The 72089-nt window shown below is 38.8% G+C and overlaps 1 protein-coding gene across 1 annotated transcript; it reads right to left on the minus strand.

Moving 5' to 3' along the window:
- Positions 1 to 3676: 3676 nt before the first annotated feature.
- LOC124548666 (mitochondrial E3 ubiquitin protein ligase 1-like) lies at positions 3677 to 42357 on the minus strand. Its single transcript, XM_047125185.1, has 4 exons — positions 42087 to 42357; positions 13422 to 13627; positions 12958 to 13344; positions 3677 to 4246 (listed from the first exon to the last, which is right to left on the minus strand). The coding sequence occupies exons 1-4, from the start codon at positions 42189 to 42191 to the stop codon at positions 3919 to 3921; spliced, it is 1026 nt and encodes a 341-aa protein (XP_046981141.1). The 5' UTR covers positions 42192 to 42357; the 3' UTR covers positions 3677 to 3918.
- Between the last annotated feature and the right edge of the window lie 29732 nt (positions 42358 to 72089).

The following is a 72089-nucleotide window of genomic DNA, read 5'->3' on the forward strand; positions in this document are numbered from 1 at the left end:
ATTACCAGAGAAAGGCAAGAGTCTGGTGTTGGAGATTCAATCTAGCATAAAATAATAGAGAGTGAACAATTTGTTCTGGATACATATTACATACACAGCCATCGCTAATTGATTTTTTGTAGAACTGTGATGCTTTTTGTTGCCAAATTCTTGGTCCCAAAATGATAATTAGCTATTTATTCCCCTATTTCCCCCCCCCCCCCCCAAAAAAAAAAAAAAAAAAAAAAAAAAAACCCACACGCACACACTTACTTTTGCTTTCATTATGCTGCCAAATCCAATTAATGGGATGAATGTTCCAACAATTCATACTTTATACTGAGGTGACAAGTCATCGGACAGCAATATGCACATGTACAGGTGGCGGCATTATCGTTTACACAAGGTATAAAAGGGCAGTGCATTGGCACAATTATCATTTGTACCCAGGTGATACATGTGAAAAGGTTTCAGACATGATTATGGCCACATGATGGGAATTAACAGACTCTTAATGCAGAATAGTAGTTAGAGCTAGAATCAGGAGACATTCCATTTTGGAAATTATTAGGGAATTAAATATTCTGGGAATTACAGTGTTACGAGTGTGCCGAGAATACCAAAGTTCAGGTACTACCTTTCACCACGGACAATGCGGTGGGGGACAGTCTTAACTTAATGACAGAGCAGCAGCGTTTCCGTAGATTTGTCAGTGTAACAAGCATGCAACACTGCATGAAATAACCACAGAAATCACTGTTGGATGTACGCAAACGTATCCATTAGGAGAGTGCACTGAAAATTGGCGTTATGGGCTATGGCAGCAGATGACCAATGCAAGTGCCTTTGCACGTCATGACACTGGGAAAGAATCGTTCGTGATTGGTTTGAAGAACGTTCTGGAAATATGAGTGAATGATATGGCCACCCAAATTGCCAGACAGGAATATAATCAAGACGTCAGTTCATGCACAAAATCCTTCCGACACAATATTATGAGGTATCCCAATATTTCACGCAAATATTTCAGTTTTGCCATATTCCAAAGTACCTTTGTTGACAGGTGCTTGGACATGAAGTAGAATGATTTTTTGTTGCCTTTTGCAAACCAAGCCACAAATCATACATTTTTTTCTTCCATTGAACCTAAGTCTTAAAGGCATTTGCCACTTACCATTTCACTTTTTGTAAAGCAGGCAAGAAGAAGATCCATTTAACACCCTGAAAAATCTTGCCATACCTTTCAGGTTCAGGGAATCAAAACTGTCTAATTTCTAGTGCAAAGTGACTAACAGCTATTTTATTTCTGATGTGAAAGAATATCCCCCCCCACCTTACCAACAGCAATAAACTGGTTAAAAGAAAACAGCAAAATTTATTAAATATAATCCAAACATTGCTGATAAATTTGTTTTTGCATTGGTTTTCTTCCGAAGATGTGGTACCCATCTCACAAAAAAGCTCTCTCAGACTTATTTCCTCCTGTAAAATATTTCATACTTACTCTTTGTTCTAGTATTCCAGCATCACCACCTATTGGACAAACCCTTCAGTGCCAATTTTGAGAGTTTCATCACACAGTTTTCGAATATTCTTCATGTGAACTGGGTCCAAGACAATTACAGCAAAATCTGAATTCAGAGCCCCCACCCTCCCCATTAAATGTTGGTACATCAGTAGCTACTCCATTTTCTTGACCACCTTTAGATGAATTTACATTGGCAATAAATAGTCCAAAACGGAATTTTGTGGGTCTACATTCCAATAAAGCATATGGCACTACTAAAAAGCATTACGAATGAGAATACCATAGTTCAAGTTGATACCTGACTTACTTTATTCGTACAATACGTATCAACAATAACAAAATTTCACTAATAACGATGACAGCCATGTGGCAGACCACATTCCTAAGTGAGGTACCTTGGTATATAGTTTTCTTTTCATGGAAATCTGTGTTTCCTTCTTTCGCCAATCATAATAATCTGAATAATGCAAAAAGAATGAAGAACAAAACCAAGGACATTACAGTCAATAATGGAAGCAAGACTGAAGAAAATTGGGACACTTCATAGAGCTTGACGACCTATAAAAAGCATCTGATGACATAAAATGGTGCAAGATGTTTGAAATCATCAGAAAAGTAGGTATATTCTATACAGAAAGATGGACAATATACAAAATGTGTAAGAACCAAGATGGAACAGTAAGAAAGACAAAGGGGAGTGCTCTGATTAAAAATGGCATACGGAAGGGATGCGATCTTACTTCTTTACAGCTCAAGCTGTATATCGAAGAAATAATGAAGGAAATAAAATAAAGTAAAATAATGGAGCATAGATGAATTAAAATTCAGGGTGAAATGATGATACAATGATAATATTTACTGATGACGCTGCTACAAGATAGATTCCTGTACCTCGGGAACAAAACAGTGTGTGACGGACAAAGCAAAGACAAATAAAAAGTAGAGCAGCACATGGGAAGATATCATTCCTCATCAAAAGCAAACTACTGGTACCTTAGGTAGAGAAAGAAGTTTCTGAGAATGTACATCTGAAGCATAGTGTTGTACGCAAGTTAATTATGGACTATGTGAAAATCGAAACAACTGTGATGTGATGTTGCAGAAAGATGCTGAAAATTATATGTGCTGATAAGACTAAACAATGGAGACTCCAGACTGGAATATTGCAGGATAAAGATGACATGGTAAATTGCAGACAGCCACAATCGAAAGACACTTACACATAAGCTTTCACCCACAGCCTTCTTCAGAAAAACAAGTGGAGCTGCGGAAAATGGAGCAAAAAAGGAGAAGAGCGGAGAAAGATAGGCTGGTGTGTTGGCAGAGGGTGGCATACAAAGAGAGTAGGAGACGAAAATGGGAAGGAGGTGATAGGGCAGAGTGGGTGGAAACTGTTGGGTGGAGAGAGTGGGGGCGGTATGTAACCGAGTTCAGAAGAGCTGGTGGTGGAGGAGAGGACCCAGTTGGCCATCAACATGATAGTTGCATTCTGGTGTGAGCTGTTGGAGATGACAGTCATGTTGCATGAGATGTGCTTGCTTATGTGAATGAATGGTATGAGTTTATCTTTCTTTTTCCAACAAAGGCTGTGTAAATGTACTGGTAAGATATAAAGTGAGGCATTTCTTCCCAGAACAGGAAAGGAAAGGAATATATGGAAAACACCAAACAGATATAGGGCCAGGATAATAACAAAAGTGTTACAATACAAGGGAGCAACTTCCACGGTACTAAATAGTCACAGAGGTCAAAACTGTAACACACACACACACACACACACACACACACACACACACACACACACACACACACACAGAGAGAGAGTGTGTGGTGTTATGCTGAGATTTAAGCTAACTTGACTTGGGGTATGCCAAACAAGGCAGAAAACTAACTGGGTTGTGCAAAGTGGAGGGTAAAATTTATATCAAACACGGTTCCACTGATGACTTCGTTAGAACACCAGCTCAGACAGGGGAAGGAAAACAGCTGTGTCATTTCACAGAAACCACTGCAACATTTGCCTTACGCAATTTACGTAAAAAATTCAGACTACCTAAATATGTATGGCCAGACCTGGTTTCAAACCACCATCCTACAAAATATCAGTCCAGTGTCTTCTTAACTATTGCTTGTGTACAAGACAACTACCACTGAAAAAGGGAAAATAAATAAAAAGAAGTAGTTATCATTTATTTTATCATTATATCATCTATTATCACAAGCAGTACTTTTGTTTCTATAACACAGTTAAAATGCATTCCTTTTTCCAAGAACACATGCAAATAATTTAGAAAGAAACCACCTTTTACAAACGAGGCATTAACACCTGTTATAAAATCACAATTTCACAAATTATTCACTGACTCCCAGAATCTTTACACAACATTGACAAGATTCATACTTTTATAAATCTATGACAAATATACAGGTGCTTTGCGCTCAAAGTGGTTTCTGCACACAGGACATGTGTTGTGGATGTTCTGTCCACAGGTTTCACATAAACAAACATGACCACAAGGAAGTAGTATAATTTCACGAGGATTTGTGCGACAAACTATACACTCTTGGCCCTCTGGGACATTCTCATCACGCATCTGCTGTCGTCTTTCTCTTCGCATTTCCTCCAATTTCCGATGCAATTCCTCCTCTTGTAGGCGCCGCGCACGTTGCTTCATCAAACGGTAAGTCAGGTGACCTACTATTGCCAGTCCTATGATACCAAACACAACTGAGAGAATCCTGTGGAGCAGACAAGATGTTTAGAGAATTGTTACGAAAACGAATTCAAGTGATTATGGAGCAAAGAATATATTTTAATGTGGACTTAAAAAAATAGCTCTCATATGTAGTGACAAAAGTAACGTGTAATATCCGAGAATTTTTTAATTTTTCTCTTGCAGGCCCCGTGCACGTTGCTTCAGTAAACAGTAAGTGAAGTATCCTACCAGTGCCAGTCCTATGATATCAAATACAAATGAGAGATTCCTGTGGAACAGACAAGATGTTCAGAGAATTGTTACCGAAACAAATTAAAGTAATTATGGTGCAAAAAGTATATTTAAAAATGGATTAAGAAATATTTTCCAAATGTAGTTTTGAAAGTAAAGACCTGAGAATTTTCTGATTTCATCCATTTTCAAAATAGGCTACTGATCACACAAATAAAAGTAAAATTTTCACTGCATATGAAGTTGTAAATTTTGTAGTTAGTGAATGCAACACTTTACCAAGAAATAAACAAATGATGTTTTTTAAATGTTGGTCAGCTTTTGTAATTCTGTCATAAGTGAAAGTAAATACACCCTGAGGGGGGAAAAAAACTGATGCACCACGAAGGAATTATCCAAATAGGACAAATCAGAAGAGGTGATGTACATGTACAGACAAACAAATGATTACAGTTTCAGAAAAATTGGATGATTACTCATGAGAAAGAGCTTCACAAATTGAGCAAGTTGATAAAATATTGGTCCCCTTCTGACCCTTATGCAAGCAGTTATTCGGCTTGCCACTGATTGGTAGTGTTGTTGGATGTCATCCTGATGGATATCATGCCAAATTCCATTCAACTGATGTGTTAAATTGCCAAGCTTCAGAGACTGTCAAAGGGCCTTGCCCATAATCCTCCAAATGTTCTCAATTGGGGAGAGATCCAGCAACCTTGCTGGGCAAGGTAGTAATTGGTAAGCACAAATACAAGGAGAGAAGCTCTTGCAGTGTGTGGGCTGGCACTGTCTTGATGAAATGTAAGCCCAGGATCGTTTGACATGAAGGGCAACAAAACAGGGTGTACAATATCCTTGATGTACCGCTGTGCTGTAAAGGTGCCACGGATGACAGCCAAAGGGGTCCTGGTATTAAAAGAAATGGCTCCCCAGACAATCACTCTAGGTTGTCAGACAGTATGGTTGGCGACAGTCAGACTGGTGTACCACCGCTGTCCGGGGCATCTTCAAACATGTCTTTGGTTCAGAATCTTATTCGCTGCAGTTGCCTTCAGTGAAGAGTCCTGCTTCAAACTGAGTCCTGATTACCAGTGAAAAAGCTTCTGCAGACACTCTGGACAGAGGTGGGATACCAACCTGACTTGTCGCCCACCATACAGCCTGACAACAAGGAGCGATGGTCTGGGGTGCCATTTCTTTATGCAGCTGGACGCCCTTGGGTGTCATCTGCAGCACCCTTACAGTGCAGCTGTATGTCGATGATATTCTACACCACATTTTATTGCCCTACATGGCAAGCCATCCTGGGCTTACATTTAAAAAAGTATTACCCAGCCACGCACAGTTTCTACTGCTTGTCTTTGTGCTTGCCAAACCCCACCTTGGACAGCAAGTTCGCAGGATCTCTCCCCAATTGAGAACATTTGGAGCATTATGGGCAGGGCACTCCAACAACTTCAAAAATTGGATGATCTAATGCACCAATTGGACATAATTTGACACGGTATCCATCAGGGGAACGTCCAATAACTATCAATGCCAAACCAAGTGCTTGCATAAGGGTCAGAGATGACCAACACATTATTGATTTGCTCAATTTGTGAAGTTCTTTCTCTTGAATAAATCATCCAATTTTTCTGAAATTGTAGTAAATGTACATTACATCCGCTGATTTCTGCCCCATTTGTATAATTCCTCCGTGGTTCACAGTTGTTTGAGTGTATATATGTAAAAGTCTAGGATGGTTGCTAATGTGAAATAACTTTAATCAAAACTTCTCTGCAAATCAGATCAAGGTATACATTAAAAAGTTACAAAGAATCATACACGCAAAATCTGTATACCGTATTAACAATAAATTATCAGCATTCTGTTTAACACAATTGAAGCTTACACCTTCTAAATTTAAATAATTAAATTAAAAAGAAATCTACTATCTTTTAAAACAGCTGCCAGTTTCTAAGTTATACTGTAGTGCTACAGGTTATTTGACATTATTAACTTCATATCTATAGTACTGCAATTGTATTTTTCCAAGAAAAGATATAGGTACATTTGTAAATACTGGATCTGTTTACAGTACATGACTATACAGCAGCTTTATGACAAGTACTGCTACTTACCAGATAGTGTCCAGAACTTTTCAGTTCCTGAATCTAGATATTCACATAATTTGTAGAAAGAGTGCCCAAGAGGGTAGGCTTTTACTTTTCTTTTGAATTGCTAAGAATACCCAATTTTTTGTTTAGTGTTGCTTGAGACTTTGTTGACTATTTTCCCACCTCAGTATGAAACTACATTCTGAACCACAGACAAGGAGGCAAAGTCTACTCAATAATTATCATGATTTATACTATGACTGTGTAAATTAAATTTCAACTGAAGCTGATATCTATCAGCAACAAAAACCATCAAGGAGAAGATGCATTGAGAAGTGAGTAAGAATTCCAAGACCCTTAAAAAGCTTGTGCATTAGATACAGTTATCTAAGTCGCACAACATTGTCACTGCTTGCCTCCCACGAATAAATACTTCATTTATTTTATATGTAATTTCTAAGAAGATAATCCCATATCACAACAGCAGTTTAAATATGCGAAATAAGCCAACACTTGTCTTTAGGTCAACGCACTGAGAGATGCTCATTAGGCCATAATATGTTGGTTTGAGCTTCTTGATTAGTTTATCCATCATGTGTTGACTCCATTTACATTTGTTATGCAACTGGACCCCAAAGAATTCTTCACAATGTGTTTCATTTAGTGTATGGCCATTAATATCTACTTCAGGTGCTAACAAGTCGTCACCGTCATCATGATCATGTTTCAGCTCTCATTTCTTGGGTGCTAGTGACAAGCCTCTTCCAAATTTTTCATCTTTGTTTAACTAGTCCTCATGGATCCTATCCCATAGATCACTTTCGGTGAAATGTCAATCCATCTTCTCCTTGGCTCTCCAACATATTACTTCCCATTTCCAATAATTTCAAGGAATTTCTTGGCTATCCTGGTTTCTTCCATCCATTTCACATGACCATACCTTCCTAATTTGACTGATGGAATTGTTCCAGCATGCTGAGTTTGACACTTGCATCCACTCTGTTCCTTTTATTACTTATTATTGATTGTCCTAGCATAGATGTAACACATCATTATTGCTGATTTGAAATAGCGTAACATGACTTTGTGAGATTAAGGACTTAAAATATTACATAAACTGCTCTTCAAAGTCACTGGAAGACCATTTATGTAGGTTAGGAACTAGAGATGGCCCAGTAGCAATCCCTGTGGCATCTCACATTGAGTTCCCTCATTCCAAGTTAATTTCATGCCTTTGACACAGTCTGTTAATGAGACCCTCTGCTCTCTGCTATAAAGGTAAGATTCCACCCATGCAAGAGGGATGCCATTGATGCCACAACTCTTAGTGTGGCAATTACAATTTTGTGATCCAATCCAGGGAGTTTGGTGGCAAGGGGTGCAGGATAAACTCATCCTGTGTCGGCTGTGTGATATTTTGCTTGTCCTGCTGGCAAATGCCATCATGCTGAAGAAAAACGAACTGTGTGCAGGGGTAGATATGGTCCTCAAGAATGGATGCATATTCGTGTAGATCCACTGTGCCTTCAAGAATGACGAGCTCACCCAGGGGATGCAATGAAAACATTCCCCAGACCGTAACGCTCCCTCCTCTGGGCTGGATCCTTCTGACAATTGTTGCAGGGTGTTTCCTTTTAGATGTTTTACACCATACACAGCAATGTCCATGTGTCCAATGAAGCATAAAACGTGCTTCATCTGAAAAGGCCACCTGTTGCCACTCTGTGGATGCCCATTGCAAGGGCATCCAATTGCCAACCTTCATCACCAATGAACAGAAGTCAGCATGGGTGCATGAAGTGGGCACCTGCTGTGTAAGGCCCACATGCAGCAACATTTCCTGAATGGTCATTGAGTAGGCAGTGTTTGTAGCCCCTTGTTTCATGTGAGCAGTCAGTTACTCAAGAATTGCACATTGTAATGGTTCTTTATTTATGTAACCATTACAGCACTCCAACCCCAGTTCTAGATACCAGTAATATCTTACTACTTTTCTGCGAAGTAACAGACATATTTCTGTGACAATATTCACATTTGGTTTTATTAATGTATAGGTACTCTGATGTATTGATATATTACAGTGATATGGTTCTTGTGTGTATTCATTTCTGTGAGACTGTCATAATCTTTGACTTACTTGTACCCGTTTTGGTGCGAATGTGCACAGAGCAGTCTTTGTTTCACTTTGCAGAAGTTAAGTTGTTATTTCGCTTTGTAAAAGAACAGTCAAGTCTTGTGTTTGGTTAAAGTGGAAGTTAAATATATGAAGATTGATACAAAACTGTTTTCTTGATGATGTGACAATTAAGAAGTAGTATATGCGAATTTACAATAAGTTTAATAAAAATGTGGATCATGAGCACCAAGTCAAAAATTATTTCTACCATACCATTGTACTGATCTGGGATTGTTTGATCATCAAAAATTTCCTGAAAAACGCATTTGTTGGGTCTTCAAATATTGCTAAAATACAGATCTGGACCTTCTAGCAGTCAAAGTGGAATCACCCTAGAATCAACGAGATGAGCCATAACAACTTCGACGAAATCTACGTGGGAATCCATTCAAGATAAGTGCCAAAATTAATGACTTTTTTTACAGTGACTTCATTATTTCCATTCTGACGATACCATCCACAGTCAATAACTTTGTTGATGCCCGATAAAGGGAACATATGCTGCGTGAGCAACATTATTAATCTGATTTCTAACCTACTTTGCACGTGGTGGTATTGTTAGAATATCTATTTGTCCGAAAAAATCTACATGACTGTTGTTCACCCGTCATCTCTGGTCCGTGGTGGACCACAGTTGCCTTGGCACTGGTTTTAGATAGTGCCTATTTGCCATGCATGGTGTAGTTTAAGCATGTTAGCATGTGAACAGTTTACTAAATTAGCCATTTTGGAAATGCTTTCACCCTTGGCTCAAAAGCCAATAATCATGCCCTTTTGGTCATTAGATAAATCACTTCATTTCCACAATAAAACAACGACTGCGCTATTTTCAGCATCCCGCCCCCCCCCCCAACGTGTAATATATACCCACCACTGCTAGCCTTGCCACCTACAGTCTGTTCGTGGTTATTGCACAATGACACTGAACACAGGAATCGGTCATATTACTCTGACTGGACCACCTATAAACAATGTGAGTGTTCTTGTCTAGGATGCTGGAAACATTTTGATGCCCATGTACATTATTTTCGTGATGTTTATTTTGTTAACACCTGTTGATAACAGTCCTGCTTATCTAAACTTCCATAAACTTACTGTTCAGTGTATGGCAGGGTTAACCATGCCACTGTACTGGTAGTACAGATGACTAGCTGGATTTATTAAAGGGCATCACACAGTTGTTGAGATTAAATCATTTATAAATATGTAAACTGCTGTTTACAATCTTGAACTTAAGGATCTGTCTGCAAAATCAGACTATACTGTCTTCCGGTTTAAGTCTTTGTGTTTTATTGATTTGCTAGAGGGCATCAATTGTTTTTTTTCTTTTCCAATGTTTTCAATTATTTTCTTAGCCATATAGACTGTTACATTGACAGTCTTCTCTAAAACATAAGTTGCAGTTTGCTGGCATCCTCCTGTCATGACACCCCACCCAGAGTATTTATGAGATTTATCATTACAAGGGCTGAACATTTTTCCTCACAATCTATTAAGGCTTCTTCATTCAGCAGTTTCATCAGCTGATCCCTGGCTACCCAAAACAACATCCCTTTCCAAACAAACCACCCTATGTACTTTTTGACGTGCTATGTATTTTCTATCGATGGGTATGATTTGTGCAATATACCACATTTTGGATAGGGCCAGTATGTTTACACATTCAGTACTTTGACTGTTGTTTAATTTTCTTCTATCATTTGCTATCAGGGTACCTCTCACTTTTTCTACAATCCCCTTGGGACAGACTTTAATTAACACAGTTATGTTTTTCCTTAATTTCACTCCTAGCACTTCCACCTCAACACATTCATTGAAGGCATGTGGCACGAGATGAGAACTTCCATTTAGCCTCAAGAGCTGTGTTATCATTGCCCCTGCTACTTTTTTATAATCATCCAATATATCTGATACTTTTGTGATGTTTCGTGGTTTGCATTCATAATGGTAACATTATTAGCATAGGCAATCATAATGAATCGTTGTAGACCAACATCTTATCCTGGTATTGAGCTGCTGACTGAGCAGATGAATAGTTCTAAAGATATCACAAACAGTATCACTGATAAGGGATAAAATTGTCAGATAGAATTTTGGATTGGGAATGCTCGCGTGAAACATCCATTGATTTGCACCTTGGAAACAATTTGGTATTGATTTGGTAACTATAAATCTATTGTTGCCTGTGGAAATCTGAAATGCTCTAGCATATTCCTTAGATACTGATAGCTGACTTTATTGATGGGTTTCTCTAAATCAATGTTCAGTAGCTTAAGTGTTTGTTCTTGATGTTTCCATGAGTTTGTATCTCTTAAGGAGCAAATTCCATCTACAATACTTTTGATAGGTAAGCTATAAATCTGTTCCTAGGTACGAAGATGTATGGAAGGGTTTGTTTTAATGTTGCTGCTAATACACGAGAAACTATTTTTGAGTCTGCACGTAAAACAATTATTGGCCTGAAATTTGTTATTCTTTGTAGGATCGTTTTCTTGGGAATAAGTACAATAGTCCAGGTTCTTTTTCAAAATAGGTGTCCATATTACTCTTTCTCTCTTGCTACTTCCATGAACTCTTTCTCAAGAATTGACAAAAGGGATTTATAAAATTCATAGAGAATACTATCTGCTCCTGGACTCCCGCATTCTGGCAAACGTTTTACAACATCTTAAATTTCTTCCTCACATATTTGTTCTCGCAACACAGAGTTACTTTCATGTGTTCGATGTGACATACAATTTTGTAGTTTGTGCTGTTTTTGGAGTATCAGATAGTTGTGCTCTATACAGTCTTTAGAAATGTTCTTTGATCCCCTCCCGAGTAATATATTTATACCTATCTGGAAACAGTATGTTCTTACATACCACTGTTGGCAAGTTTTTCATTCCCTTGAGATGGTAGACACTCCACTTCTCATCTGGTATATCTGCCCAGAGCCCTTGCAAGTGATTTGCCTGCCTAGTTTGCTTTCCCATAATTCTAAAATTTTCCTTTTAGACTTTTTTAAAATCACTTGCTTGATCTTCCCCATTGCCTACTTTTGTTTGCAGTTCACTAGTGGTAACATAGTAGTACTTTGAGAGGTTTATTGAGTGTATTCACATTACTAGTGAGAGGTCTTGAAATTTGATTTTAATCACCGGAAACTGCCAGTAACCGTTACTGTATCACTAAATGTTTCAGCAGGTTATTTATCTACTGTTCTTTATTCATAACGCTGCCACATAAAAAAATTAGAGACGTAACATTAAAGAAAAGAAATATGACGAGATATCAACCACATAAGGAGGCAACAGCAGGATTAATACCAAACTGTTTTTCTCCATGACATTATACAGTTTGTTGACTACTAGATATCCCCTTTCCAATGTTACGAAATGGTGGGATTAACAACATACTAATTAGTTTTGTTATCATTTTTATCACAATTGTAATAGTGTCTTGTTTCAAGAATTGATTGATCCCTGTGTCAACACATTTATGTATCTTAGGTACCTGTCTGAGCTGCTGTCTACATTATCATGATGCTGCTCATTGTAAAGCAATAAACCCAAGATCATTTCAGGAACCACCAGATCACAGGTTATTTATGGCAGAGGTTGTGAACAGTTTATCTCGGCATAATTTTACGAGCTGCTCTCTACAAAATATCTATGAACCATCCATGTATCATAAATCCAATGTGGTGAGGAAGACTGTTCATTTCTTCTTCACTAGTGTTGAACAATCTCCAATCAGCGTTGTCACAGTTCCATTTGCATGCCACAGCTGCATGGAGCATAGCAGACATGCTTGTTATCACAGTGAGCAGAATGTTATGACGATCCCACCCCATGGTTCTTTCAAGACTTCCCAGTTGCACACGACAGTTCGATAGTTACAGTAACATGTTTGGATACTTGATTTTTTAAATATACTTTTGTAATAAAAGCTCCCTGTAAAACTTAACCGTTTTTTAGGATACACAGAGGGTAAAATCAATTTGTGTAACTAAATATAAACCTCTAGGAGCAACACACATCACCTATGTTACCTTACTTTTGTTAAAATTCATTCTCTTTGCAATTTTGTGATGTACTGATCATGTGCCACTGAAATACTAGTGACCCTTCCCTCCCCCTGTACAGTGGTGATTAGAACTGGACAGCTAAGGAATGCCAACAATGAACTGATAAATAAAATTTCATTCACATAAGAGTGTTAACAACAATTCAAACCCACGAATCTTACCTGTATGTGCGCCTGTGGTATTCTATGCGACGAATGAGAGACGATATTGGTAAAGCTGTGATGAAAAATGGATTACCATCCTCTGGCGGCTGAAGTTTAAGGCCAGTTTCACTGTTATCACTTGACAACTCTCCTATTCCTGTAACCAGTACTCCCTCTCTAAGCATTTCCTCACTAATTTGAAGACCTCTTCGCCTAACTCCAGTGAAAAAACCCCAAAGGTGCTCTGCAATACTGGATGTACTTGGCTCAAAGTGATCTGAAATGGTTTCGAGATCAAGGATTTCTGCATCTAAGGCATCAATGACCTCAATCTGCGTTGAACCCTTCAGCAGAACAAAAGGAACTGTGTTGTACACTTCTTGTATTGTCCTTTCATGATCTGACCTGGAACATTAAATAAATCAATAAATAAAAATGTATATTCACAACAAAAACTGAGGAGTATACAGAATTTTACTTACCAGAATCCTCCCGATGTTCTTGATACAACATGTTCCTTTATGCTAAGTTTTTGTACTACCCCAGATGTGTCAGGGGAATTTAAGCTTTTGATTGACTTTCCAAGGGCTTTAACAACACCCCTGACAGCAATGTAAGGAACTTTATGGTCTGGAAGAGAGTGGACTAAATCTTCTAAGCTAGGGTCAATTTCATGTACAGAGACATCCTGCAATAAAAGACATTTTCATACAAACTGCACTATAATCTATTCTACGTAATAGTAGTTATCTCTATTAACAGATACAAGCAGTCTAACTTCTACATTAACATTCTTACACTGCAAACAACTGAAGTGAATGGCAGAGGGTACTTCCAACAGTACCATGTACTTGGGTTCTTCCAACACCATTTGCATATGGAGTCTGGGAAGGGTGTGTGCCTGAATGCCTCTGTGTGAACAATTAGTTCTCATATTCTTGTCTCTGTGGTCCCTATAGGACTGAAGAACATTCCAACTTTCTTCATTTAATATTGTTCTGGAGATTTTGTAAAGATTACCCACATTTGTGGCATATTTGGCATCTATCTTCAAGAACTGTCAGCTCATATTCTTCAGCATCTCTGCGATCCTCTCTCATGGGGCAAAAAACCTGTCACCATTCATGTTGCCCTTGTTTGCACATGTTTAGAATTTTCCTTTTCTCTCTCTCTCTCTCTCTCCTTCTTATTATTTTTTTTTTTTTTTTTTTGGGGGGGGGGGGGGGGGGGGGGGGGGTTGGGCTCACACAATCTAGCAATATTCTATGATGGTTTGCAGGAGTGTTTTGTAAGCAATCTCCTTCCCAGATTGACTGCATTTTCCCAGTATCTTAATGAACTGTAACCTTTCACAGGAAAAGATATTTAAGTCTGGGATTTTATCCAAATTTGACCTGTCAAGTTAACCAAGAACTTTGTATCCAAGGACTCAGTCATGAATGACTTCACAGCAACAGGATATTATGTTTTAGCATTTTGTTAAGTGCACAATTTTAAATTTCTGAATATTTTAACCAAGCTGCCAATCTTTGCACTACTTTGAAATTTTATTAATAAATGACTCAATATTTGTGCAGGTTTCCTCACACAACATTTCGTAACAGATACCTGCATCATCTGCAAAATTATTTGCTTCACACTTTTATTTTGGTATTGATTTCCCTAACTTTTCTGACTTTCCATCATTAAATAAATATATTTTCTCTGGCTCTTGACTCATTAATACACACATTTTAGTCACTATTTAAGGAACTTTTTTAAAATTTTTAATTATTGGTCTTTGCCATCCTCACAGCTGTCCAGTACACACATTTTAGTCACTATTTAAGGAACTTTTTTAAAATTTTTAATTATTGGTCTTTGCCATCCTCACAGCTGTCCAGTGCCCTCCTTTGTATGGTTAGTACATTATGTTTTTAATAAAGTATATTTTAAAATGTGGTTCACACTAACTGCTACCAGAAAAAATAGGCAGAAGTACATTTTCTGTTTTATATGGCACTAAATTACTACTAGTAGCACAAAACAAATTACATTCTGTATGACAACAAATAATACAAAGCAGATTGGAATATAAAAATATAGCTACACCTACGTTTTTTTCTTTCTTCTTCTCCAACAATTTAATTTGCAATTCCCTGTTTTCTTATGCCAAAGTTGAAAGTTCCTTTAATTTGTTCTGTTTCAGGGTATAAAAATAACTAAGGTCATACATGCCCATGTCAGAATCAAAGAACATGAAGGCGAAAAAGGAGTTAAAAGTGGCTACAAATTAAGCCCAATTGATGGAGGGAAAGACAGCTAAACACAGTGACTTTCTCTTGGAGAAGCGACCATAAAATATGCGATGAGACAACAGAGGTCCTGAACTAAAGATTAAATGTCCTTCACAATATTGCTATGACAGATAAAAAGTAAAACATGGTCGAAAGTCCACACATCAATGGCTAAAATGGCCGATACTTCAGACGGCAAAGATAAATTATGTAAAAAAAAAAAAAAAAAAAAAAAAAAAAAAAAAAAAAAAAAAAAAAAAAAAAAAAAAAAAGGGGGGGGGGGGCGCACTGCGTTAGGAAACGGCGAACCATCAAACATTGATGACAATGGGCACAAAGTGGTGAGGGATCAGCACTTAACAAATGTTGACAGCTAAAATTATAGTGCTCAATATGCAAACTAGCTAAAATGATCTCCTCTTGGCAAGAGGGCAGAGAGGAGGTTGGCCAAGCTGCTGGGGGAGGTTTAATTCCCTGGAGCATGTTCCCACGAAGGGAAAACCAGTGGTGATGCCAAAGGGACACCACCTGCTGACAGGTGGCAACACGGAGATCATCAGAGGGAACGGAAGAACTAGCAGACCGAGGTAGGAGGACTGCAGTCTTGGCAGCAGCGTCAGCAGCCTCGTTTCCCATCAGACCGACATGACGAGCAACCCACATACATATCACAGTGGCTTCATCAAGAGTGATGGACAGTGTACAGAACACAGAGGCTCTGAAGGACCAGCGAGTCGGAGCAAATGACATATCTGAAAAGCCTGTGTCGCCAAATCTACTACGTGCATGGCCTGATACAGGGCGAAGAGCCCCGCTGTAAATACTGAGCAGTGTTCCGGAATCCTATACCGAAAATCATCAGTGGTAATGAAGAAGGTTACTCGACACCACAGTCAGATGAGACATCAATGTACAAAAAGGTACCATCGCAAAGCTCCATGTGAAGGTAAAGAAACTTACAACGATAGAGTGAATCTGGAATAGTGTCCTTAGAAAGCGAACGAAGTCTAAGGCGAATATAGGCTGCCGCACGAAGCCAAGGTGGTGAAGGGTTCACACCCATCGGGAAAGTGGCAGGGAGTGTGGTGGTGGTGGTGGTGGTTGTTGGATGTTTAAGGGGGACTAAACAGCGAAGGTCATCAGTCCCCCATTCCAAAATCAGGCGAGCCGGAAATCTACGGAGCAGATAAAAACCAAAGGGGAGGAGACGTCCCCCCAGGCGCTAAAAGAACACAAATGCAGCAACGAACACTACAGACAAGAACAGGACAGAGGAACACCAGACAGAAGGAAACAGAAGAAAGGAAGAGGGCCGGAGACTGGTTGACTGACCACGAGATCAAAAAAGGGAAAGAGTCAACCATCTCACGGCCTACCAGAACAGCAACAGACACGAGGACAAAAGACACAGAAAGGGAAAGTCGCAGGACCTCCCTAAATCGAACCATAAAAAGGACTACCACGGATAAAATTTAAAACGTCATCAGCCATGGAGGCATCGTCAGATAAAACCAAAGCCAAAGTGCCCGGGAGATTAAAAGATTGCCGGAGTGTGCGCAGTCGAGGACACTCCAGCAAAATGTGGCCGACCGTCAGCCGGGACCCACACTGACACAAGGGGGGATCCTCCTGACGCAAGAGATGGCCGTGCGTCAGGTACGTATGGCCGATGCGCAGCCGACACAGGACTACCGAGTCCCTGCGAGAAGCCCGCAGGGAGGAACGCCACACATCGGTCGTCTCCTTGACAGCCCGCAGTTTATTCGGGGCTGTCATGCCACGCCACTCAGCAGCCCACATCCCAAGTACCTTACGGCGCAACACCAGCTGCTGGTCGCGAGCCGTAAGGCCGATCTCCAAAGCTGGGGCGTCTATCGCCCCTTTGGCCAGCCTGTCTACACGTTCGTTCCCTGGGATGCCAACATGACCGGGCGTCCAAACCAGGACCACTGAACCACCAGAACGGGCAATGGCGGAAACAGCCTCCTGAATGGAGGACACCAGAGGAGAGGAGGGATAGCAGCGGTCGATGGCCTGAAGGCTGCTCACAACCAGGGAACCATCAGTGTAGACAGTCTCACAGTCCGAAAATGAGGCGAGGAGAGCAAGAAAACGGCGACGGAGGGCCACAGGCGGAACCGAGTCCTTGGGTCCCTGTGCCAAGTCCAGACGGACGGACGGCCGGGACAAACACCAGGGAGGCGTAGGTGTATGGACCCGGAAGGGAGGCAGAAGAGGGAATGACCCCAGTTCTGACAGCAGGGACTGGACACGGACAGCTATGGAAAGCCCAGACCTAGGGCGCCGTTCGGGCAGATGGAGGACCATAGCAGGGAAAAGCAGGCGACGATTGGGATGATCTGGCGAGCAATGAACGTGGACAGCATAGTCGACAAGCAGACGATGGCGGCGAATCCGCAGCGGGGGAACCCCGGCCTCCACCAGTAGACTATCCACGGGGCTGGTGCGAAAAGCGCCAGTGGCAAGCCTAACCCCACAGTGGTGTATGGGGTCTAACAACTTCAACACTGAGGGGGACGCAGACCCATAGGCCAGGCTCCCATAATCAAGCCGGGACCGCACAAGGGCTCTGTACAACGGCAGCAGCGTGCGGCGATCTGCACCCCAAGACGTGTGGCTAAGGCAGCGGAGGGCGTTGAGGTGCCGCCAGCATTTTTGCTTCAGCTGAGTAACATGAGGAACCCATGTGAGCCGGGCATCAAACACGAGTCCCAAGAAGCGGCAAGTGTCCACCACGTCAAGCAGGTGGCCGTCGAGGTAAAGTGCAGGATGAGGGTGGACCGTCCGACGCCTGCAGAAGTGCATTACTCGAGTCTTGGCAGCAGAGAACTGAAAGCCATGAGTCAGTGCCCATGATGCTGCCTTGCGAACGGCGACTTGCAGCCTGCGTTCGGCGACTCCCGTTGTCGTGGAGCTAAATGAGATGCAGAAGTCGTCGGCATACAAAGAAGGAGACACCGACGACCCCACTGCTGCTGCCAGACCATTAATGGCCACTAAAAATAAGGAGACGCTCAACACCGAACCCTGCGGGACCCCATTTTCCTGTATATAAGAGGAACTAGAGGTGGCACCGACTTGCACCCGGAAAGAGCGGCGCAATAAAACGTTTTGAAGAAAAGCCGGGAGCCGACCACGAAGACCCCACCCATGCAACGTGGCGAGGATGTGATGCCTCCACGTGGTGTCATACGCCTTCCGCAGATCGAAAAATACAGCAACAAGATGCTGACGTCGGGCAAAAGCCGTACGGACAGCAGATTCCAGCCGCACCAAATTGTCCACTGCAGACCGGCCCCGACGGAAGCCACCCTGGGATGGAGCGAGGAGACCGCGCGACTCAAGGACCCAACACAAACGCCGCCCCACCATACGTTCGAGCAATTTGCACAAAACGTTGGTGAGGGTAATGGGACGATAGCTGTCCACCGCCAGTGGGTCCGCACCGGGTTTCAAGATGGGGACAATAACGCCCTCCCGCCATTGCGACGGGAACACGCCTTCGCTCCAAATGCGATTAAATATCGCGAGAATGTGTCTCTGGCAGTCCCTGGAGAGATGCTTCAGCATCTGCGCGTGGATGCAGTCTGGGCCTGGTGCTGTATCAGGGCAATCGGCGAGTGCGGCGAGGAATTCCCTCTCGCTGAAAGGTGCATTGTATGTTTCAGAACGACGCGTGTGGAATGAGAACTGCGTCCGCTCGGCTCGCTCCTTTAGAGAGCGAAAGGCGGGGGGATAGGATGCAGTCGCAGAGCTCTGAGCAAAGTGCGCGGCTAGCCGTTCAGCAATGGCGGCAGCGTCCGTGCAGACAGCGCCGTCCAAGGAGAGCCCAGGGACACCCATAGGGGTCTGGGAGCCATAAATCCGCCGGATCCGGGACCACACGTGCGAGGACGAGACACGGGAGCCCAGGGAGGAGACGTACCTCTCCCAGCACTCCTGCTTACGCCGTGCAATAAGTCGACGGGCGAAGGCACGGAGCCTCTTAAAGGCGATGAGGGTCTCCAGAGACGGGTGCCGCCTATGACGCTGGAGAGCCCGCCTACGGTCGCGAATAGCCTCAGCAATCTCCGGCGACCACCAGGGGACAGCCGTCCGCCGAGGGAGGCCAGAGGAATGGGGGATAGCAGCCTCGGCCGCCGAAATGATGGACGTGGTGAAAACACGGACCACCTCGTCAATGTCACCCTGTGGGGGAGACGCAATGGTTACAGCGGAAGTAAAAGCTGGCCAGTCAGCCCTGTGGAGAGCCCAGCGGGGCAAGCGCCCAGAAGAATGACACTGTGGCAGTGACAAATAGATGGGAAAATGGTCACTGCCACACAGGTCAGGATGCACCCTCCAGTGGAGGGATGGGACAAGTCCAGGGCTGCAAATAGAGAGATCGATGGCCGAGAACGAGCCATGGGCCACACTGAAATGCGTGGGAGCACCAGTGTTCAAGAGGCTAAGGTCGAGCTGAGCCAACACATGCTCCACGGCCCGACCGCGATCATCGGAGACAGTCCCACCCCATAGAGGATTGTGGGCGTTGAAATCGCCCAGAAGCAGCAATGGTGGCGGGAGTTGAGCCAGCAGCGCAGCCAAGACATGGCGGGGGAGCTCCCCATCCGGAGGAATGTAAACAGAGCAAACAGTAATAGCCGGCGAGAGCTCAACCCTGGCAGCAACTGCCTCTAAAGGCGTCTGAAGGGGTACTGGCGAGCTACAGACAGAGTGGTGAACAAAGAGGCAAACCCCACCTGACGCTCGTTGACAGGCAGCACAGTTCTTATAGTATCCCCGATAACCGCGAAGGGCGGGGGTCCGCAGTGCAGGAAACCAAGTTTCCTGCAGAGCAATGCAGAGAACAGGGGAATCACTCAGAAGCATCCGGAGCTCTGGCAGGTGGCGGAAATAACCGCCGCAGTTCCATTGGAGAATGGAAGCAGGAAGGGACTGGGAGGGCGTGAATGCGACTAAGAGGCAGACAGCGCTTCAGAGCCAACCGCCGCCACTGGGGGAGAGTCAGCGGAGTCCATAGGAGAGGCCCCCAAGGGTTCCGTGAGGGCGAGATCCGCGGCAGAGGCGAGGATCTCCACCTCATCCCGGGAGCCAGGACTATGTACAGCAGGCGGTGCTGAAACCGCCGGAACATCCTTCTTCTTGGACACATTCCGTTCCTTCTTCTCGCGTCTGCCCTTAGGGTGAGAGGGCTGGGAGAGCTTCTCTGAAGGAGCGTCAGAGGCTGACGACGACGCAGAAGCCCTACGACCAGCAGGTGGCGGAACCTTCAGCCACTGGCTGACATCTGGCTGGGAAGGAGAAGAAACGGAGGAAGGGAGAGCCCCGAGGGACCCCTTCCGTGAGAGAGGAACCGGCGGAGGCAACGCCGCCGGAGAAGGAGGGGGAGGAATCGAGCCTCCCGGTTGTGGAGCAGATGTCACTCCCGAAGTAAGCTTGGGGGGAGCGACAGAAGAGGGTTTGCCCCCAACTGCTAAGGGGGCAAGAGAGGAAGGCTTGCCCCCAGGCACGAGGGGGGCAGACAGAGATACATGGCCCCGAGGGCCCACTGAAGGCGGCACAGATGAAGCGACAACCGTCGCTCGTGCGGGCGACGATAACGTGGCTGCAGCATAAGATGTTCGAAGGGAAGCAGGATACAACCTTTCATATTTCTGTTTAGCCTCTCGATAAGTAAGCCGGTCCAGGGTCTTAAATTCCATGATCTTCCGCTCCTTATGAAGAACGGGGCAATCCGGCGAGCATGGAGAGTGGTGCTCCCCACAGTTGACACATACAGGCGGGGGCGCACATGGAGAATCAGGATGAGATGGGCGTCCGCAATCTCGACATGTAGCGCTGGATGGGCAACGGGAGGACATATGCCCAAACTTCCAGCACTGGAAGCACCGCATCGGGGGAGGGACGTATGGCTTCACGTCGCAACGGTAAACCATTACCTTGACCTTCTCGGGCAAGACATCACCCTCGAAGGCCAAGATAAAGGCACCGGTGGCCACCCTGTTTGTCTTGGGTCCTCGATGGACACGACGGACAAAATGCACACCACGTCGTTCCAAGTCGGCTCTCAGCTCGTCATCGGATTGCAACAAGAGGTCACGATGGTAAATAATCCCCTGGACCATATTTAAGCTACTGTGGGGAGTGACGGTAACAGGGACGTCACCCAGCTTATCACACAAGAGCAACGCTCGTGACTGGGCTGGGGAGGACGTCTTGAGGAGGATAGACCCATTCCTCATTTTTGACAACCCCGCCACTTCCCCAAACTTATCCTCCAGGTGTTCCACAAAAAACATAGGCTTCGTCGGAAGAAAGGAGTCACCATCAGTCCTGCTGCAGACAAGGTATTGCGGTACGTAAGGCTCCCGCTTGGCACTAGATCGGCGTCCCTCCCATGGCGCAGCCAACGAGGGGAACGTCTGAGGGTCATACTGCGCAGCATCGAAGTCGACTCTACCTCGCTTAGAGACGCTGGTGGCCGTGCGACCACCAGCTTGATGTGATTTATTGCGCTTCATTGCGCCACATCCGCCCAGATGCCACCTACTCCGAACGAGGGCTCTCCCCAAGGGCGCCACCCAGCCAAAGCAACGGGTACCTGGCCGATATCCCGTTGCCCGGAGTCCCCGTGCCCCAGACAAGATGGGCACATACTCCTTGGCATGCATGGGGAGGAAACAGCTCAGGCATCTGTAGTGCGATCCCTGCGTGGTCAGGGGGCTACCACCAAGAGGGTACATGACGACCCCACCACAACGGACTGGCTACCGTGCTGGATTTTAGGTGTTTAAAGGGTCCACAGTTGTCGTAGGCGCGAAGAAGAAGAGTGCGCACAAGGCGAGAAGGAGACCACCCAGAAGATGTTGGGCGTAGTCCCCCCCACACGACAATAGGTAACATGCAAGATGGTGGAGCATGATGGACCAATACAAAAACACCACGTAAGGTGTCCTTCCCCAAATGGCACGCACTGACGACGGAAATTTGGAAGAAAAAAGGAGGTCAAACCCAAGAGGGGACCATCACAGAAGGCCGAAACGTTTGAGACTCCTTTTAGTCGCCTCTTACGACAGGCAGGAATACCGCGGGCCTATTCTAACCCCCGAACCCACAGGGGGAGGCAGGGAGTGTGAAGTTCAGCTGCTGGAGCAATAGCTGCAAGCGAACTCCTGGAGGTAACAGAGAAGAGGGACGCACCCTATACTGGCGGTCAAATGAGTCATCGAAGAAGGAGACATAAGATGTGTTGCCAGACACAGCAGATGAACAGCATGCTTATCTGCTGAGGAGAACATCATGTCAGTGTGACAGCAGTAGTTCGGTAGCTTCTCCTTTCACACTCTCAAATGGGCTAGCGTTAAAGGTGCCAGAGGGCAAATGAATGCCACAATGGTGGTTTGTATTAAGGCAGCATAAGATGGACGGACATGCAGAGGCATAAACGAAACACCCATAGTCTAATTTTAAATGGACAAGGGATCTGTACAAATGGAGGTGGGTGGTCTGATCCGCTCCCCATGCTCAGGACATATAGGGCACTGAGGGACTGGGTGTAGTGGGCAGCCAGGTAAGACACATGGGAGGACCAAGAAAGTTTACTATCAAGCATGAGCCCCAGAAATTTCATAGTTTCAAGGAATGGAAGAGCAAAAGACCCAAGGTGTAAAGGTGCTGGAAGAAATACATTGTGTCACCAGAAATTCATACAAACGGTTTTGTCAGTGGAAAAACAAAAGCCATTGTCGATACCCCATGAGTAAAGACGATTAAGAGATCACTGAAGATGCTGCTCAAGGAGACAAGTCCATGGAGAACTGCAATAGATTGTAAAATCGGCAACAAATAGGGAGATGGAGATGCCTGGCAGGAGACAGGCCATGAGTAAATGGTGATACCAAACAGGACGACACTCAGGATACAACCCTGAGGTACACCGTTTTCCTAGATAAAGGTGTCTGACAAGGCAGAACCCACATATACCTTGAAACCTCGGTCTTTTAAAAATTCCTGAAGGAAATGGGGCATGCGGTCACGGAATCCCCACATGTAGACAGTACGGAGGATACCAGTCCTTCAGCAAGTGTCATAGGCTTTCTCCGAATTGAAAAACACAGTCATAATATAGTATTTTCACAGAAAAGTCATTCATGACATGGATTAAGAACGTGACGAGATGGTCAACAGCAGAACGACATGCTCAAAATTCTCACTATGCAGCGGTTAGTAAATTGCGAGACTCGAGCCACCATACTAACTGGGCATGAATCAAACATTCCATCACCTTGCAAACACAGCTTGTGAGAGAAATGCGGTGATAGCTAGAAGGAAGGTGTTCATCCTTCCCAGACTTAAGTATGGGTACGACAGTGGCTTCATACCAGCTTCTAGAAAATGTGCCCTCTGCCCAGATGTGATTGTACATATGAAGAAAGTGCTTGCCTGCAGGAGAAAGGTGCTGTAACATCTGAATATTGGACTGGGGAGGAGGATAGGGATGAAGTAAGAGCATGATCTAGCTCCCTCATAGTAAAAGGGGCACTGTAACACTCATTATTCTGGGTTGGTTGGTTCAAAGGCGGGAGGAGGGACCGAACTACGAGGTCATCGTCCCTTGTTCCTAAGTCTGAGAATAAAATGGACGAAACCTGTAACACAAAACAGAAAGAAAGGAAAAGCCACAAGAATGAAGGGAAGGCAATGAACACTAACAACAGAGAGATGCAAGAAACAGAAGACAGTAAAACATCAAAGCAGATTACAGTGGCTGGCCAACCATGAGAATGAAAAGGGACAGCCAGCCACTCTGAAACAAATTAAAACTTCCACCCTAAAAGCACTAGGGTGGAGGACACAGACGGACAAAGGACATGCGCTAAAACCTACATAGAAGTATAAAACCCAATCTCATGGATAAAACTTTAAACTAAATCTGGTGTGGAGGCAGGGTGCTGGGAAAGTTGAAAAGCTGCTGCAGAGCAGTTAAAAGTGGGCAGTCCAGCAAGAGGTGGACGACTGTCATTTGGGAGCCACAGCGACACTGAGGTGGGTCCTCGCGAGACGGAGTAGGTAAGCATGCTTTAGCCACGTATGGCCAATGCAGAGCCGGCAGAGGACAACTGATTCCCTGCGAGAGACCTGCATGGAAGACTTCCACATATTCATAGTCTCCTTAATGACACACAGTTTGTTCTGCGTGCTGTTATGCCACTCTGTCTCCCAAAGCCGGAAAACACTGTCGTGTAAGAAAGTACACAGGTCAGCTTCAGAGACGCCTATCTCCAGAACCGGTTTCCGCATTGCCTATTTGGCCAGCCTGTCGGCAAGTTTGTTGCCGGGGAATCTGACGTGTCCTGGGTTCACACAAACACCACGGAACGGCAGGACTGTTCCAGAGCATAGATAGACTCCTGAATGGACGCTAACAGAGGGTGGCGAGGGTAGCACTGGTCGATAGCTTGTAGGCTGCTCAATGAGTCAGTACACAGGAGAAATGACTCGCCAGGGCATGAGTGGATTATCTCAAGAGCATGAGATAGGGCCGCCAGCTGCGCAGTGAAAACACTGCAGCCAACTGGCAAGGAGTGCTGCTCAACACGTCCACCATGAACATATGCGAAACCTATGTGACCGTCAGCCATTGAGCTGTTGGTGTTAAACCACTTCAGAGCCCCCAAACACGTCAAGAATCAAGAGGAATTGAGAGCGTCAGGTATAACGGAGTCCTTAGGGCCATGCAGAAGGTCCAGACGAAAATGAGGCCGAGGCGTACACCATGGAGACGTACGTGAACGGATCACAAGTAAAGATGATAAAGGGAAGGACTCCAGTTCGGAGAGAAAGGACCGCACAAGAACCGCACTCATTAGCCCATCTGGGTTGCCAATGTGGGAGATGCACTGCCGTGGGCAGGGAAAGTAGACAGTAATTTGGATCCTCAGGGGAACTATGAATGTGTGCTGCGTAACAGGCGAGCAGTTGCGCACGTCTGATCTACCATGGAGGACACCAGCTCCACCAGTACGCTGGTCACTGGAGTCGTCCTAAAAGCTCCTGTCACTAATCGAACCCAACAGTGGTGCACAGGGTCAAGTAAATGTAATGCTGAAGGTGCTGCCAAACCATGAACCACATTCCCATAGTCAATTCACGATTGGACAATGGCTCTGTAGAGCAGCAGTAGCGTACAGCTCTCTGCACCCCAACTGGTGTTGCTTACGCTGATGAAGATGAGGGAGCTAAGTCAATTGAGTGTCGAAAACCAGCCCTACAAATTGACATGTCTCCACTACAGTGAGTGGATTATCATTAAGGTAAAGTGCGGGTTCCGGATGAACGGTATGACACTGACAGAAGTGCATGACATGCGACTTTGCGGCTGAAAACTGGAAGCCGTGGGCTAGAGCCCATGACTGCGTCTTGTGGATGATTCCTTGGAGGTGCCGCTTAGCAACAACAGTACTGGAGCAGCAGTACGAAATGCAGAAGTCGTCTGCATACAGAGATGGTGAGACGGAGGCCCGACAGCTGCTGCTAGACCGTTAATTGCCACTAAAAATAGAGAGACACTCAATACAGAGCCCTGTGGGACTCCATTCTCCTGGCTATGTATGGGACTATGGGAGACACCAACTTGGACACGGAAAGTAGGGAGCTACAGGAAGTTTTGGATAAAAATCGGGAGTGGTCCCCAGAGACCCCACTTATACAATGTGGCAAGGATACGTCACCAAGTCGTGTCGTATGCTTTAAGTAAGTCAAAAAAGACGGCAATCAGGTGTTGCTGTCTGGAAAAGGCAGTTCGGATGGCAGACTCGATGGACAAAAGCTTATCAATGGTAGAGTGACCCTGGAGGAAGCCGCCCTGACATGGAGCCAGCTAGTCACGTGACTCCAGGACCCAACCCAACTGCCGACATACCATATGTTCCAGCAGCTTACAAAGAACATTGGTGAGGCTGATGGGCCAATAGCTATCCACATCAAGCAGGTTTTTATTGGGTTTGAACACCAGAATGATGGTGCTCTCCCGCCATTGCGATGGAAAGACGCCATCGCATCAGATCCAGTTGAAGATAACAAGAAGATGTCGCTTGTAGTCAGATGAGAGATGTTTAATCATGTGACTGTGGATGCGATCAGGCTCAGGAGCTGTGACAGAGCAATGTGCAAGGGCACTGAGGAGCACCCACTCTGTAAATGGGGTGTTATAGGATTCACTGCAGCTTGTAGTGAATGAGAAGACGTTCAGTTCCAGCCGCCGTTTGAGTGTGCGAAAGGCTGGGGGTTAGTTCTCTGATGCACAGGCTCGAGCAAAGTACTCGACAATCGCGTTTGCGTCAGTACATAACTCGCCATTTATGGTAACACCGGGGAGAGATGTTGGGGCCTGGTACCCGAAAAGACGTTTGATCTTTGCCCAGACTTTGGAAGGAGAAGTGTGGCACTCAATGGTGAACCGTTTAAAGGCTATGAGGTGTTCCAGGGAGGGGTGCCACTTATGCCACTGTAGAGCTCGCCGACGCTCCTTAATTGCTTCAGCGACTTCCAGTGACCACCAAGAAAGTTCCCCAGTCCGCCTTGTTCAAAGCCCATCTGGGCAGGCGTCCATGCACTTGACACTGGGGCACTGATAGGAAGATGGGGAAGTGGTCGCTACCACACAGGTCGTCATGTGCTCTCCAGTGGATAGATGGAAGAAGTCCTGGGCTGCAAATTGATAAATCAATGGCTGAGTAACTGCTGTGAGCCACACTGAAATGTGTGGCAGCCCCAGTACTCAAGAGGCAGAGGTCGAATTGCGACAGTAAAGTTTCGACAACTCTGCCTCGGCCAGTAAGCATGGTACCACCCCACAAGGGATTATGGGAATTAAAATCTCCCAGAAGTAGGAAACATTTAGGGAGTTTATCAATCAGTGCAGCTAATTCAGGGGTACTGCACCATCTGGAGGAAGATATACATTGCAGACAGTTATTTCCTCCGTCGTCCTTATCTTGACATCCAGATCTTCAAGAGGGGTTTGAAGGGGCATATGTTCACTACAGACCGAGTTTAGGAGATAAATACAAACTCCACCTGACACTCGATTATAGTTGCTATGGTTCTTGTAATATCCCTTATAGCCACGGAGGGCAGGGGTCCGCATTGCTGGGAACCAGGTTTCCTGGAGGGCAATGCAGATAGCAGGTGTAAAACTTAACAGTTGCCTAGCTCAGCCAGGCAGTGAAAAAAACCGCTGCAATTCCACTGGAGGATGACACTGTGAGACTGGGAAGGCATGGGACATTCAAGATGCAGTTTATGCCTCAGAGTCACCTGATAACACCGATTTATTGTCTGAACAGTCTATATCCGTTGTGTCTGAGGGTCTGGCGAGGTTTAGGTCCTCAGCGAACGCCAAAATCTCCACCCCATCCTCAGCTGCAGAGCTTGTAGGTAGTGGTGGTATGGGTACCACCACAATTTCCTTGGTCTTAGGGGTTTTCTTTTTGGATTTCTCTCACTGCTCCTTGGGTTTCCCTGGCTGGGAGGACTTCACTGGCTGGGAGGACTTCACTGGATCAGACTCTGGGACTGAGGATGAACATGAAGACCTACGAACAGCTGCTTTTGGGCTCTTTGATCGGTGGCGGGTGTCGTCTTTCCCACTAGAAGAAACCTGGGATGGGAGTGACCCAATGGACCCCTTCCTAGCGAGGGGGTTACTCCCAAATTAGGTGGTGCAGGAGCAACAGGGAGGGAAATGCCCCTCCCCCATCAAGGGGGCAGGTGTAGTCTTCCGGCTCCGAGAGGTGACCTGGGTCGGCAGAGATGATGGTGCCAGAACTGTTGTAGCGGCGGCGTAAGATGATGTCATATGCACAGGATGCACGCGTTCAAATTTTTTCTTAGCCTCGGTGTAGGTCAGTCTGTCCAGGGTCTTGCACTCCATGATTTTCCTTTCTTTCTGGAGAATCCTGCAGTCAGGCGAGCAAGGCGAATGGTGCTCTCCGCAGTGGACACAGATGGGAGGCGGGGCACATGGAGTATTGGGATGTGATGGGCGATCGCAATCTTGGAATGTGACGCTGGAAGTACAGTGGGAAGACATATGGCCAAACTTCCAGCACTTAAAGCACCACATCGGGGGCTTGACTTAACACCGGTAGACCATTACCTTGACCTTCTTGGGCAATGTATCACCCTCAAAGGCCAAGATGAAGGCACTGGTGGCAACTGGATTATCCTTCGGACCCTGGTGGACACGCAGGACGAAATGTACACCTCACTGCTCTAAACTGGCGCGTAGCCCATCGTTGGACTGCAAAAGCAGGTCTCTGTGAAATATGATGCCTTGGACCACATTTAAGCTCTTATGGGGCATGATGTTACAGAAACATACGCCAGCTTGTCACAAGCGAGTTAACTCCTGTGACTGGGCAGAGGATGCTGTTTTGATCAAGACTGACCCAGATCTCATTTTGGACGAGCCCTCCACCTCCCCGAACTTGTACTCTAAATGCTCAACAAAAAATTGAGGCTTCATCGTCACGAAAGAGTCCCATCAGTTCTCGAACATACAAGGTACCGGGGCGAATAAGATCTGCTGCCATCGTTAGCCTGATGTTCCTCCCATGATGTGGCCAGGGAGGGGAACAATTTGGGGTCCTACTTCTGTGCGTTGAATTGAGCTCGTAATCACTTAGAGACTGCTGGTGTTTCACCACCAGCAAGAGATGATGGACTACGCTTCATTGCGTGTCAGCCACCTGGCAGGATGGCCATTTCCAGGACTCCCGATGCCCCAGGGGGATGGGCATCTACCCCTAGGCATACAAGGGGAGTTAACAGCACAGGCATCAGCAGAGTGATCCCTGTGTGGTCAGGGGGCTACAACCAACAGGGTACATGGTGGCCCCACCACAACGGACTGGCTACCGTGCTGGATATCAGGTGCAAAGAAGTCCACGGTCATCGTCGATGCAGAAATCGACACTGCATAGTGCATGGCAGAAAACACACTCAGGAAGATGTCCTCGCCCAAGAGGTGGAGAATGGGCAGGACTGCAATGTGACGACAAGAAAGTGGGCTAATGATCTCAATGCACGATGGACACAATGCACCTCATAAGGTGCCCTTGCCCAACTGGCTCGTTCTTCCGGAAAATTTTGAAGAATGGAGGTCAAACCCTAGAGGGGACCATCACATAAAGGCCGAAACGTGTGAACCTTCTTTTAGTCGCCTCGTACGATAGGCAGGAATACCTCGGGCCTATTCTAACCCCCAGACCCACAGGGCAGACATAATTCTGGGAAGAGAGGGGTGTCGTCCAAGCCTTCTCCACTCGTTTCTGATGGAGGAAGGCAGGGTGATAATGGGTGAAGATTTAAATGTCCGCAAAAGAGCAGCCCAAGGTCTTGGAGATAGTAATAGAGTCCTCTGTGACAGCCTCTTCCACAGTCAGGCCAGAAACTGGAGAATGGTCCTTGGTCTCAGAGAACAGAAGAGGGGCTGGAACTCTTAAAAGAACTAGTGTATGAAATCCAGCTAGATTTTTTGTTACCCTGAAGAAAGTGATGACATTGCACACACAACTGTTTATAATGAACACAATTCGCCATCATAGGAGGGTGGTTAAAAATGTAGAGAGCATGTCTCCGTGCTTGAATTACATTGTGGCATGCCACAATCTACCTAGAGACCAGGACAACAAAGTGCAGTAAAGAGGAAATGCGAGGAATGGAACGTTCTGTGTTGGTAAGGATAACAGTGGTACAGTATTCTACCTGGTTATCTCAACTGGGGAAAACCTGTTCATCGAAGGTCGCCAGGGAGGAGTAACACCTCCAGTCGGCCATAGAAAGATGCCTTTTGGGTTTGTATGTAGGTGGGGTAGGAATCAGCAAATGGACAGTACACGGGAAATGGTCGCTTGAGTAGATGTCAGAGAGAAATGGGCCACTTGAGAAGACAGGCAAGCTGGGCAGTGCAGAATGAGAGGTCCAAATGGGAACAGGTGTGCAAGGAGACCGAAAGGAATGTGGGTGCTCTAGTGTCAAGGGAGGTGACATTGAGTTGATTGAGTTCAGACAAGCAGGCACCCCTCTGTGAGAACCCCAAAGGGGATGGTGACTGCTGAAGTCACCAATCAAAAAAAAGGGATGAGGAGGTTGCCCAATAAGCTGGAGGAAGTCTGCCCTGCTGCCACGGAATGACGAAGGTATGTAAAAAGTACAAAGGGAAAAGGTGAAGCGAGGAAGGAAAAATGTCGACTGCAAGAGCTTGCTGTCAGGTGTTCAGGGAGATGGTCTGACTATGAATATTATCCTAGATGAGCAACACGACTCCTCCACGAGACGGAATGCCGTCCTCGAGGCAAAGGTCAAAGTGGACTGGAAAGAAATGTGAGAGGTTAAAACATTTGTGAGGACACAATTTCATTTCCTAGAGGTAGACAAGTGGGCACTGTGATTCCAAAAGCAGCCATAATTCCTCCTTGTTGGATCTAGGGCCATGAATGTTCCACTGGAGAAGAGTCATTACGAGGAAAGGGGAGGAGCGAATGGGTGTCATCTCGGTGGCTGCTGAGTGCCAGCCTTCAAAGACTTTCTGCTACAGGGTGCAGAGGCTGGAGGTCCTGCTCCATGAAATCTACAGAAGCATTGGCATTCTCCCACGGTTGATCTGTGGAATCTGGGTCAGAGAAACGGTTGGCGGTGCACACCGGCGAGATGAAGGCCAGCCAGGTGAGGGGATCATGCGGCAACACCGTTGAAGGGGATCTCTGAGTTGGTGAAGGAGAACGCTGTTTGCCTTTGTTTGATTTCTTGGAGGCTTTGTGGTTGGCATATGATTATTCAGATGTTTGTTGGCCGGAGAGACGTAAAAAATCTTCGGAGAAGTGTTCCTTCTGTCCTTTCTGGCCTGCTGGTTGTGTAGCAGAGGTGATTTCGCTACTGGAAGAAAAAATTTGGTGGCTTGTTGCACAGCTGGAGGAGAAGGGCACGGGGATGCACTGCGACAATGAGCAATTTTACAACCACAGTGCTGAATCTAAGGTTGCATGTCTGCATGGCCATGTCCTTCATGGAGCAAGATGTAGCAAGAACAATACTGTAAGCTTTAGATGGTAAAATGCAAGACTTCTGACTAGCCAACAATTTGGAAGCGACAGGGTAAGGCACTTTTTCCTTCATCTAGATCTCTTGGACAGCTAGCTCATCGAGATACAAAGGACAATCTCGGCAGGAGACTGCATGGACACCATTGCAATTGATATAGTAGGGAGGAGGAGATGGACAATCACCCTTGTGGGCATCCCTACCACAGGTGACAAATTTGGCCAGGTGTCGACAGGACAACCATGTTTGGTTGTAATGACGACACTGGTAGCAGTGCATCAGCTTCAGAGTGTACGGCCAGGCTCTGGTAACTTCATAGCCAGTTTTCAACTTTGATGAAAGCACTACTCTATCAAATGTGAGAAAAATAGTGCATGTGGGCTCAAAAGATGCATCACCCTCTTTTATCACCTGATGGTCTGCAATGATGCCCTGATCAAAGAGGTAAGTCAGGATTTCTGTCCCTGTCAGACCATCAAGCAGCCTAATGTAAATAACTCCACATGAAGAGTTCGGTGTTCGATGGGCCATGGAGGAGCTACCCTGCAAGCAGCTGTTGTGCTTGAGAATCACAAGTAGTCTCCAAAAGCAAAGTGCCATAGTGTAAATGAGAGTATGATTTCACAGAGCCAGCAATTGCATCAAAACCTTTCTGAATAACAAATGGATTAACCATAGCAAAGGACTGACTGTCTTCAGTACATGAAACCATGAGGACCCGAGGTGCAGCTGGGAGGGTCTCTGAATTGTCAGCCTCACTCTTTTTACATTTAGTAGGTGTAGATTGAGATGTATTCAGCCCATTGAGAGATAATCCCCCATGATTGTCTGCATCTCCAATGGCACGCTCCTTCCAACTGGGGGGGGGGGGTCCTCACCCGCCTGATTATTCACACCCAGGTCAGCATCCCGAACTCCTGACAGAGGGACCAACTGACAATTTGGGAAGGTCAAGGCAATCAGCCCTCCCTGGGCCTGGCCTGTATCAGGGGGTACATGCGAAACCTATCCGCTGACCCCGGAGCTGGGAATTATGCGTTACCCAGTCACCCACTACATGTCAGACGGGTGGGCCGGCCTTCAGGAGCACACAGCGAGGCAGAAGAAAAAGTGGAACCTCAAATGCTGAAGCACAGGAAGGAGAGGAGAAGATGAATGAACAAAGAAAAAAAAGAACAAAAAATAGTGGAGTGACTCTTCTGACATCAGGCTACTGAAAATGCAGAACACATTCCCAAAAATATCCCAGACATGTTCCCCAAGGGAGGGGAAAAAGAATAGTAGGAGGATAGACATGTAGTACAGAAGGCTGCATAGGCTGGGGCCCCATGGTAGCCAAGCACGAACTCGCCAAAGAATGCTGAGCCTCCTGGATGGTTTCTTTAATTTCCTCTCCACTTCGGGTTTCTTTATGTCTAAAGATTTTCCTTTTCCTTCTGAGCTTTTTCTTGGCGTTTGGTTTTCCTTGTATCTTCTGTGAGTGTCTCTAACATTGGGTACAATCTGAACACTTTGACGGACTGGACTGGAGTAATGAGGTTAAGGGGACCAAACTATGAGGCCATTGGCCTCTCTATCTTATGTGCATCAACCCAGAAACACTTATCAGAGAAGAAGAACACAGAAGACAAATCCAGATGAAAGCGGATTATAACCGAGAATCAACAAAATCAAGAGACAGAAGCAAGATAAGTGAGAGAGATGTGATAAGGAGTGAGATGGGTGAGATCCTCTGCCCAGAAAGCAACTGGAAGCCTCTGGGATATGTTATGCGGTGGGAGACGCATCCTCTACATTTAACTGGTGTTTAACTCACTTCCATTACCACAAGAAAGCTAGCAATGCATATAAGTTGATAAAATCTCAGGAAAGAGAATAACGATGATGAGCCATTAAAATTATGAAAAATGTAAAATAATAATAAGAAGAAAAAGATGGGAAGGCCGGGAGCCATGCCAGACCACCAAGAAAGGGCAGCTAAGGGCCTCATGAGCAAGTGACAGGGAAAGGAGTAGAGACTGCCTTCATGAGTAAAATGTAAAAGCAGATCACTCGCCTTATCATCTGCTAACAGCAGAGGCAGCATGTCAGCAAGTTTAAAGATTTCACCACAAGGCGGTCAAATTAGGGTAAACCAGTAGGATGCGAGCCTCCGTCATATGGGCATCACACCAACAATAGGGGTGGGGGATCCCCATATATTAGGATGTGGCAATGAGTCAGAAAAGTGTGGCCAATGCAAAGCTCACAGAAGAGTGGATTCCCTGCTAGAAGCACAAAAGGAAGACTGTCTCATGGTCATGGTCACCTTTATTACCCACAGTTTGTTTAGAGAAACCAGGGCATATTCTGTCTTCGAAGCTTCTGACAATTTACAGCGTAAATTTGATTGAAACTTTGGTTCCAGTACCCCCAACTTCAAAGCTGGCATCCTGGTAGATAACTTGACCAATCAGTCAGTGTTCATTCCTTGGGGGTCCCAACGTGACCAGGGGTCCCGACAAAAGTGACCGACCATTTAGCGTGATGGAGCTCAGAAAAGAGATGCTGAATAGTCACAACCAATGAATGTCGGAGGCAGCACTAGTCAACAGCCTGAAGACTATTGTCAGAGTTACTGGTAATTAAGGTCTTACCAGTGCAAGAATGAATGTGACTGAGGGCTCAATTTATGGCCACCAATTAAGCAGAGAATGCACTGAATCTGTCTGGCAGAGAGAGTAGTTCACTGCACCTTACATGTATGTAGCCAAACCACTTGATCGTTGAGCCATCAGTGCATACCACTTTTGGAACCAAACGTGCATCGAAAATGGCCAGGAATATGTGGCAAAAAAACATGGTGCCAACAGTCTTTCAGTTCAAATGATTGGTTAAGACAGATCCAATAAAGGGGTACAAACCATGGGGGCATATGCGTTTGCTATGTAACAAGAGGCAACAATGGGGGAGAGTGGAGTTCAGATCAGAGACCCTGTATGTGAACTGTGATCATGAATCCAGTCCTGGGCCTCCCTCCCAGGTAAAAAAAACACGGTATTCAGATGCTCAGGGGAGCAGCGAATGTGTATGGTATAATGGAGCAGCAGTTTTTAGTGTGTGATCCACAGTGGAGGGACCTCAGCCTCCATGAATAGATTGATCACAGTCCTAATCTGAAAGACACCTGTCACAAATTAGACCATATAATGGTGTATTTTGTCCAGGATTTGCAATGCTGAAGACGGTGCCTTGCCAAGCCATATGCTGGACTCCCATAACCAAGACAGGACAGGATCAAAGCGTTGTAAAGCCATCTGCACCCCCCCCCCCCCCCCCCCGATATTACTGAGGTAGCAAAGAGTATTATACAGGTAATCACAGACACTCCAATGGATGGAGGGGAGACGACCTGAGCTGCAAATAGAAAGATCAATGGCCTCAAACCACAGGATGACAGAGACCCACTTGTAGGGAGTGTCTTTGAGAGTGCCAAGCAACCACTTGCTGAACCTGCTCTACAGCAGGTCTGTTCAGCAATCTACTCATGCGAACTGGCTCACACTCATGCCACAGCTGTGAGCAACCAGCCAACTCATGGTGAGTAATGGTAGGGGGAAGATGAGGGGAGGAGGAATTTCAACAACACAGCTTAGCTCAAGAAACTCTTACCAAACAGTCAATTCTGCGCCCACTAATATTAATTCTGTGGAGATATAGCTTCATTGTGATTGTGGCAAATGTACTTCCTAAGGCTGTTGCATTGATGAGAAATGACAATGAAATCAAAAAGGCGAAGAACATAGGCAGCTAAGTTTGAAACATGACATTTCCTTCAATTGATGCAGCCTTACGACGAATGTCATTTTCAGACAAAGTTTAAATTAACATTGATTTGTATTTGTGCCTATTTTATTCGTAGAATACACATTGAAACACTGGATGTCAATGAATACAACTTATTTTACTTTTCATTAAAGCATCAATGTCTGGCGCTATTTTCTGAGCATTACTAATTCAAAGAAAGCTTCTAATTTAAAGTCTGTCAGTGAACTTCTGTGAGTAAATTTCTTTCTTTAATTCACATAAATATGTATGTCCAAACACTGACAATCATAGCTGCAAACACGTGAAGTAATGAAATTTATGTTGGAGAAACTTTTTTACACGTCTACAAGACTTATTTTGTTATGAAACTTAACATGCAACTGTCTGTCACACTGCAGGTCTATAATTTCTAACTGTAACTAGGCATCTGCCACTGCCAAGTTATAAAATTGATATTAATGTTTCTGACCAACGCTTATAAGTCCGTGACCTGGCCATAACGCCGCTTTGCACCAATCTTAAAAGAGCTACTATTCATTTTAAGTACTGAGCCATTAAGTACATGTGATTGCATTTAAGGCTTTGGACAACTTAACACATGGTTATTCCTCTGAAGACAGCACAGAATTAGCACTTCCCCTGCACTACGTCATTACACCCAACAGCCTATTTTACCACGAGTGCTCACTACGCAAGCAGTGAGTGAGTGTGCCTAGCTACCTCGTGAACTGACCTTCTCTACAGCATGACTCAAGGGATCTGAGTGCTTGCTACACCACACAGTTTACTTGGATTCTCCTGCCCAGTTCTGGTTTCCCCGTACTCTGGTTATTGTAACTAGCTCTGCAATATATCCTTGCTTCCTGATGTCCTTCTGTACCATCCCTGACCTAATCTCTCTGGCAATTTCCCATTCATCCTATCTGCCATCGAACTCGCTGCCGGTAGGTCTCCCTTATTCTGGGGTCTGAATAACTTATTTTTCCTTTTTTTAACAATTCCAAGCCTACCCCCTCTCCTCTCCAACAACAGAGCTATTAGTCTGAAGGCTAGTGTCCTTTTCTTTTAAGTGAATTTATCGACAGTACTACGTGTTTCACCTGCTGAAGGTAAGTAAAATGTGAACACCAGTCTGATGATATAGACCAGAGATTTATGTATTTCCTATAAGTACTCAACTAATAACTTAATAATATATTTTATAATCTCCCTTAAAGTTATGCTGAATACCCTGAGTAATGTTCTCTCTCTCTTTTTTTTCTCTCTTTTTGCTGCAATTCATGTCAGTAGCATCAGTGAACAAGCTTTTTAATGATCTTTATTGCTTTATTTTTAATTACAATTTTATTTTTCCTTTCTTTAAGAATTTTTTACAAATACCCTCAGTTAGATATAGACTATAACGTTTTAACAAATACAAAATTTAAAATATGACATCTATTAAAAATTTAAATATTTTATTTTTTGTTGATTTGTTAAAATGTTACAAACCTCTCTAAATGAGGGCATTTGTAAAAATTTCTTAAGGAAAGGAAAAATAAAATTGTAACTAAACAAAACAAAAATCACTAAAAAGCTTGTTCAAAATACTATTGGACATGATTAACACATACACACTTCCGAGCTTAATTTAATCTGTAATTTGGAAAAATAAAATACGAAACATTTTAACTTATTGCAAACTTCAAAATCGTTTTGAAAATATGAATAGCCTTAGGATGTTATCTGTCTTGACAAATGGTAATGTGGAAAAACTACTGTCAGCAATGACAATATCATCATAACTCCTTAAACTACCAAATATTTCTTCATAAAAATGAGAGAATAAGAAATTGTTTTGAATCTCTATACATTATTTTCTCCAATACTACCACCCTGTATAGTCTTGCAATTGCACAGAATACTGTTTGGTCATTGTACTTATGAAAGTACAATCAGAGTGGGCAATTTTTTTAAGTTAGACCTATCTACACTCAATGTAGAAAAGCTGGACACTTAAATATTTAAAATGTTTGCTGACATTGAGCAAATGTAATGCAAAATTGATTTTTATGAGTCAAAATAAGCAAGCAGGAAAACAATTTTTGATTTTGTTCAAGCATTTTATAATGAAATTAAATATAGAAAATGCATTTTCCTGTTTCTAATGTTTTTCACACACATTTACTTTCAACTCTCTTTATTTTAGATCCGACAATATTACGAAAAGGATGGATTGTTACTCACCATACAGCAGAGTAGTTGAGTCAGACAGACAGACACAACAAAAAGACTACTAAACAAGTAACTTTCCGGTCAGAAGGCCTCCTTCTGAATTAGACAACATACAACACATTCATGCAGAAATAGCTTACACACACACGACCACTGGCTCTGGCTGCCGAGACAAGACTACAAGCAACTCTACGTGAAGGGAGAAGCGATCTGGGTGGTAGGGGTAAGGAGGAGGCTGTAGAGGGGAGGGAGAGTGGGGTAAAGTTGGAAGATGGTAAAGTGCTGTTTGTGAGAGCATACAGAGTGAGATGGAGAGAGGGTAGGGCAGTTAGTGCAGTTGGGAGGTTAGACAGATGGCTGGGGAGGGAGATTGCGGGAGGAGAGAAGTAAAAAGACTGTGGGTGTCCTCGTAGAATTGAAGGCTGTGTAGTGATGAAGAGGAAAAGGGAAGGAAATAAGTGGATGAAGAACAATGAATAACAAAGGCTGAGGCCAGGAGGGTTACAGGAACATAGGATATACTGCATGGAGAGTTCCCATCTGCGCAATTCAGAAAAGCTGATGTTGATCAGAAGTACTCAGATGGCACAGGATGTGAAGCAATAATGACTCAACTCTTAGCCTTCCCACAATACACAGCTTACGTCACTGTCAGTATCCCGAAGGTGTAATGCTTCAATAGTCACTACTACCATTTATCTTGTGGCTCTTAACATATACACAAAAACATCAGGTATACCTCTGTGCACCTCTTTCCTGTAACACTACTTAAGGCGAAACAAATAATTTTCAAATTAGGGCAGTAAATACACATGCATACTTCCTTCACTGGCTGGTGTTTCACCCATTCTTGGTCATTACCCATTTTGGTAATTTTGTGAGACCAATTTTTAAATTTGGGTTTTCCTTTCTCACTAGGAGATATGCTTCTCTTACTGAACTTTTCATACATCTTTTACCTTTTCCACCATTCCCACTTACAGAAGAAACATCAGCCATACTGGCAATTTACCTTCTGCACTCTTTGTCATCATTTAGGTAACATTTCTAAGCAAAGTTAAGTGGATCATCTTGCAATGAATGTTCACAGTAGAAATCTGAACTTGCCCAAACATCATTTTCTTTCTTTATTTCATGGGGTTTTGTAATTAAGTAATGTGAGCATTTTGCAATAGCTGCTTGGGGCAACTATCTGGTATCAGTTATATTTTCTTAGGATAAGTGGCTGCTGTGTTTAGGTTTTGACACCACTTATCACATTTGTTGCCCATATTTGTTTTCTGTTCCCATTGCATCTACTTAAACATTTCACAAATTTTTGGTGATGCTTGTGTGAAACCTTTTTCCAGTTCTTTCACCTTCCATTTTACAGTGTTTTCTTCTTGTGCTTCTTATCTTGCCAGATATTAGAGGCTACAGCAGAAATGTTAACATTCAACCCATCAACAACTTCACCTTCAGGAATATAAACATCTGCACAGTCTTTTTCAGTTCCACATTCTTGTTACTGATCTTTCAGGTAGTTGCCACTAAATTTTTTGCTGAGGTGAGTATAGCAATTTCCGCACAATATATGTGTTGGTAACAGAGTTACTTGAGAACCAAGATATTTCTGTGGCAACTCTGCCACATTTCCAAAAACTGTGAAGTAGGCCTATTTCTTATGCCTGTTCTCGTAGTCCACACCACATCCTTTCACTGCTGTATTCCATCACCAGTACCCTATCTAACAAAGTTCAGACTACACACAGAACTAAACAGAATGACTCATGTGCACATTCCGAGTGTTTCAAACAAACAAAAGAGTGCTTGGCTCAGAGTTGCACAAATGCTTATTTTACACTAGAAATTACGTGCTAAATACGCAGAATGTTGAATACTTTCTAACACTTTACACATAACAAATCACCCACTCTGATTGTGCCAACTATTAACACAATAAATAATATACTGTGCAGTTTTTATAAGTTTTGTGATGGGGTTGAGTAAATAATTTGTAAAAACTCATAAAAATCTTTTTTTTTTAATTGTTATTAAATATTTAAGTCATAAAGATAGCTGTAGGAGAGAAGACATTGTTAGTAGCTAGACCAGTCGCATGTGGTAATATAACAGGAAAGATGTAGGGAAGATGCCATTCTGTCTTATGGAGGAAAAAAAAAAAAAAAAAAAAAAAAATAATAATAATAATAATAATAATAATATCAGAAACAAATCTAAAAGTCTGTATTTTCTTAGTTAAAATAAGTTAAAAGCCCATCAGTATGCCTCTCAACTAAGTCTGAGCACACTAGGAGAGATTTAAAAATAATCCAACAACCTGCCAGGTCTCCAGTACTTTTATTAGTTACATTTTTAGTTTTCCGCTTTATTAAGTGTAACCTTGTACGAATATGAAAACTGGATGATAAACAGTTCAGAAATACACACTTTTCACAGAGCAGTAAATTAAAAAAAGAAATCACGAGAAAAAGAAAATATTTTATTTCTTAATATATATGATTTAGACGTCTGTTTTCCCAGAGAAATTAATGATGATGAACTGACATGCATTGTATGAATAAGATGAAATCAAATTACCCACGTCATGCTTTACCTTGCAAAAATAGTGAAAATTACTCTCAGAATATCAACACACTCTCCACAATTCATTTTCTCTCCAAAAGAAATGAGAATTCAGGACCTGCCAACCTACAATGTTGTCACATGAGTGAGACATAACATTTCCTAAATCCAGTCCAAAGTGAAAGCTTTTACTTTCCTTACCATTAAATGTAGGCCTAACTGATTTATGTCCCAATGACTGGTACTCCTATTTTCACGAGCAAAACTTCTGTCTCATAAATGATTAGTTTTATCGACAAAATTGTTCTTTGGTATAAATGATTGCTTGCGTAGTTTCAATCAACATGGAAAAAAGAAGCATCTTCAATGGAGGACAAAAGTACTGCAGCAATTGCATAAGAATACTGGTCTAGGAGTCCACAAAACAAAGCAAATTTCAAATGTGAAAAGTGATAAATATTTCTTGTCTTCCGATAAGCTTCCCTTGTTGGCTGTCAGCATTTTATATCCTGTTCACTTCAATCATTTTGCTGGCAATTCAGCAAAACTTCTATTACTTTTAATATCTTGTTAGCCTATATATTTTAATTCTCTTGGCACAACAAGATTTTTAATTCAATTAAATTCCATTATCTGTAATTTACTGCTGCTTATATGTTAACACAAAATATAAATCCAGAGTTATTAAGTCTTTTCTAAAGGTATTTGTCTGGAGTGTCACCTTGTATAAATATGAAACATGAATGATAAACATTTCGGAAAAGAATGGAATAGAGTATTCTTAAATGTAATGCTACAAATGAAAACACAAGATGGGTAGGTAGATGTTGATCTCCCATTGAATACACACTACTTTGAATAGGGGAGAAACGAGCTTCATAGCACAACTTGACTTAAAGAAGGGATAAGGTGTTAATGAGATGTTCACAGACATCAAAGAATAGTTAATTTGGTAATGTACTGAGCATGTGTGTAGGTCCCACGGGAGGGAGTTAAAAAATTGTGGAGAAGGCCACAGCTTGAATACGGTAAAATAGTTCACGTGGATGTTGGTTGCAGTAGTTATGCAGAAAGGAAGAGACCTGTACATGATAGACTACTGTGGACAGCTGCAACAACAACTACTCCAACATCATCATCATCACACATCCAGTAATTTGAGAAGAACCAATATGCATGGATGTGCTCACTATACATTCAACAACATTTTGATCACTCACCTCAGGATTAAAAAATGTTCATTGTTTGGTCTGAATGGAAACTGTGGTTTGTACAGCAGCCCACATAAAAAATGGTCCACTGTATCTGATGAACTCCACACTATCTCATGGTTTAAACATTAATTCTTTTAAGCGCTTTAAACAATTTTATTCTGAAACTTCTTGGCATATTAAAACTGTGTGCCAGACCCAGGCTCAAGGCTGGGATAACTTTGTGCTGTGTGCTATGTTTATGTGCTAAACATAGGTTTTTCAGAAAATTAATAATTAAATTAATTATTAAGACCATTATTTACAGTGGTACAGCAAGTGCCACAATTCTTCCCAAGAATTTTTAGACCAGCTTTTCCTGTCTAGTTTGCTTCCAGTATTGAGGAGAGTTGAACTGATGTATCATGTAGGCCTACAGCTTTAGATATAGTTCACTTTCCAGGAATTTTTGCTGACTGATGCACAAGAAATTTGCAGCTGTGTGCATGAGTATGATTAAATGCCTCCACCGCTTGAGAAAAATTTCCATAAGTGTTCTCTTTGATTAGTCTACAAGCACATTCTCAGTTTTCACAGAAGTTCTCCAGAGGAAAATCAATATACAACAATCCGCAAAGAACCTGTCTTTCTGTGTAAGTTGTCAATGTATCAGCAGTGCACATCATTGCGAATGATCTCTTAACATTACATTACCTAAATTGATCTCTCTGACGTAGTGTGCTGCTGCTACAAACGTGACGGTTATGATCTGATACCTTAAAAATACTATCTATAACGAAAGTTGTTCTTGACTAAGAACGCTAGATACAGCTCTCTCTAAATCGTCTTTTGCATGATAAGTGCAAGGTCACTCGTCCCGTGTAAACTCTCTATCCATGTTTCATTAACATGTAAACGGAATTAATTGAAAAAACCTTAACATCTACTTAATGAAGAAAGACATTACCTGTAACGCTTTAGTTGCACGTCGACCTTTTATGTACTGTTTGAGGCATATTCCGAAAACAAGTGCGTCGATTCCAAGTCCTATAACGTGCCAGGTGTATTCCATCTTATATTAAAACCAAGGGAACGTTGTGACTTTTTTTCCTTCTTAAACGTATTTACATTTAGATTTAGCTATCATATTTCACACCGCCTCAAACACCCACTCTCATCAGTAGCAACAATTGGGAATCACATCCCCCACCCCACCCTTGTCAGTGACCAAGGATGAGTAGCAATTCAGCCTTATCAGGTGTCGAGAAGGAGTCATGGTCGAACTTGTGTATAGCGGTTGACGTGCAATTGCGGCTCCACGCCCATCAAGTGAGCCGGCTCTAGCAGGACATACGAATTGCAGTGATATTCACGGGGTGCGCAACACAAAAGCGGCATGATCGTTACGACCTACCACCACACTGTAATATCACTGGAAGTATATGTAGAATTAAATGCAGCTCTGAAATAGAGATCTTATATTTACTGTATTAATTCCTCGTTCTCTGGTGGTGATACTAACTATATCCAAAAGCGTCCTACACAAAGTAGGGGAAGGTGGGGGAATTACACGCATGTGGGTAATCCCACGCAGGCTGATTTATGCAGTTTGAATGGCGCAAGCTGTTCCCAGTTGGTGCTACACCCTGCCGGCAGGAGTAACAACTACTATGCAGCTTACGCCAGCCATTTTCCAGTGGCATTGTTGGAGAAGTGAAGTATTGTTTATTTTCGGCATGTCTGATGTAATTTTGGTCAGCTCTATTTTGCAAGGTAAGTGCTACTGTAAGTTGCTTTAATGTAATTCTTGCGTATCAACTACTAACCCTAGATGAAACCTTTAATTTTATCTTAGATTTGTCCCGTTATTTGAATTAGGTGCCGAGTTATGCTTAGGTTAGTCATCGAACTTACGGTGGGGTAATACCACGCAGCTGTTGAAGTGCGTGGTATTCCCCCTTGCAGGTTATATTTTCAATACTAACGAGGGTTTTTTTTAAATTTCAGATGGGTAGATATTATAAAAGATAACCCAGAAAGCAAAATGGACGCAAGAGGAACTTTGTAAGGCTCTTGACGCCATCAAATCTGGAAGAAAAATAAGAGAAGTATCAAGAGCTTTCGGGATTCATGAGGCTACACTGCGAACGAGAATGAAGGTTAAAAATAACGAGGGTCCAAAACTTGAAAGAAACCCAACATTTTCGACAGAACAGGAAAATGACATTAGGGATCATATTATTACAATGGCCAAGCTGTTCTATGGCACTACATGCATCCATCTGCGAAAGATTGCATTTGAGTATGCAGAGGCTAACAACATAGCAAACAATTTTGATAAGTCATCTCGGTTAGCTGGAAAGGATTGGCTAGCTCTATTTTTAAAAAGAAACCCACGTATTAGCATGAGAAAACCTGAAGCAACTAGCATTAACAGAATGCAGGCATTTAATGAAGAAGAGGTTAATGGATATTTTAAAAATTTAGAATGCGTCTTTGAATAATATAAATTTAAAGAGGGGCGAGTGTTCAACGTCGATGAAACGGGCATAAATACTGTACAAAAGCCTGACAGGTCCGCAGTTCGTGGTCGTGCGGTAGCGTTCTCGCTTCCCGCGCCTGGGTTCCTGGGTTCGATTCCCGGCAGGGTCAGGGATTTTCTCTGCCTCGTGATGACTGGGTGTTGTGTGATGTCCTTAGGTTAGTTAGGTTTAAGTAGTTCTAAGTTCTAGGGGACTGATGACCATAGATGTTAAGTCCCATAGTGGTGGTGGTGGTGGTGGTTAGTGTTTAACGTCCCGTCGACAACGAGGTCATTAGAGACGGAGCGCAAGCTCGGGTTAGGGAAGGATTGGGAAGGAAAGCGGCCGTGCCCTTTCAAAGGAACCATCCCGGCAAAGTCCCATAGTGCTCAGAGCCATTTGAACCATTTTTGAAAAGCCTGACAGAATTTTGGCTCCTGAAGGTGTTAAACAAATAGGTGGGGCCACGTCTTGGGAAAGGGGGAAAAACGTGACTGTGATATGTTGTTTCAGTGCTGCTGGTACCTACATCCCCCCCTATGTTTATCTTCTCCAGGAAGAGGATGTCAAATCTCTTAAGTAAAGGTGGACCAGTTGGAGCAATATATGGTTGTTCCGTCAATGGCTGGTCCAATGAGTCATTATTTTTCGAATGGATCCAACATTTTCAGAATAATGTAAAATCAACCATTGATGACCCTGTGCTGCTGATTTTAGATAATCACAGCAGCCACATTTCACTTGATATTTTTGAATTTTGCAAAAAACATTCTATTGTCATGTAACCATACCTCCACACACTTCTCACAAGCTTCAACCACTAGATGTTACATTCTTTTCCTCTTTGAAATCAGCCTTCAATCGTGAATGTGACATGTATATGAAGTCGCAGGTGTATAAAAAATTACACCATATGAGTTAGCAGAACTTTTTAATAAGGCATATATTAAGGTCCCTACCATGGACAAAGGGCAGTCAGGGTTTAAGGCATGTGGGATTTGCCCTTTCAATCCAAACAAATTTCAGCATGACGACTTACAACAATGTGAGATCTTCAGAGATGTTGTCCTTGAAGATGAAGAGGTTCCGAATGCAACAAATGGAAATGAAGTGGTTGCATCTACAAACGAGCCGCATATCCCCAAAAGGAGTCAAGAACAGATTCCTGGATCTTCAGCAGAAGATGTTCCACTTCTAGTAGGCCTAGAAGAGGTCACAACAACACCAACTAAAAGTGCATGTGTCTAGCACTTTAGTGTATTTGACATATCTCCTGTTCCAAAACAAAAACAAGCTCTTCCTAAGACGAAACAAGCCAAGGCAAAGCCGAAGGGAAAGTCAGTGATCCTTACAGCAACTCCAGAGAAGAATAAACTGCTAACGGAGTTATCAATAAAGAAACGAAAAGAAGCAATGAAAAAGAAAGCTGAAGGAAACAAAAAAAAGAAATATAAAGGATAAAGAAGATAAGTGCAGAAATCTGCAACTTAAAAAAGGCTCAAAGAAGAAACAGACATTATATAAGAAGAAACACCACCAAGAAAGTGAAAGTAGCAGCGAGGATGACCTAAATCTGGTCTTGCAGAACATTTGTGATGACGATGAAGTGGATGATATTGATCCATTGGCGATTTCAGAAGATGTCTGTTTAGTTTGTGGAGAGTCTGGGAAAGATGAAGAACTATGGTACCGATGTATTTATTGTGGCAGATGGAGTCATGAAGATTGTAGTGGCTGGAACACTCCAAAAGGTTACAAGTGCGATCTTTGCTGTATGAGAAAATGAATTTTCACATCAGTAAAAATGTAAAAAACGAAAATTATAAGAGATGTTTGTAGAATTACATTATTTCGTTCTTAAATATACTGTTTACTATTTGTAGTAACTAATAAGCAAATAAAAATAGCAATTATTGTACATTTTTATGGTTTGTTTGTTTTACGTGTTATTACCAGTACTTTGCGTGTCATTACCCTCAGGTGTGGGGAATACCACGCATTTGCACCCTTTTTTATTTTAATGTTCAAAATTAGGGTACTGTATATAGCAATTTACAGACGTATGGAATATGTGGAGAAATGTCCATTGTATGGTATGTACTTATTTTCGTAGGTTTTAATGACGTAACGAATGGTTCACATCGATTTTTCCTTAGGTGCGTGTATTTCCCCCACTCTCCCCTATCATCTTCTTCCACATCACTGGTACTCGAACTGCTTACGACCACTGCTCACTATTTTAATCGGAAGAATAGCAAAACCAAAACTTTTAAGAAAGTTGAGAATACATAGCACTGCATAAATTCAAGCTCTTCAGATTTATCAAGGAAAAAATACCTATTCTTTATTTCACTGAGTGGAGTATAGGAGCAACAGCAGAATTACTATATGAACTGCAGAACACTGAGAAACGTTACAAACAAAAAAGTTACGGAAGATAAATTTGCATTGTGTTAACGTCGGTATCTATTGCCTGTCTTGTAACAGAAAAATAGTAATGCTTTTGTGCCTCAGCTGTATACGTTTTCTCAGGGTGCTTATGGTGCACTGTTTTCCTAATCTTTGCAGAGAACAGGCTCTATGAGTCAACATATTTTCCCCTACAACAATGCAGGGACCATGTCTTTGATGATGGAGTCAACAGCAGCCAACGTAGATTTCAGACTTGACATTTGGCGTTTTAAAACCTCCAGCTGCCTTGAAGATCATATAGTGTCAGTCAGATCAGAAAAATTTTGCTTCATTTTCTCCTTCTGCTGATTTAAATCAGAAGGCACAATACTTTCTCTGTTGAGTTCGTCCAGAACGCTTTCTTTCAAGCTTACTAATCCCCCTTCTCCAAACATGTGTAATATATTTTCGAGGATGTCATCGTTAACAGGACAAATGTTATTAACATTTGCTGCAATGGATGGTTGACTCATTTTATACAGGCAGACAGAAAGAATGTGCTTACTTATTCAAGTAAAGATATTAGCAGTAATAACACCTGTGATGCTGGTATCATGCCAGATGATTTCAACACTTTCTTTATTAATTTTGGCAATACGAATAACACTGCTGCAACTGAACATATGACAACCTGCTTAATTCAAATCATGGGAACTCCTTAATACAAAATTTTGAAGATATAACTCCTGGCTTTAAATGGAGGAAAGTAAAAGTAACCAATATTACATCTGCAGATAGCAAAATTAAATTACTCAAAATCGAAAGAAATTTATGGTTTCTCCAATTTTGTGATCAAAACAATTGTGGATGTAACAGCACATCCACTTCATTCTCTAATAAAACGGATGTTTGTCATTAGCTGTTTCCCTTCATCCTTAAAAATGACAGTTATTACTGCTTGGCAATAAAAAGGTGACAAGTCTTTCCATAGAATTTGCCGCTCAATCTCTCTAGTGCCCAACATTTCAAAAGACCTGGAATATTGCATACAACTCCAAATGAATGAACATATGTCTGTGAATAATATTCTTAGCGACACTCAGTATGGCTTCAGGTCCAATTTGTCAACAGTAAAAGCAGTTACAAATGTTGTTTCATTTAGCCGACACTATTGTCATTTGAATCAATTATCTGTTAATGCTATCCTTGTGGATCTCAGTAAGGCATTTGGCACTGTCAACCATAGAATACTATTAGAAAAACTCCAATGCTATGGTTTTAGAATTACTCACAATCAGATCCTACCAGACTGACAGAAAGCAAACAATGCAATTCAAGTATATGGGATCATGCCTTCCACATCATGCAAGGTGTGACACAAGGTTCTGTGTAAATGATTAGATCAGAGCTATGTTGTGGAAATCCACACTCTATTTAGATGATAAGACCTTTGTTGATCTGGGAAAGACTTAGCAACATTAAAGCAGTAATGTAGGGATCATTAGAGAGCAGCCAGTAAGTGCTTCCAAATCAATGAATTTCGTTTGATAATGAGAAACAACTGCAAATTTTCTCTTTAACATAAGAAGGTGTAGGTTGCATGTCCTGTCAACATTTTCCAAGAAGATAAAAAAAATCGCAAAGTTTCAAGTAAATATATTGGACATTGTCCGAAATTATGATAAAAATAAGTATTTTCCCAAAATATCAGAAATCACAATGGAAATGATCAACAGAGGTCACTGAGCGAAAGTACATGTTTTTTCGTCCATTTTCATCACTTTTCCGTCCATTATCCACAAATGTTATTATTTCAAATATTGTCACTATTTTTCTAGTTTTTCATATGTTTTTTGAAACTGTTTTTAATGACCAATCATTTCCCTATCTTTCTGTCAAGTTTTCGTGACTTTTTCATCATCTTGCAAAATGTGCTAGAACATACAAATTTCATCTACTCGAAATAATTAACTAAAACAATAAACATCGAAAATATTTCAAGTATAAAATCAGATAAATAAGCTTCAAATCATTTCCTCAGCATCACTTCTTTTTTTCTTGAATATACAGATAAAAAAATGGAAAACCCAGTAAAACAAGGTAAAATCTTTTCATTTGTCTCATTTATTTCCTTAAAAATTTTATTATAATTTTTTTCTAGATAAATGGGTCTCTTCAGTGTTTTGGACGAGTTCGAAAGTTCCATTATTAAATATATTTTAACGAAACATCAACTGTGTTATCTGATAAATCTACGAAAATGTTAATTATCACCTGCACATTCTAAATTGATAAGTATAATAAGGGGTTTTGTTCGAATGTTAGTGATATTATGAGTTTAAAAGACGATTATGATGTCTAGGAATAAAACGTAAAAATCAAAGAACATATACTTAATGTATTTTTCAATGGAAAACAATAATATATTAAATGTTGAATCCTACAAAAATTGAAAATATATTAAATGCAAATTTTGACAAATACTTATTTTAAGATATCTATGTGGTAATGTATCTCTTTTATTGTCTAAAAGGTATCTTGTATCATCATGAGTACTTAGTGTTTTATATTAACCTTAACAGAGTAATTATATGTTTATTAATTCCTTTTCAATTAATTGTTCTATATTGTTAAATGTCATTACACAATCTTTAAAATCTTGTAAAGTTATTTTATTTTTTACTCTTTAGATTTTTCTCTGCAATATCACCAATTTCAAAAGCATATATTTTTGATCTTATCTACAAAATCCCTCCATTATTTTTCCATTATATTCTTTTTTCATTTTTTCCTAATACTTCTTTATTTACTTGTGAATGTAGCAAATATTATCTTTTGTATCAAAATTATAAAGTATTTTCTTCACATTTTCATAAAAATCTTCTGTTTGTGTAGTATAGATGTAACTGTCAGTATCTCGATAATGAAGTCCAAATTTTTCTCCATATTTTGCTTTCATAACTCTATGATGAATATTATACATTAATTCTTTAGCAAACAACTTAAGCTCATTCCAATGTAAACTGGCATGTTAAATGTGAGTTTAGTTTTATTCATGTGAATAGTAGCAAGACTTTCATGAAATATTGTTCATCATTTGAATTTGGTTTCTACTATTTGAAAATAATTTTATGTTCACTATGTTTCTATTATTTCACATCCTTTTCCCAAGTACTGAGTTATTTATGAACTCGAAAAAATCTTTTCCAAATCATTCGCTACTTTAAAACCAGTTCTCACTGGCCATTATGGTACCGTCACTTCACGGAAGCATCATGTCAATGTGTATTCACACTGTCCGTCATGCCATCACACATCAGGTTAGTCCAAGTCATGTTATCTCAGCTCATATGGCTGTCTTCACCTGTTTTTCTCGCGAGAATTGCAATCTTTGAAAGACGATTTTCAAGTATTTTTACACGTGAAATGCATATACACAACATGGTGGCTTATACATGTGGATGCTGGAGTCCACATCTGTATGAAAATGACATTTAACGGACTCAAATGGTTTGCATCTTGCAGGCATAGTTTGTATATTAGAGAAGGAAGACAGAAGTGCGAAATGACAGAAAAAAGTGTGTTTATCCGGAAAATGTCATTACATGGTACAGAAGGGGAATTTCACACACTATACAAGGAGCTCAAAGAAGAGGAATCTTCATTTTATATTTTAGAAAGTAGAAGTACCAGTTTTTCAATTGTTACAGCAAACTACAACCAGAATTACTAAAAGGAACTCAGTGTTACGATCTGCCATCACATCCCATGAAAAACTGGTTGTTTAAGGTTAAGTTTTGTAGCCAGTCTAGTGCAATTTTTTTCTAATTGTCATATCTCAGCCCATATCCTTCCCTTCAAGAGTTATAGGTCTTCTTTACGACTTGTATTTGGCTTTTAATAGTTCAAGTGCCTTATTTATACCGTGTTAGTTAATGAAATCACATAAATATGGACCACTGTTGCCTGTTACACTGTTGCACACACATCCAGAGAGCTGCTTAACAATAAATAAGTTGCCACAAACACATAGGATTCAGCCCACTTCTTTATGAAATGCTAGAAATGCTTAATAACATACAATTAAATTCCTCCTACCAATCAATCTTACTTTACCTACAGTATTTTTTCACTTCATGTTGCAGCCATATTGCATCGCATTTCATTGTTAAATATTAAATACCGTACTGCTACGTAGAAAAGCCCACTTTATAAATGCAGTAGAGGGAAAGTAATTTAGTACACTCATGTTGTGCTATTCAAACTGCTGCCTCACTACTGCAACTAATCTCTCGTCATTTATTATGAATTTTTAAGAAATTTTCGGAAAGAAACAGTATATAACAATTAACAGAAGAAAAACTACTGATATTAACCATAAATACCACAATGAAACTAAATATGGAGATCTGCATATGATCAAGTGTCAAGCACAAATGAGCTTAGGGGTCATGTGATCAACAATGGACGAATTGTTTGAGAAATGTGAAAAAGTATTTTTCCAGTGTGTGGAGTTGTGCATAGAACACTTTGTACTGAGTGCATTAGACCTCTGTGAAATAAGACATCATCTTGATTGGCAATGAGATCATGTGCAAAGCCAAGATGAAAAATGTGTTAATAAAATATAAGTTTTCTTTGTTCCTAAACAATTTTTGTACTTTCTTTCGCTGCACTAGACAAAGAAACCAACAGATTTTGTACCCAGCACTGAATTAAAGCGCAATAATAAATTTCATGATGACGTGTTTTTGTGTAAAAGTTCACAGAAGTTTGTATAAAATTACATTGTGTGTACAGTGAATAAAAGTGACTGTTAATGTGACTACAACACAGATACCGCAAATAGAGCAGCTCGTAGGTCGCAAGAATTATGCAATGTGGAAATTTGTCTTTGACATAATTGTACGAGGCATGTTTTTTAAGTAAGGTAAGTTTTTTTGTAGACACTAGTAGGTCACGCGCATACCGCAACGAGCGCGTGCGTCGTGTACCGGTATGCCTCGGGAACAACTATGCTCACTTTCAGCTCTATAGCTAACCTGTACAGTTCTGTCCTCTGCTTTCAAAATGTTTAAGACCATCAACTCGCGCGCTGCGTGTGAAATTCACTCAGGGATACGGTTTTTGTAAGCAAGGAACCTGTCTGCTGCAGAAATTCAGCGACAGATTTGCGCAGTGTGCGGTGATACCGTTATGAGTGAAAGCAAAGTGCATAAATGGGTACGTGAATTCAAAAATGGCCATGGCAACGACCATGATGAGGCCCGTTTTGGTCGCCCTTCTTTGATTACAGACGATTTGGTGGCTTCAGTTGAAGTGAGGATTCGTGAGAACAGGAACTTCACAATAATAGACCTCTCAAACGAATTTCCTGATGTGTCGAGATCAGTGCTGTACAACATTGTTTCTGAACACCTAAAGCTTAGGAAACTGTGCCCCTGTTGGGTCCCAAAGCTCCTAACAGAGGACCACAAAAACCAAAGATTTGAGTATTCGATGAAGTTCTTGACTCGTTATCACGAAGGTGACGGCTTCTTGAGTCAGATCGTCACTGGAGACGAAACGTGGGTTTCGCATATCATGCTCGAATCGAAGCAACAGAGTGTGGAATGGAGACATACAAATTTGCTTGTAAAAGTGAAGGCCAAACAGACTCCGTCCCAGCGCAAAATCAAGGCGTCAGTGTTTTGCGATAGGCATGGTGTTTTGTTGGTCGACTTCATGCAATGAGGAACCACTATCAATGCAGAATCATATTACCAAACCCTGAGAAAGCTATGCAGAGAGATTCAAAACAAAAGACGCGGCGTGCTGACAAAGCAAATTGTTCTTCTCCATGACAATGCAAGACCTCACACAGCAGGCCAGAACCGCGATTTATTGGACAGTTTTCGCTGGGACGTTTTATACCACCCATCCTACAGTCCTGGTATTGTGCCGAGGGATTACCATCTGTTCCTCCACTTCAAACAACACCTCAGTGGCAACCATTACAATGACGACGACCACGTGGACATGCCAGTGAACTCTTGGTTATCAGAGCAGGTGGCAAGTTTTTATGAAGAAGGTATTTTAAAATTGGTTGAGAGGTATGATACGTGTTTCAACAAACTTGGCAACTATGTCGAAAAATAGAGTGAAATATGTACTTTCTGAAAATAAATTTACTTTTTTGAAATCACCTTCTGTTGTGTACTTATGTTCAAACGGGCCTTACTTAAAAAACACGCCTCAGATTAGGATGACCTGTGGGAGGTCATAAATGATCAATAGAAACCTACAGAATCAATTTTTTCTGCTAAGGATCCGAAGGCGAAATCAAAACTAATCCTTGTGATTGATCCAATAACAAAGGAAACGATACATCAGCAAAGGAGGTATGGGACAAACTGAAAAACGTGTTTGAAGATGGAGGTTTAATGAGAAAAGTAGGATTACTTTGTGTGTTGATAACTACAAGACTGAACAAGTGCAAAAATGCGGACTAATGTGTGAATAAAATAATTTCAGTCTCAAATTGACCGAGGAATATTGGTTTTGAAATTGTGGCAGAGTGGATTGGCACTTTTTTTTAGCTGGGCTACCATTGAAATATTCACCTATGATTATGCGTTTGGAACATTCAGGAATACCCTTTACAGTGGATAGTGTGAAGGAACGGATTCTACAGGACATGAAAAATGAGCTAATTGCTTATGATCCAAAGAAGAAATTTATACTCAAAATATAAGAAGACAACAAAATGTTTCAGATGCCAGAAGAGTGTAAATTTGTCATTATAGTGTAACGAAAGTTTGGGTATTAATGAAAACAAGTATCTTAATTCTAGTAATCCTGACGGGAAAACTACCCATAAAGGTAAAGCACTTTTTGCTTTTTATTCTTTTAGTAAAGCAAGTGAAGATCATGCAGAATGATTTCTAGATTTAGGAGCATCTGTGTGTATTATTCAAGCTCCATTAGTTTTGTATGATATTCACTCAAGAACTAACATTGAAATTTCCACAGTTGATAGGTATAAGTTAAAGTGTGAACTCACAGGGAAAATTAATCTCAATTTTCTAGTGAATGGTGAAAAGCAAAATGTTACTGCTCCTGATTTACATATATGAAGAATATTGCAACTCATTTGCTGTTGGTAAGCGAAGTATTAAAGAAGGGTAATAAGTTATATTTCATGCAGAGGGATCCAAAATAATTTACTGTTGTGCCGATGTAGTAGCCATTGCAACTGAAGTAAAAGTTATTTACAAATTAAATACAGTTCAAGATATTACTTAAACTGGAAATCACCCCACTTACATTGCAAAAGATTTCTTGTGTCTTAGGAGTCTTGGGCATTTGAATAGATAAAGTATGGCCTTATTGACAAATATGCCAGCTGGGATGGAAACTTATCAAAAGAATAATGTACAGAGTGAAATGTATTTGCAAGGGAATCAGGCCAGACTGTCATTTAAATCAAATCAAAGCAGATCTATGGAAGTCTTTCGACTCATTCACATAGACCTCTCTGCATCTATGGAGAACAAATCCTTAGGAGGTAGCTACCATTTCCTGACATTCAAATATGATTTTTTTAAAAAAAAATACGTTCACATTTACTTCATAAGTACCAAGGATCAAGTGACTGATATATTAGCTGTTTATTGCAAAATGGTCGAAAGACAGGTGAGGACGAAAATTAAGATTATTAGGCTGGACAATGGATCAAAGTATGTAAACAGACAGTTTAATTACCAGTTGAATGAAATGTGTATCAGGCATCTGACTACCATTTCCTATACTCCCACTCAGAATAGAGCTGCAGAACATGCCAACAAAACTATACTAGAGAAGGCAAGACGTATGCTAAGCGATGCTGAACAACCTAAGTGATTTTGGGCAGAGGTGGTGCCAACAGCGTTGTATTCAATTTTCAGATCACCTACCAAAGCTATGACAAACAAGACATCTTATGAAGTATGGACTGGTAAGAAACTAGACCTAAGGCACTTAAAAGTCTTTGGATGTGAAGACATGGTTAAGATTTCAAACAATTAAGAGGTAAATGGGATGCAAAATCGCAGAAATATGTTTTTGATGGATAATATAAGGATTTGAAAGGATACAGATAGTGTAATCCTGTGAATAAGAAGATAATCAGGAGCAGAGACGTAGTTTTTTAAAGAATTCTAAACATAAAATAAAGGAAAACAGTGAGAAAATTAGAGTAATTCAGCCAAATATAGGGTGTGATAATACTGAAAAGAGATGGAAGGAAGATAAGGATGAAGAACAAACTGATATGTTACTTGAGAATGAAACTGACGAAGAAGGTTCAATAGAGGAAGCCAATTTGAGGTATTCTACACATACAATAAAACCAACAACATATCCCGAGTATGAAATGTATGATGTCCAAATCTTCAACAGTGAACCCACCACAGTTGACGAAGCATTGGCAAGTACCAGTGCTCAAACGTGGAATGAGGCAATGGAAAAAGAATTGAAATCATTTTAAATAATGATATGTATGAATGGGTTGATATACCTGAAAATAAAAACCACTATGAACAAGATGGGTATTCAGTATTAAAAATCCTGAGAGTTCAATACCAAAATTCAAGCCTAGATTGGTGGAAAGAAGGACTAGATTATCATGAGACTTTCTCACCAGTAGTGAAATATCAGTCATTAAGATACCTCTTGTAGTAACGGAAGACCTATAAATTCATCAAATGGATGTGAAAAGAGGGTATCTGAATGGAAATCTGGAGGTGGAAATATATGTGAACCCACTGATGAAGTTAAAAGACCTTATCAAGGGGAAATGAAAGCTTGGCGTTTGAAGATAGGAATGTACAGATTAAAGCAGGGTGGCGATTGCTGTAATAAGTGTTTACAAAAAACTATGATAAAGTTGGGTATGCCACAGCAAAAAGCAGATCCAAGTATATTTATAAAAGAAGCAAGGAAGAAACTACAATCATGGTCATATGGCAAGATGCTGTTTTATTTTGACCCACAGTGAAAATAAACTGGACCTTTTTAAAAACAGTTATAGTCAGAATTTAATGTACACGATTTAGCTGAAGTAAGTCAATACTTAGACATGAAGATTCTAAGAAGTACCAATGGAGAAGAATGCATTGATCAATCTCTGTATCAAAAAGAGAAACCTTAGAAAAGTTTGGTATGGAAGACTGCAAGCCTATTTCGACCACATAGAAAACAGTGCAACTGTTAATAACTGATGACAATAAGAAATGTAAGGGCAGTCTACCGTAATTGGAAGCCACAGAGAGCCTACTGTTGTTAGCACAAACTTCCAGACCAAACATTGCATTTGCCACAAAAGGTGTAACCAAGTTTTGCAATGATCCAAGAGAAAAACATTCGATGGCAATCAAAAGAAATTCAGATATTTAAAGAGAACTACTGACTATAAGCTGAAATATTCTAAAAAGGGAAGTGTAAATTAGAAGGGTACAGTGATGCATACTGGGGCAGTGAGCCGGAAAGCAGACACTCCAACACTGGAAGTTGCTTCAGACTAATAGGATGATTGATTACTTTTCATTTAAGAGACAGATGACAGTTGTTTTGAGCACTGTGGAAGCTGAGTATATTGCCTTACCTTCCTCTATCCAAGTAGCTCTGTGGATCAGAACACTGATGTGCTGAATACAATATCTTATAAAATAAAACCCACTGTGATATTTTGTGATAAAATGGGAGCTATTAAGCTTGCCAACAATAATGTCACCAGTGTGAGATGCAAACGTATTGAGATAAAGTATCACTTTATCACAGATCATCTGGAACAGGGAAATGTAACCATCAATTATCTATGTACAGAAGAAAACTTATGACATCTACTAACCAAGCATCTCAATAGAGACAAGTTTCAGAAGTTGGTGAAACATTATGGTCTAACCTGTGATGTATAGTGTCAAGTATCTGAAAAATATTTGTTTGGGGGGAGAGTATTGGAGAAATGTGAACAAAGTATTTTTCCAGTGTGTATAGTTGTGCACAGCATACTTCGTGCTGAAATACTGTACGAAATGATATTTTACAGTTGATGATTGGCAATGAGCTCATGGGGGTAGCCTTATATACAAAATGTTTTCATGTGTTATTAAAATATAAATTTTATTTTGTTGCCAAGGAATTTTTTTGCATCATTTTGTGCACTAAACAAAGAATCCAAGACTGATGGCAGCAGCTCTCAAAACTTCCTTCCTGAGGAACCTCAATGGTACCATGTTGGGATGGGATGGCTAGTCTGGAAGCTACCATTTGAAATGCACTGCACAGTGTTTTGACAGGATAGTATGTGGTGCGACAGACAGTGTGAATTGGTGTTTAGTTCTCATTTCTGTATTTAGATCAATATGTTATTGTAGCCAAATACACTGCTTACATTTTAATGCTGTATGTGTTTTTGTTATCTTCATTCCTAGACATAAATAGTGTGTAAGATTTCTGTAACACAATTATGTTTGTCATTCAGTGTTGTTAATAAGTTTTTTCTTCAGTCCCAGACACAATTTTGTTTTCTGGAGCTAATGATAAGTCTTTATGGTCACCATATAAAATTTTTAGATATTCCAAATGTACTTCAAATATATATCAAAACTGAGAAGAATCCAAAATTTCAATTATTTTTTTAGAATTAAAATTATTTGATTATCCCATTCAGATCCATCATATGACAAATACAGACTTGTGACAAAGTCATACAATTTGTATTCACCTTAATTTTTTAAATAGTTTGGAATATGAATTGTAATCTTTCAAATATTTATTCTTTGTATTGACATATCATTTACAACATCGAAACATATTACCTCTAATACCTATTCCAACCATTAATAGCAGATCATAATCATCTAATAATTGTACCTTCACTTTGTTCATTTTTAAGATCAAATCCCAACTTAAACCTGTCGCTGCAAAATACCAAGATGGATCGAAATCACAAACGTCTGTACAAGTTTTTCTGAAATTTTAAAAAGCATCACATATCAAAACATCAGTTTTGAGATATCACTAATATCACATTGATTTAATTATTATAAAATTCTTGTTTTGATGGAATATGTGCTTCTTTAACTTTTTTGTTATTAGCCATATTATCATAAGGATTGAAACTTCCTTTTAATTACCAAATTTACTACATTTTCTAGAAAAATTTTTCTAATGTTTCCCATTGATATTTTTTCAAATTTGATGAAAGTTAGTCGTGACTTAAGCTAATAAATTTAAATGTGTCCGTAAATCTCAAATTCAAATTTTCTGTCATTTTTCCGAAACCAATATCTCGGGCTTCATTATTTGATATCAAATCTACTCCATTTTTATTGCAGCCAATTACCTTTAAGAACAAACGACAATCACCTCAAGAGATATTATGAAATACGCTGGTACAGAACTAAGATGTTTTAGTTGTAAATTACAGTTACTACTTAATAGATCTTTGTATATTTTCCAGTTAAATGATCAACATGACGAACATTTTCGTTTGTAGTGAATAATCATATCTACATAATGAACATGTTTTCCATTTATTATGTAGTGACTGGTCCTCAGATGTTAGTGGTTTCATTTCTTCAATTTCAGAAATAGATTACCACTTTCTTCAACTTCTATTTTCATACATTCTATAAATGTTTTCTATACAGTTTGGTCCACCGTCTACAACTGGATTTTCATATTGTCCATTAAAATATTTAACGTAGTAACAAGAACCACGTGGTTCATGTTTCTGATACTTCACTGTATATCATTATTCTATATCATGCTGACAGTTGTTCATTCTTAACAGCAAACATTCAAACTCGGCATAAATAACAAATGACATATTCATGAGATGTTGAAAATTTTTAAAAGATATATATAAATTTTTATTCATTCTATCAACTTTTAGAGGCTTATTTACAGAATGCTTTGGAATGTGAGTAGCTAACATTTTTTTATAGTTAAAATGTTTTTAACACACAACATAAATAAATTATGCCACCGTATACCTTGTTAACTGAAATGAAACAATTCGAGATAGACCTTGTATACAACAATAATGTGTGTTATTTCCTTCCTTGAAACAAAGGAGTGTAATACACTCATCTCGTTTTCATTTCATTATTTTCCATGGATTTACTTCATATTTTTATCAAATAAATAAACGTTAAAAGGTACATTAACTTATGTTACGATTTTTCGAATATTATAAAGCTAAACTGGAAAAACAATATTTTGAGCAACGCCAACACCAACATTTTCGTATGTATGTACTCTTTGTGGATCTATATTTAGAGCAAAATCAACACGTGCATTTTTATTTTTCCTTATCCTTTGTGGATCTTTATTTACAAGATATAATGACAATTTTATTGACCACAAAAAGCATTATTTTAAACTTTTACTTCTTATTTTTCTGGTAATTCGATGTAAGATAAAACTCTTATTGGAATTTGTTTATTGTTTGCTAAATGTAATCAACATGTCTATCTAGACTCCAGCCAGATCCTTCAGCTTGAAATTCTGACATTTATACTATAATTTCTTAACTAGATACTGATTAACTGTTTTTCTATTTTTTATTTCTCAGATTTATTAGTAGACGGTAGTATTATTTATTTCAATTGTTTAAGTGGAAATTTTTTAAAAGTTTCGTCTTTTTTGTCAGTGTCAGAATAAGGTAATCATTACCAAATATTTATCTTCGTATTAAATCATCTTTAGTTAATGTACTACATCCAGTAAGGTTGTTTCTCTAACAGTAACCATGAAGTTCATAAACTTTCCCAATTGTGTTGTCATTCATGAGAAAGAACTTTAATAAGAAAATGAGAAATACTGAAGATACAGAAGTAAAGGAAATGTATAAATTCGAGCAAAGTTGGCAAGAACTAAAAATATAAAATAAGAAGAATTAAAATTATTGTAAATTAAATGAAAATAATTTAAGTGTAACTGAGTTAAAGATAAAGACAGGTTTAGAATGAAGATTTCTAAATTATTTTAAATAGGAACCAAGCTGGTCTTTATAGCCAGCTTACTTAAAGTTGACAATCTTGAAAACATTTTTTACAATTATCTGATTGTTACCCTTTATATTATGCATCCGAATAAAAACAATTTAAATTTTTGATTTCTTTAGAAGTAATATTCTTTTTACATCCAGTTGGTTGTTCATATTTATCATTTTTCATTGTCAATATTTTTTGAATATATCTTCCAATTTTCATCACTCAAGTTTCATGCTGAATCATTATTATAATAAAATAGAGAAATATTTTTCCCATATACAAAAACAAATGGTTTATTATAATACATTTTATGATATGCGTGAAAACATTTTTCATATTGTCCTATCACAGGCCATCGCATATTTATGTAAATAAAAATTATCCATTTATTGCTCATTTTTGAAAATTTTAGCCTATAAAAACACCTCCAATAATAGAAACAATTTATAAGGTAAAAAATATGTAGAATTTAAATGTTCAACTTTTTCTTATGTTTTCTTTAAACCATTGATTATCTTTGAAATTTATATTAGATTCATATATACCTATAGGATATATTGTCTTTCCAAAATGCGCCTTTCCATTAACAAATCTGAATACAGAATTAATTCCAACAAGAAATCTGGAAAAATCTTTACTAAAAATTCCAATTAACTTACATTTAAAACTACAATTCATCAAGCTACACAAAGAAAAAATCATAAAACACATAAATCTTCTACCTCAATAAATGTTAAATACTTCATTTAATTTTAAAGTCTGACAAAATCCTGTATCGTATATTGCTTTTGAATATTCAGAGATTAACTCTAATGTATGCAATCTGATCATACACATCATATTATCAACAAATAAAGCAACTTCAGCGTTTGAACTTTGATATACAGGTTATTTTTTACAACTTTCATGGGAAAAATGTTAAACAATTAGTTGTTAACTGTTGTTCAAAATGTTTTATCATCAAATTCACATCCATATTTGATAAAAATATATAAAATGCCATTCACAAATAGTAAGCAACAGATATTTTTATTTCATATAAACATTCAGTTGGTTCAAGTGGTGCAAAGGAGGCAGCTTGTGTTGCTTATGGTACAGATGATTGTATTGGTGGAACTGTTATTTTGCCATATAAAATTGTAATTGCATTGATGGCATCTTGAGATAAATTTAATGCTGATCCATTATAATCATGATACATTGTTGATCAAACACAACTGTATGTTGCAAACTTGATCGGTGATCTGTCGATTTATTTTATTTTTTGTAGCATTAATATCAGCCTATAAGCATCATATCTCATCTTGATACAATTTAGTTCTAATGGATTATTATCAATATGTGGAAAAGTACATAAACTGACACATTACCTTATGCATTTATTTGTCTTGGGCATTGAATATTTTTATCAGTTTCGCATTCATACACACATTTTTTATTTATAATTAAAGTATTGGGATTATTGCTTTAATGATGAAAGTGAATGTCATAATAGTTTTGCCATAAATTAATACAACTGGTGCTACTAAAAATTATTTGCTACTTTAGAGTACTATTTTTTAAAACTTTTAAACTCAGATTACATACTTCTATGATAGATATCAAATGAATCTTTTACACCATATTGTGTAATATTAGAAAAATTTGTAGGAGCTTCACTTAATCCACCATTTATTTCAAGATTGATTGTTAACTGAAGTAATATTAATGCTTCTTTGAATAAACAATCTCTCAATTAATGTTTTAAATTATCTGATACAGTCAAGTAACCAAAATTATAAAAGAATTTTATTGTTTAATGTTTATCATCTGCAACTGTTACTTTCTCCATCAGCAACAGCAAAATGATCTTCATTTATATATATCTTAAATTAATATGGATTGTGTTAAAAATTATAAAAGAGAAATTACAGAATCAAGTAATTTATATAAATTTTTGTTTAGAAACGTAAACCCATACAATTTGTAGGTATCAAAAGGAATTGAAAAATAATCTATATTTTTCAGTGAATCTTGTTTACAAAGTTTAACTTCGTTATAAGAAACGGAGAATCTTTCGAACTTGAAAATAAATTAAAACCAATGAAAAGAAGAAAAGCTTGCAGTAGAACTAGAAGAAGAAAGTTTGAAAGATAAAAAATAAGACACTGTAAACAACAAAAAATCTAAAATAGAGTGAAATGTAGTAATCTGTAGAATCACAATCATTTACTTCAAAAGACCATTTGTTTGAATTTTGTGGTACAACTAAGTTTAACTATATCATAATTATATATCTGTGATACTGATAAATATTTTGATAGTGAATTTTATTATGTGTGTATCAAAGAATATATCAGATGTAAAAGAATCGAAGGAGTATTTAAATCTGCTATTAAAAAAATTAGAATCGAAGAATATAAAACGGTATACAATACAAAATTTCATGACATTAAATAATATTTATATTGTTTTTCGTGATGGAAGAAATTTAACTGTAAACAGAAATCCATTAAATAATCATCACACAAAAAGCAGCGAAATGTATTCAAATTGTTATCATCACACAAGAACTTATAACTGAAATTAACAACGAGATAACTGATGAAATGATAATCTCAGTGAATATAAAATTAAATATACAATAAAAGAATCTTACTCAATATACACTAGCAAAGATTACACAGATATGACACTGAGGAGCTATTATATGAGAATGATTAGAAAATTAATAAGAAGAGACAGATATTTTATTTAAGTAAAGAAATACTTGGAGATGGAATTGTACTAGTGTGTGTGTGTGTGTGTGTATGTGTGTTTGAGGTTTACGGGCGCTAAACAGCGAGGTCATCAGCGCCCACGGAATTGTACTAGGCTGTTACTTGCAATGTTTAAAAACAATAGAAGTTTGGTCACCATGTAGATAAAATAAGAAACTGACACAATTATCATTTAATTGAATTCTGAATGATGGTATGTCATCATCAGGAAGGAAATGGAAGAAAAAATAAGAGTGCTAATTTCTTTGTTAAGAGTCTATTGATCCATGAACAGAAAAGATTATAATAATTTTATCTTTATTTTCCCAACTATTATGTGAATTATCAAACCATATCCATATAATAATCACCTTCCTGTGTGATATCTATCTGGAATTTTGTTTTTTGCAGTTCTTCCTCATAAAAATTTCCTCTTATGTCTTTCAATTTGTATATTATTGGATCTGAAAATATAACATCTTCTGTTTGAGAAATTTCCATTGAGCAATTTCAGTATACATTTTTTCACAAATTTCTTGCAATTGGTTATTCGCCCATTATCTCCAATGTCAAATTTTGATTTTTAATCTATAGACAGAATTTTAATCAGATTAGAATGAAATTTATGTACATCTTTAGGTTTCATTTTTGATGCTGGATATTTTGTGGCTTATATTCCCCTCCAGTTTTTTAAAAATGTCAGCAATTACCTTCAAGAACAATTTTTTCCTCATTTTATCTTCAATGTCCTATTAAATATTTCAACAACACATGCTTTTAATTCTGAAAAAGTTGAGAAATGGTTAATGTTACATTCATTTATCAGGTCTTTAAATATAGTTCTAAACCTCTATGTCCTTGAAAACCAAAATAATTTAAAAGCTTGGAAACATTTTTACATGTTCCATCTCTAGCTGGGTACCACAAAAATATTGTGGAGGAACAAGAATTACAGTTGATAAAAATTTATTTCTTTGATTTATTTTTGAAATTCGGTGAGTTTTACAGAATCCATTTCTAAAAAAAACCACTGGCCATAAATCGTCCAAATTACATCTATCATTGTTTCTTCTTCTAAAAGTTTTTCTAGTTGCTGTATGTAAATCATTAATAATTTCTTCATAGATGCTGATGTTACCATATTTATAATTTGAAATTCCAAACTACCATTATTATGTTTTACAGGTTGTACAGATTCCTTCAATTCTCTGTTCTCCATTTTTTGTTATTATTCTCTATGGATGATGAGTTTCAATAAATTTTTTACATTTAAGACACCAGATACGTTAGTCGATCTACATAAATTAAGTTTCAGCAATTAAAATTAGTTTTACACCTACTCTTACATTTTTAACTGTATTGTTAATCTTACAGTTAGAAAAATTGATTTATGTTCAATTACTAATTCATTATTATTCTTTATTTAATGTAGATAAGATAGACACTTAAGGTACACATAAATTTTCACACTGAAAATAATACACATATTGCTCATTTCCTGTGAAAAATATAAATTCTGTTACTTGTTCACCAAATACCTTTCTTTGTAGTATACCAAAAAATCTTATTCTTGGACTTCTAATTATCTGTTTAAATTATTAATGCCTTCATTATATGCGTTATTGTGATGTAAGTCCATCATTAGAGTTTTTAAATTTTTTAATTAGAGATATGTTTTAGTGTCATAATTATTACGTTTTGGTAAAAATCTGTGTATTCAGCTTTGTATCAGGACTATTTCGTTCATTTTCTAACTATCATTTGTTAATTAAATTTATTTTGCATTTGCACCATTGGCATCTAATTAACTTCTGTCATTAAAATAAGTTACTCAGTTAAGTATGAAACTGCTATACTAAATTTTCACTTTTGGTACAAACCCTTTTTTAATCTGAATTTTTGTCTTATTTGAATTTTCTTATTATATTTTTCAATAATTTGCATGTTTATTTTATTTACAAAAATGTCTTCTTATTAGATTCGTCATATCATTGAACTAATGATAATCTGAGAACAGCTATAGCACAAATAAATGTAAATGACCACATATAAATTCATCACAATCATGTTCTATTTTAATGTTGTAATCTTTTTCATTTTGATCTAAATATTTTATTTATTAATTTTAGTATTTTAATTATTTAAATAAACTATTCGAATTTCAAATTTTTTCATTTATTAGGTATTTTACAAATTAATAAACTCTCAAAGTTGTTTAATTTTGATCTGTCTTCTGGGTTTAAAGTTTATAATTCTTTATAATATTTGTTAAACATATCTCGGCTTTCTTTATTCCTTTACCTTCGTTTTCTACTCCTTAATTGTCGTATTTGTTCTTCTAATACAGCAAAATCTTCTGTGTTTATCGCGAAATCATTTAGTGACAGCTGCTCCTCTACAATATACAGAACTGATAGCTGTTAATGCTGGTAATAGAACTGGTAAAAAACCTTCCTCATATTTTTCAAAATTTGCTTGTTCTTTCTTTTTGCTAAGTATTCAATACACTATTAGTACTATGTAATTAGTCATTATTGTGTTAACGTTAACTCATGTAGCTTCAATTTTACCTCTTATCATCACTGAATAATCGATGCTAAACTTGATCTTTTAAACATATTATAAACAATAAAAAGGTTTTAAATCGCTGACGATTATCATCTGTTCCTAAAACTAGTCCTTTTTTTCTGTTTCCATATATCGTTGCTCTAACTACTGTTGCAGCTAATTTTTCTCCAAATTAAGAATCTGGAACATTAAGTCTTCTGTTTATGCTATTTTGAAGTTTCATTTCTGGATTCTGAATCTTTATGAACTCTATATGAAATATCATGTTTCTTACTTACTTCATCAGAGTTAGTTATGCCTTGAACCTCTCCTGCTAATCTTACTCCAAATTTGGTTCCTGGACCACAATAATTATAGCCTGGTTGAAGTATTTAAAATTGTAATTCGTAGACGAATGTGTCAATTAATCCTTTACACATTTTTCAAGCATCCAAATATATACATGGTAAGTTGTTCAAAGTCGTAGTCAAATAAGGTATACCTTTGGAATGATTACTGAGAAAATCATTCAGTTAACTATTTAACACTTTTGATTTACTAATTTGAAACACTTATTTCTAGATAATTTTTCACTGCAAACCAAAGCTATTCTGTCAATTAACGCTAACTTTATTCATATATACACATTCAACTGGTTATTCCTGATATTTTTATTAATCATGCGTCAGTCTTGTTACTTTTAAATAATCTGTGCGTGATTCTAATCATTTTAGAAAATTAACTTCAACATATTCTTTTAATAAATTATGGTATTTAATACTTCTGCATTATTTTATGTTCTTTGGATTCTTATCAGATAATAGAGCTCCTGAATCAAGTAACATAGTAGCATAATTTGATAAATCGATAGAATCAAATTTTTTATGTGTATAATCTACTGTAATATTTTTTTAGTTATAGAATTTATTACTGCATCTGTGTATTCGAATACTTTTTCATTCATAGTTAATTTATGGCATGAATTTTTACAGGTAAACAATAGGTACTTTTAAACACATCAACGGATCTTAATACAAACAGTTTATCTTCACAATTGTTAACTTACCACAACATTCTTTCTTTTATATTTTTTAAAAATTTGTTGCTGTAGATTTTTAGTCACTTTTACGTATACATTTTCAGCTTATTGAAATCATGATACACTTATTGTAGAATCAATTTGTGGCATATTTCAAAATTTTTCTAAATGATGATTATAAAGAGAAATTAGTTTTTCTACTTCTCTATTTTCTTGAACAGCTTCAAACATATTTTCTTCTTTGAGTTCTTCAGTAACTTTTTTGATGACATCAACAACTGGTTCTAAAGTCTTCTTTTAATTCATCAACTTCTTTTATATATTGTTTATCTTTTTAACAACTTCTGGATTGAACAAAGGGAATGCTACTCATACTTCTTCATGATGATCTTATTTGGCCAACATTCAACTGCAATAAAAAAGATCAATACTTCATTTAAGATTTGTCTTTATATTTAACGTATTTGATGTTTATATTAATGTTTCAGATTTATGTTTATGTTTAAAGTACATGTCCATTTTTAATCTTGATGTATATGTCTGCTTAATGACTGAATAATATGTAATAGGGAGTAACTGTAATTTTGTTTATATTTTCATGAAAATTTATAAAATGAAGAACTTTACATTTACTTTCATCAAAAAAAGGACAACCACTTGTAGCTGGCCCATTTTTAGATCTGTTATTATATGAAAACCAAATTGTCATGTTGACCAATTTCTCCTAATTTTTCGTATTCTGAAGCTTGCACTTCTTCTATATAATCTAGAACTTCCATGTGTACATAAAATACGATCATCATGGTTTGTTAACAGATTTTAGTATCTTTTTTAACTCTGTTTAATTAACATTTGTACTGTTAAAATTTATTATTGTATTTCGATATTTTTCATCGCAAATTTTTATGTCATATGTATTTCAAAATATCTGAACTGTTATTCATTCCCACATTTACTACATATGTTGTTGGAATCAACAAAATTTAAATCCCTCCCAGCCAACTTGTGGCAGATTTTACTTAAATTTTTATAGCTGTGTCCAAAATTAAAGAAATCTGACAGATTGTTTCCATATGTGTAAATATGTATTCCTGTTAGTCTACCTTTACTAAAATATTTTCTAACTATGTCCTGATTTTCAAGAATGAAATCTCAATTATCTTCACATTAGTCCCATGCTAGTATTTTACCATTATCTTCAATAAAGGTAACAACATTGTCTATAACTTTTTTATACTTTTTTACAAATTTTTGATATTTTAGTTCATTAAAATGTTTTAAATAAACATACAAACGATTGATTTTCTCCCAGATTAAACATTTTCTAGCAAATCTTAATTTCTCAGCATTGATGTTGTTTTGCTGCTTGGTCCAATTATCATGTGTCGAATTGGCTTTTCCTGTTTATTTTTTGATAGCTTGTATCACTTTCTTATTTTTGGATACTACTCTGTTTTCACTTACTTATTAAGAATTTAGTTATAATAATAAATGAGAAGAATATTTCATTTAAGCGAAAATTCAACAGTTCTCAAGAAAATATGAACTGCTCCTACAAGAGAGAGTTATGAAACTCTTGCACAAGTTGGTTTTTGTATAGCATTTTTATCTCCAAACATTATCTCAAAAAAATAATGAACTGTATTGTGATGGAGAAATACAGAAATCTGCATATGTATATATATATATATATATATATATATATATATATATATATATATATATATATATATATACACAGCTTAAAAAGTTCGGAAAAATTATTCATATAAAGAGACCAAATGCATAGATCAAAGGAGATGAAATTTTAAATAAAGTGTTTGTTAAAATGATGTTAAATTGTATGTGGACATAAAAGATAGTTTTGATCATTTGAGTCAATTAATGTGTATTTTAACTTAACTGATAAAATGATTGCAGAAATAAATAATTACTTTCATCATGAAGCTATTATTATTGCTTCATTGAAGAATAATGTCGAATTTGGTGCTCCAATCATTTATGAACCAACTTATCCTTTATTTATTGCAATTCATGAAAAAATTCAGGTTTCAGAATCATATATTGCTGACAAAAGTGATAATGTGATTGGCTTCAGTGATTCTACTGTAACAGTTATTTTAGAAATGAATTAAGAAGATTTGTTGCTTATAAATGAACGAGATTTAAAGCTATGAGTTTTATTTTTCTTTTCTGTCAGTCATCAGTGTAAAAATAAACTAAACGTTTCTAATAAAGATGTAGAAATTAGCATTTGTGTTGGTAATGGCTGGCTACATCCTAATTCATGATAATTTGTAGATGAGTATTAAAATTATTACTGCTTATAGAACAGGTGATCCAAGATACAATGAAAAATTTAATGAAACTTTATTTACGTATGAACACTATTTGATTTTTTCACCATATAGATATAAAGTAATATTTTATCTGCAGTCGAACATTCATTTATTTCTTTATCACGTTTATTACATATAACTTCATCTTTTGCTGATAAAATATGAATAGCAGGGCATATAGTTGATAATACTAAACAAGGAGCAAAAAAAAAGTACTACCAGAAATTTTTTGAGAATTTATTTAGAGATAATAAGAAAGTAATATGGGAAGGAGAGTTTACTGTGATCCTTACTTGGTGTTACAGTTTAAATGAGGTTATTTTTGGATGTGCTGATTATAATGGTTACAGAGTCGAAATAAAGGATAAAATACCAAAAGAGAGTTAAATTTTAGTTGAGAGAGTGGAAATTCGACTTGGAGCTGTTAAATAGGAATCAGATTACGAGTGTGAACAGTTCGAAATTATACTGCAATATGCCTATATATTCATTTCGTTTTGTAAATTATAGATAATGAATTAGATTATTAAGTGGCAAGTAAAAATGAGGGAGATAAACGTAACAAATTATTACAACTCAATGGAGGTTGATTTGACTTACATTATATTCCTTGCATTTAAAATTTATCACAAAAATGACTGATTCATCATTATTAGATCTTAATACACTATGTAAATTGTATTTGAAAAATAGGAAAATGGAATATTTCTGCAATAAATTTGGATTTAGAACCACCAGATTCATGAAAAAAGCATAGATTTCTTTCGTTATTTTATATGGGTTACACAATCAAAAGAAAATATTGATATAAATCAATACACTTTCATGAAAAATTATCCTATCTATTTCATAAACATGAAACGTAGAGAAGTATTGTGGCAAAATGGAAACAAGAATGAAATTATCTGCTAGTTTTAATACTAATATACCAGATGATACAATGATGTACAAAATTAAGCGTGGAAAGAATTTTCATATGAACCTCAATGATGAACACAGTGGCAGTTTTTAAATCCATAGAAAAATTTAGCCTATTAGTTTCATTTGTTCTTGGGTAAGAAACTTTTAAACGTAATGTATAAGCAGAAATTAAATCATTGGCAAATTATTTAATAGTACATTATATTAATCAATTGGTATTTTTTACAGTCATAAAAAAGAGAGAATATGACTTTTCAATTTCCTTCAAAATATCAATAATATATTAGTTATAAGTCAAAAATTCAAATACATATGTATCATTACCATAAGTCCTTAAATATATAGTTAATGTTATTATTATATTTTGTATGTTTCAACTGTTCTATACGAAAAGGTGCTTACAACAATATCTGCAAATATTATACTGAACAAAAAAAAAATATGAAATTTAAATTGCTCCTATACATTATGCATATCTGATTTTATTTGATGCTTTAGAAAATATGTTGTTGCTTTTTACTTGACCCAATTTAGTGTAAAAATTTTAATAATAAAAAAATTACGTTTTTCGATTTAACTTTCCTTCTGTATTAAGAATAATGAATAAATTTAATTTTTTCTAATCTAAAATATTTACTATGTAAATGTCTCAAATTAAAAAGCTCGACAATGCAAGCAATGTAAAATTAATGAGCTAGAAGTAATTTTTATATGAAGTAACTGGATATGAATATCTAAATGGAAAACAAGAAGAAAAAATTTGTATGGTGCTCAATAATGAATTTAAAATTATTTTGGCATCAAGTATTTGAAACTAGTAAGTGGATGGAAGTTTCAATATTTTGAATGTGGATATATAAACTAAGACAGAATGGAAGGAAATACAAAGTGATTAAAATGAATATTATAGTATTGCATTTGTAGTTAGAAAATTATTTTTCTTGAAACATTTGCGATTTTTAAAAATTTATGTTTGGAGTAGATACAGTTTGTATGTTCTGTTGTAGCTCCCAAGAACATGAAGAAATTATGAAATTCCAAGCAAATACTATGAAATTCGTTGATAATTTGACTGAATGATAGTGAGATGATTGGTCATTAAAAAACAATTTTGAAAAATCCAGTGAAAAACTTAAAAAGTAATGAAAATATTTAAAATAATGATGAAAATATTCGTGAAAAATGGTGGAAATTTAGTGAAAGTGACTAAAAAAACCTGTAATTTTAATTAGCTGACCTCTGATGACAATTTTTTAGTGTGATTTGCTGATATTTTGGGAAGAAACATATTTTTCATCAGATATTCAATTAATTTCCATTAGATATTTACCTGAAATTTCGTGATTTTTTTCATCCACTTCGATATTGTGCCAGAATTTACAAACCGGTCTACTAACTTACCAGTTAAAGATGACAGCAACTACTGTGTTTCAGGAAAACTACTTGGAATCCATCTCGACTCAAAATTAATATGTAAGAATCACACAAATCATATTAGTTTTAAGTTAGCATTTGTGACATATTTGTTAGATAAACTAAGGTGCTGTGTAAGTGATAAATTATTGGTCAACTCATACTAAAACTTCTTCCACACCTACGCAACACATACAATTTTGTTGTGGGGGAATACCCTAGAGCAGAAAATGTTTTCATTTGGCAAAAGGGGGCTATCAGATACAAGCTAGGAAAAATGAGTCCTGTAGTCCATATTGAAAAGAACTAAATTTACCAAGAGTTACATCCCTCTTTACACTAAGTAGTCTGACACATATGAAAGAAAATGAATACAGTCAGAAACTACGACAATCTTTTCATCAGTATATCACACTCCTAAAACGGTCAACTGATGTCACAGTTGCTAGAGTTAAGAAATCTCAAAATAGTTAGAGGTATACAGGGTTACAACTATTTATCATCTAGCCACTACAGGCACACAATGTGTCACTGAGTGTGTTTAAAAGTGTCAGTGAGAAATTCCTTAGCGAAAGCATTTTACACATTAGAAGAGTTCAAAGTGCTTTCTAAAGGTGATTTTCAGTACTAATATAGATCCATTTAGACAAAACCTGTATGTGTGAATGCATTGACTATATCATGTGCTGTGTTATGGATGATTTTGAATCATTATAGACAATACTGATCTAAAATATGTTTTACACCATGCATGTTAGTTACGTAATTGTGTATATAAGTATGTACCTACACTAAAGAAACCACTGATGTCATACTTAAAGATAGCTAATAAATAATTCTAAATCTAAACCATATGATACTGATATCTATGCATGATCATGTGTATTGACAGATGCAGGCTTGACATGCAATACCAATCAATTTACAGCTGCAGATGTCCAAACTTTCCTGAACAAAATGAATGAGATTCACTTCAGAAATCGATTGTACAAACCAACCTTTCCTTGTAGCTCTGCACTTAAGTTGTGCTACCTGCGGATATGCTGGAGTTTGCCTGAATTTTCCATTTGTCAGAGTAATGAGTTTGTCATACAATGTTTCCCAGACAAAACTCATTAACACATGGATGAATTGTAGAGATGGTTTCACATTTTTGCTGTGCAGATATACATATTTTATTGTTTGGCGCTTCTTCCAACAAGTGTGACTGTGTGGATACCACTGTTTGTTCCATAACAATATGTCCAGAATCTGAGATTTTTAGAGTAAAACAGCTGTAACATGGTCTAATATCAGTGGCTCCAGTGCTAAAGGAAATATATGTTCTAAATTTATAAACTCTCCTTCTTGCATCAAAGTTCTCACTAGCTTCCAAGTTTCAGCTTGTCTTTATTTCGATTTAATTTTGCTACATATATTACTTCTTCAGGCCTTGTCAGTGTACCATGAACAATACAGCCTTCTCATTGGTTTTTACATCAGTGAAATCCAAGAATTTTAAAATGACTCAACTAAATCTGACATTAAACCTCAGAAAGTATTTTTCCTACTTCACTCTTTATTTAATTAAAAAATAGTATTAACATCTCTTGATCAGATCAGTTTAAAAAAATCACAAGGAAAACCATTTTCCATGTCATCAAATACAAGATTTGTAATTCATTAGTTCCATGAGTTCCTTTGATGAAAATTCAGAATTTCAGTCTGAGCACTATTCTTAATAATGAGGACAGAGACTTCCCTTCTCGGAAGTAGATGACATGGGCTGCTTATATCTTGTGGCTGTAGCACATCAGACAAAGGTTACTGCTAGCATTAAGTCTGTTTGCCCACGCTTCTACAGTGGTGCCATCGTCTTTACATCTCATGACATTGGAATGTAATTTATTGTACCACTCATGTTTTATAAATCTTTTGTCGGCAGATGGTCTTGGTCTATCTTGGAATCAAATAAAGTGTCCCTTATTTTGTCGACTATCACTTGGAATGGTTCTGTTAGTGCTGTCAGCACCTAACATGTTTCTTTCTTCTTCTGTCAAAC

Source organism: Schistocerca americana, chromosome 1 (assembly GCF_021461395.2).
Source record: "Schistocerca americana isolate TAMUIC-IGC-003095 chromosome 1, iqSchAmer2.1, whole genome shotgun sequence".
Classification (NCBI taxonomy): domain Eukaryota; kingdom Metazoa; phylum Arthropoda; class Insecta; order Orthoptera; family Acrididae; genus Schistocerca; species Schistocerca americana.

Excerpts from the sequence above, each read along its gene's own strand:
- LOC124548666 (XM_047125185.1), bottom strand. The coding sequence starts at position 42,191 with ATGGAATACACCTGGCACGTTATAGGACTTGGAATCGACGCACTTGTT. Across the intron at positions 13,345-13,421 it reads AGAACATCGGGAGGATTCTG|GTCAGATCATGAAAGGACAA; the intron begins GTAAGTAAAATT and ends TTAATGTTCCAG. Across the intron at positions 4,247-12,957 it reads TACCACAGGCGCACATACAG|GATTCTCTCAGTTGTGTTTG; the intron begins GTAAGATTCGTG and ends TCTGCTCCACAG.